This window comes from Carassius gibelio, chromosome A10 (genome assembly GCF_023724105.1).
Source record: "Carassius gibelio isolate Cgi1373 ecotype wild population from Czech Republic chromosome A10, carGib1.2-hapl.c, whole genome shotgun sequence".
In the NCBI taxonomy this organism is placed as follows: domain Eukaryota; kingdom Metazoa; phylum Chordata; class Actinopteri; order Cypriniformes; family Cyprinidae; genus Carassius; species Carassius gibelio.
In genome coordinates this window covers 15,308,726-15,379,157 of record NC_068380.1, presented here as the reverse complement: position 1 = coordinate 15,379,157, position 70,432 = coordinate 15,308,726, and the positions used below count along the sequence as shown (strand labels likewise).

Below are 70,432 nucleotides of genomic sequence, written 5' to 3'. Positions count from 1 at the left end.
GGCCACTCCATAACATTAATTTTGTTGGTTTGGAACCAAGACTTTGCCCGTTTACTAGTGTGTTTTGGGTCATTGTCTTGTTGAAACAACCATTTCAAGGGCATGTCCTCTTCAGCATAGGGCAACATGACCTCTTCAAGTATTTTAACATATGCAAACTGATCCATGATCCCTGGTATGCGATAAATAGGCCCAACACCATAGTAGGAGAAACATGCCCATATCATGATGCTTGCACCTCCATGCTTCACTGTCTTCACTGTGTACTGTGGCTTGAATTCAGAGTTTGGGGGTCGTCTCACAAACTGCCTGTGGCCCTTGGACCCAAAAAGAACAATTTTACTCTCATCAGTCCACAAAATGTTCCTCCATTTCTCTTTAGGCCAATTGATGTGTTCTTTGGCAAATTGTAACCTCTTCTGCACATGCCTTTTTTTTAACAGAGGGACTTTGCGGGGGATTCTTGAAAATAGATTAGCTTCACACAGACGTCTTCTAACTGTCACAGTACTTACAGGTAACTCCAGACTGTCTTTGATCATCCTGGAGGTGATCATTGGCTGAGCCTTTGCCATTCTGGTTGTTCTTCTATCCATTTTGATGGTTGTCTTCCGTTTTCTTCCACGTCTCTCTGGTTTTGCTCTCCATTTTAAGGCATTGGAGATCATTTTAGCTGAACAGCCTATCATTTTTTGCACCTCTTTATAGGTTTTCCCCTCTCTAATCAACTTTTTAATCAAAGTACGCTGTTCTTCTGAACAATGTCTTGAACGACCCATTTTCCTCAGCTTTCAAATGCATGTTCAACAAGTGTTGGCTTCATCCTTAAATAGGGGCCACCTGATTCAAACCTGTTTCTTCACAAAATTGATGACCTCAGTGACTGAATGCCACACTGCTATTTTTTTGAACACATCCCTTTCAACTAATTCAACTAATTGCCCAATTGCACAGCCTTAAGAGCGTGCATATCATGAATGCTGGGTCTCATTTGTTTTCTAAAAATCTACTGAACCTACTGGTAACTTGTTTGCCACGTAGCAATAAAAAAATATACGAAAAACCTTGATTATTCTGGTTAGTCACATTGTACTGCTATTATTTTGAACAATACTGTACACTTTTTCCCATTTTCCAAAATTCATAAAAGGTGTTCCTTTATAGGTTAGCTGATTCTTTCAAGTCATATGTATTCAGAGTGACCCCTACTATCACTGTATTAATATTCAAGGCATTTTACTGTATAGTTTTGGAGAAAACTAAAAGCAAATTCCCGCAAAACATCAATCTCCATTGTTGCACTTAAACTTTTTCCCATTTTCAAAAATTCATATAAAGTGTTCCTTTATAGGTTTGCTCATTCTTTTAATGTATATGTATTCAGAGTGACCCAGACTACCACTGTATTATTTATCAAGGCATTTTACTGTATAGTTTTGGAGAAAACTAAAAGCAAATTCACCCAAAACATCAAAAACCATTGTTGCACTTACACTTTTTCCCATATTCCAAAATTCATAAAAGGTGTTCCTTTATAGGTTAGCTCATTCTTTCAAGTCATATGTATTCAGAGTGACCCCTACGTTCACTGTATTAATATTCAAGGCATTTTACTGTATAGTTTTGGAGAAAACTAAAAGCAAATTCACCCAAAACATCAATCTCCATTGTTGCACTTAAACTTTTTCCCATTTTCAAAAATTCATATACAGTGTTCCTTTATAGGTTAGCTCATTCTTTTAATGTATATGAATTCAGAGTGACCCAGACTACCACTGCATTAATTATCAAGGCATTTTACTGTATAGTTTTGGAGAAAACTAAAAGCAAATTCACCCAAAACATCAAAATCCATTGTTGCACTTACACTTTTTCCCATTTTCCAAAATTCATAAAAGGTGTTCCTATATAGGTTAGCTCATTCTTTCAAGTCATATGTATTCAGAGTGACCCTACTATCACTGTATTAATATTCAAGGCATTTTACTGTATAGTTTTGGAGAAAACTAAAAGCAAATTCCCGCAAAACATCAATCTCCATTGTTGCACTTAAACTTATTCCCATTTTCAAAAATTCATATAAAGTGTTCCTTTATAGGTTAGCTCATTCTTTTAATGTATATGTATTCAGAGTGACCCAGACTACCACTGTATTAATTATCAAGGGATTTTACTGTATAGTTTTGGAGAAAACTAAAAGCAAATTCACCCAAAATATCACAATCCATTGTTGCACTTACACTTTTTCCCATTTTCCAAAATTCATAAAAGGTGTTCCTATATAGGTTAGCTCATTCTTTCAAGTCATATGTATTCAGAGTGACCCAGACTACCACTGTATTAATTATCAAGGCATTTTACTGTATAGTTTTGGAGAAAACTAAAAGCAAATTCACCCAAAACATCAAAATCCATTGTTGCACACACTTTTTCCCATTTTCCAAAATATATAAAAGGTGATCCTTTATAGGTTAGCTCATTCTTTCAAGTCATATGTATTCAGAGTGACCCCTACTATCACTGTATTAATATTCAAGGCATTTTACTGTATCGTTTTGGAGAAAACTAAAAGCAAATTCCCGCAAAACATCAATCTCCATTGTTGCACTTAAACTTATTCCCATTTTCAAAATTTCATATAAAGTGTTCATTTATAGGTTAGCTCATTCTTTTAATGTATATGTATTCAGAGTGACCCAGACTACCACTGTATTAATTATCAAGGGATTTTACTGTATAGTTTTGGAGAAAACTAAAAGCAAATTCACCCAAAACATCAAAATCCATTGTTGCACTTACAGTTTTGTTCAAAATAATAGCAGTACAATGTGACTAACCAGAATAATCAAGGTTTTTAGTATATTTTTTATTGCTACGTGGCAAACAAGTTACCAGTAGGTTCCGTAGATTGTCAGAAAACAAACAAGACCCAGCATTCATGATATGCACGCTCTTAAGGCTGTGCAATTGGGCAATTAGTTGAAAGGGGTGTGTTCAAAAAAATAGCAGTGTCTACCTTTGACTGTACAAACTCAAAACTATTTTGTACAAACATTTTTTTTTTTTTCTGGGATTTAGCAATCCTGTGAATCACTAAACTAATATTTAGTTGTATGACCACAGTTTTTTAAAACTGCTTGACATCTGTGTGGCATGGAGTCAACCAACTTGTGGCACCTCTCAGCTGTTATTCCACTCCATCATTCTTTAACAACATTCCACAATTCATTCACATTTCTTGGTTTTGCTTCAGAAACAGCATTTTTGATATCACCCCACAAGTTCTCAATTGGATTAAGGTCTGGAGATTGGGCTGGCCACTCCATAACATTAATTTTGTTGGTTTGGAACCAAGACTTTGCCCGTTTACTAGTGTGTTTTGGGTCATTGTCTTGTTGAAACAACCATTTCAAGGGCATGTCCTCTTCAGCATAGGGCAACATGACCTCTTCAAGTATTTTAACATATGCAAACTGATCCATGATCCCTGGTATGCGATAAATAGGCCCAACACCATAGTAGGAGAAACATGCCCATATCATGATGCTTGCACCTCCATGCTTCACTGTCTTCACTGTGTACTGTGGCTTGAATTCAGAGTTTGGGGGTCGTCTCACAAACTGCCTGTGGCCCTTGGACCCAAAAAGAACAATTTTACTCTCATCAGTCCACAAAATGTTCCTCCATTTCTCTTTAGGCCAGTTGATGTGTTCTTTGGCAAATTGTAACCTCTTCTGCACATGCCTTTTTTTTAACAGAGGCACTTTGCGGGGGATTCTTGAAAATAGATTAGCTTCACACAGACGTCTTCTAACTGTCACAGTACTTACAGGTAACTCCAGACTGTCTTTGATCATCCTGGAGGTGATCATTGGCTGAGCCTTTGCCATTCTGGTTATTCTTCTATCCATTTTGATGGTTGTCTTCCGTTTTCTTCCACGTCTCTCTGGTTTTGCTCTCCATTTTAAGGCATTGGAGATCATTTTAGCTGAACAGCCTATCATTTTTTGCACCTCTTTATAGGTTTTCCCCTCTCTAATCAACTTTTTAATCAAAGTACGCTGTTCTTCTGAACAATGTCTTGAACGACCCATTTTCCTCAGCTTTCAAATGCATGTTCAACAAGTGTTGGCTTCATCCTTAAATAGGGGCCACCTGATTCACACCTGTTTCTTCACAAAATTGATGACCTCAGTGATTGAATGCCACACTGCTATTTTTTTGAACACACCCCTTTCAACTAATTCAACTAATTGCCCAATTGCACAGCCTTAAGAGCGTGCATATCATGAATGCTGGGTCTCATTTGTTTTCTGAGAATCTACTGAACCTACTGGTAACTTGTTTGCCACGTAGCAATAAAAAAATATACGAAAAACCTTGATTATTCTGGTTAGTCACATTGTACTGCTATTATTTTGAACAATACTGTACACTTTTTCCCATTTTCCAAAATTCATAAAAGGTGTTCCTTTATAGGTTAGCTCATTCTTTTAATGTATATGTATTCAGAGTGACCCAGACTACCACTGTATTAATTATCAAGGCATTTTACTGTATAGTTTTTTTAGAAAACTAAAAGCAAATTCACCCAAAACATCAAAATCCATTGTTGCACACACTTTTTCCCATTTTCCAAAATATATAAAAGGTGATCCTTTATAGGTTAGCTCATTCTTTCAAGTCATATGTATTCAGAGTGACCCCTACTATCACTGTATTAATATTCAAGGCATTTTACTGTATCGTTTTGGAGAAAACTAAAAGCAAATTCCCGCAAAACATCAATCTCCATTGTTGCACTTAAACTTATTCCCATTTTCAAAATTTCATATAAAGTGTTCATTTATAGGTTAGCTCATTCTTTTAATGTATATGTATTCAGAGTGACCCAGACTACCACTGTATTAATTATCAAGGGATTTTACTGTATAGTTTTGGAGAAAACTAAAAGCAAATTCACCCAAAACATCAAAATCCATTGTTGCACTTACACTTTTTCCCATTTTCCAAAATTCATAAAAGGTGTTCCTTTATAGGTTAGCTCATTCTTTTAATGTATATGTATTCACAGTGACCCAGACTACCACTGTATTAATTATCAAGGCATTTTACTGTATAGTTTTTTTAGAAAACTAAAAGCAAATTCACCCAAAACATCAAAATCCATTGTTGCACTTACACTTTTTCCCATTTTCCAAAATTCATAAAAGGTGTTCCTTTATAGGTTAGCTCATTCTTTCAAGTCATATGTATTCAGAGTGACCCCTACTATCACTGTATTAATATTCAAGGCATTTTACTGTATAGTTTTGCAGAAAACTAAAAGCAAATTCCCCCAAAACATCAATCTCCATTTTTGCACAAACTTTTTCCCATTTTCAAAAATTCATATAAAGTGTTCCTTTATAGGTTAGCTCATTCTTTTAATGTATATGTATTCAGAGTGACCCAGACTACCACTGTATTAATTATCAAGGGATTTTACTGTATAGTTTTGGAGAAAACTAAAAGCAAATTCACCCAAAACATCCAAATCCATTGTTGCACTTACACTTTTTCCCATTTTCCAAAATTCATAAAAGGTGTTCCTATATAGGTTAGCTCATTCTTTCAAGTCATATGTATTCAGAGTGACCCGTACTATCACTGTATTCATTTTCAAGGCATTTTACTGTATAGTTTTGGAGAAAACTAAAAGCAAATTCACCCAAAACATCAAACTCCATTGTTGCACTTACACTTTTTCCCATTTTCCAAAATTCATAAAAGGTGTTCCTTTATAGGTTAGCTGATTCTTTCAAGTCATATGTATTCAGAGTGACCCCTACTATCACTGTATTAATATTCAAGGCATTTTACTGTATAGTTTTGGAGAAAACTAAAAGCAAATTCCCGCAAAACATCAATCTCCATTGTAGCACTTAAACTTTTTCCCATTTTCAAAAATTCATATAAAGTGTTCCTTTATAGGTTAGCTCATTCTTTTAAAGTATATGTATTCAGAGTGACCCAGACTACCACTGTATTAATTATCAAGGCATTTTACTGTATAGTTTTGGAGAAAACTAAAAGCAAATTCACCCAAAACATCAAAATCCATTGTTGCACTTAACACTTTTTCCCATATTCCAAAATTCATAAAAGGTGTTCCTTTATAGGTTAGCTCATTCTTTCAAGTCATATGTATTCAGAGTGACCCCTACGTTCACTGTATTAATATTCAAGGCATTTTACTGTATAGTTTTGGAGAAAACTAAAAGCAAATTCACCCAAAACATCAATCTCCATTGTTGCACTTAAACTTTTTCCCATTTTCAAAAATTCATATACAGTGTTCCTTTATAGGTTAGCTCATTCTTTTAATGTATATGAATTCAGAGTGACCCAGACTACCACTGCATTAATTATCAAGGCATTTTACTGTATAGTTTTGGAGAAAACTAAAAGCAAATTCACCCAAAACATCAAAATCCATTGTTGCACTTACACTTTTTCCCATTTTCCAAAATTCATAAAAGGTGTTCCTATATAGGTTAGCTCATTCTTTCAAGTCATATGTATTCAGAGTGACCCCTACTATCACTGTATTAATATTCAAGGCATTTTACTGTATAGTTTTGGAGAAAACTAAAAGCAAATTCACCCAAAACATCCAAATCCATTGTTGCACTTACACTTTTTCCCATTTTCCAAAATTCATAAAAGGTGTTCCTATATAGGTTAGCTCATTCTTTCAAGTCATATGTATTCAGAGTGACCCGTACTATCACTGTATTCATTTTCAAGGCATTTTACTGTATAGTTTTGGAGAAAACTAAAAGCAAATTCACCCAAAACATCAAACTCCATTGTTGCACTTACACTTTTTCCCATTTTCCAAAATTCATAAAAGGTGTTCCTTTATAGGTTAGCTCATTCTTTCAAGTCATATGTATTCAGAGTGACCCCTACTATCACTGTATTAATATTCAAGGCATTTTACTCTATAGTTTTTTTAGAAAACTAAAAGCAAATTCACCCAAAACATCAAAATCCATTGTTGCACTTACACTTTTTCCCATTTTCCAAAATTCATAAAAGGTGTTCCTTTATAGGTTAGCTCATTCTTTCAAGTCATATGTATTCAGAGTGACCCCTACTATCACTGTATTAATATTCAAGGCATTTTACTGTATAGTTTTGCAGAAAACTAAAAGCAAATTCCCCCAAAACATCAATCTCCATTTTTGCACTTAAACTTTTTCCCATTTTCAAAAATTCATATAAAGTGTTCCTTTATAGGTTAGCTCATTCTTTTAATGTATATGTATTCAGAGTGACCCAGACTACCACTGTATTAATTATCAAGGGATTTTACTGTATAGTTTTGGAGAAAACTAAAAGCAAATTCACCCAAAACATCAAAATCCATTGTTCCACTTACACTTTTTCCCATTTTCCAAAATTCATAAAAGGTGTTCCTTTATAGGTTAGCTCATTCTTTCAAGTCATATGTATTCAGAGTGACCCCTACTATCACTGTATTAATATTCAAGGCATTTTACTGTATAGTTTTGGAGAAAACTAAAAGCAAATTCCCGCAAAACATCAATCTCCATTGTTGCACTTAAACTTTTTCCCATTTTCAAAAATTCATATAAAGTACTCCTTTATAGGTTAGTTCATTCTTTTAATGTATATGTATTCAGAGTGACCCAGACTACCACTGTATTAATTATCAAGGCATTTTACTGTATAGTTTTGGAGAAAACTAAAAGCAAATTCACCCAAAACATCAAACTCCATTGTTGCACTTACACTTTTTCCCCTTTTCCAACATTCATAAAAAGGGTTGATTTATAGGTTAGCTCATTCTTTTAGGGTTGCTTTATTCTTTCAAATCATATGTATTCAGAGTGACCCATACTATCACCCATACTATCACCCATACTATATATGGATTCATTTTCAAAGCAGAAGCAGAGTCCTGGAGAAGACCTAGGACACGCTGGAGGGACTATGTCTCCCGGCTGACCTGGAAGTGTGACGGTTGGGTTTAGGATAAACACACGGAGAGGGCAGGATCCAATAGCAAGGTATGGGTTTTATTAACAGAAGGGTAAATTCAAAATAAACAGTCTTGATAGACAAACAAACCAAAAGAGGGAACCGGATGAAACGGGAAACTCGGAGGAACGAGAAGGTAGGTGAAGTCTCGGGAGACGAGAGCATAGACACATAGGATAAGGACTCCATACAGACAACAGAGAAAGACAGCTCTATATAGGGAGACTAATGACAAAGGATTGTCAGCACCTGTGCGATTTAATTGGAGTGCAATTACTGTGACGACACGACCAGACTAGCGGAATTAAAGTGCCTATGGTGAAGTGCCTAAGGAGAAGTGAGCTCACTAGGGGACACCCAGGAAAAAAGAGACTGACAGCGTGACAGGAAGAAGTGGCTTGGGAGAGGGAAGTCTGGGCGTCTCTGCTTAGACTGTTGACCCCGCGACCCGGCCCCGTATAAGTGGAAGATGATGGATGGATGGATGGATTTACATTTAGTCATTTTGTAGACGCTTTTATCCAAAGCGACTCACAATTTCGGGATACATAAAGTGATTCTTCTTAGAGGCAAACAGACACAGGAAGTGCTTGTAATACCAAGTTTTAGACATTGTTCAAATAAGTAAAAGCTAGAAAAAGAAGGAATAAATAGAGTTGTTGTTTTTTTTCGATGAAGCCAAGTAGTTTTGAAAGAGATGAGCTTTCAGCTGTCGCTTGAAAATTGTCAGGGATTCAGCATTCCTGATAGGGGTGGGATGATCATATTTTTTTTATTTTGACTGTATGGTTTTGAATAAGATTAATGGCAAAATCACTTAAAAATAAAAATTCATTCTACCAGTTGCACCATTACCAATTTTCAAACACCCATAAGGTGGAAATAGGAAATACCCTCCTGATACACTCAACCTCTTCTTACATTTTAATTATTAGTGTCACATTTAATTAAGTTCAAATCTTAATTTTAACCATAGAAAATGATTAGGTTAATTACCTCTGAGAAGTCCTTATTTGTGTCCATGGTTTATAATTTTTAGTTAAATTTCTTATGTCTTTGCTTTTATAGCCCTGAGGTTGTTGTATTGTTAATGGTGATTATGCTTGAAAAGCAATTATTTGTTTTGCTTTGTTTGTTTCCCATAATCATAAGTCTGTTGAATAGGTTTGCTTAGCTGCAATTTCTTGTTTCTCCTTACATGTAACTGATCGATTATAATTGTATTAAAACGGATTTTAGAATGATCAATCTCAATTAAAATCCATTGATACAACAAGATACAACAAGATTACACATGGTAAGCTAGGTGACAACACAAATTTTTTAATTTTTAATTTTACTAATCTTTATTTTATCATATTCTTTGTACTTTTATAAACATTATGCATTTTATATAAATACATGATATTTATATATATTATACATTTATTTGTGGGTTTTTTCTTCTTCTTTTTTTGCCTTTCTTGTTTTAGAAAACAACTTTGTGCATCTTAAGGAATAATAGCACTTTGGGCATACTGTTGTATATCCCATCAGACTGCACAACAGTGCCTAGTGTGGCTTCAACACCTGTGAACAATTATTGACTGTCTTCTGCACACTGATGCGTACACCTTAAATCATCTTCTCATATTAGGTTTTTGTTTCACTGCATAAAAAATTACATATTTGCATTTGTATCTGTGAAATGTCATAATATAGGTTAAATAATCCCTATCACATCTTATTTCGGTTTTTCAGTCTTGATGAAACTCTTGTTTAAGTTCCATTAGGTTGAATTGCAGCCGTCCGCACGTGGCTGTCGTGCTGTTTTGTGTTAATTTTATTATTAAAGCTTATTTTGAATGTCCGCTGGTTCCCGCCTCCTTCCCAAGATTCAGAAGCTTTTATAGTGTTACACTGGTGCCGAAACCTGGGAGGAAGGAGGGACGCGCTGCTGAAGATAACTTGTCGCTGTGGTGAGTCTGCGGTGCCATCGAGCAGGGCGAGGCAGTGTGCCGCCGTGGACGCTTGAGGGAGCGGAGGAGATGGCACCGTTCGCCAGGGGCCCGAGCCTGCTGCCATCCCCCGGAAAGGGGAGGAGCAGAGAACGGGGACTCCTCCCGGCTGCCCAAAACCTGGTAGAGCCGTCGCCATCCACTGGGCGGCGGAGGAGTGTCGTGCATTTTGTTGTTTTCGATGATTTTGCTTTTAGTTTTCTCAAGAACTATACAGTAAAATGCCTTATAAATGAATACAGCGATAGTTATGGTCACTCTGAATACATATGACTTGAAAGAATGAGCTAACCTATAAAGGAACCCTTTATAGGTTAGCTCATTTCACAAAAAAACTTGACAATGAATATATTGATAGTCAGGGTCACTCTGAATACATGTCCACTGAAAGAATGAGCTAACCTATAAAGGAAACCTTTTTATGAGTGTTGGAAAATGGGACACAGTGCAATTGCTAGGATGCATTTAGTTTTTTGGGGGGAATTTGATTTTAGTTTTCTCAAAAAATATACAGTAAAATGCCTTGAATATTAATACAGCGATAGTCAGGGTCACTCTGAATACATGTCCACTGAAGAAATGAGCTAACCTATAAAGCATACCTTTTTATGAGTGTTGGAAAATGGGACAAACTACAATTGCTAGGATGCATTTTTTTAGGGTGAATTTGCTTTTAGTTTCTCAAAAACTATACAGTGAAATGCCTTGAAAATGAATCCAGTAATAGTAGGGGTCACTCTGAATACATATGCATTAAAAGAATGAGCTAACCTATAAAGGAACACTTTATATGAATTTTGGAAAATTGGATAAACTGCAATTGCTAGGATGCATTTTGTTGTTTTGGGTGAATTTGCTTTTAGTTTTCTCCAAAATTATACAGTAAAATGGCTTGAAAATTAATACAGTGATACTCGGGGTCACTCTGAATACATGTCCACTGAAAGAATGAGCTAACCTATAAAGGAAACCTTTTTATGAGTGTTGGAAAATGGGACACAGTGCAATTGCTAGGATGCATTTAGTTTTTTGGGGGGAATTTGATTTTAGTTTTCTCAAAAAATATACAGTAAAATGACTTGAATATTAATACAGCGATAGTCAGGGTCACTCTGAATACATGTCCACTGAAGAAATGAGCTAACCTATAAAGCATACCTTTTTATGAGTGTTGGAAAATGGGACAAACTACAATTGCTAGGATGCATTTTTTTAGGGTGAATTTGCTTTTAGTTTCTCAAAAACTATACAGTGAAATGCCTTGAAAATGAATCCAGTAATAGTAGGGGTCACTCTGAATACATATGCATTAAAAGAATGAGCTAACCTATAAAGGAACACTTTATATGAATTTTGGAAAATTGGATAAACTGCAATTGCTAGGATGCATTTTGTTGTTTTGGGTGAATTTGCTTTTAGTTTTCTCCAAAATTATACAGTAAAATGGCTTGAAAATTAATACAGTGATACTCGGGGTCACTCTGAATACATGTCCACTGAAAGAATGAGCTAACCTATAAAGGAAACCTTTTTATGAGTGTTGGAAAATGGGACACAGTGCAATTGCTAGGAAGCATTTAGTTTTTTGGGGGGAATTTGATTTTAGTTTTCTCAAAAAATATACAGTAAAATGCCTTGAATATTAATACAGCGATAGTCAGGGTCACTCTGAATACATGTCCACTGAAGAAATGAGCTAACCTATAAAGCAAACCTTTTTATGAGTGTTGGAAAATGGGACAAACTACAATTGCTAGGATGCATTTTTTTTTAGGGTGAATTTGCTTTTAGTTTCTCAAAAACTATATAGTGAAATGCCTTGAATATTAATACAGTGATAGTAGGGGTCACTCTGAATACATACAGTATTGTTCAAAATAATAGCAGTACAATGTGACTAACCAGAATAATCAAGGTTTTTAGTATATTTTTTATTGCTACGTGGCAAACAAGTTACCAGTAGGTTCAGTAGATTCTCAGAAAACAAATGAGACCCAGCATTCATGAAATGCACGCTCTTAAGGCTGTGCAATTGGGCAATTAGTTGAATTAGTTGAAAGGGGTGTGTAATAAAAAAATATACAAAAAACCTTGATTATTCTGGTTAGTCACATTGTACTGCTATTATTTTGAACAATACTGTATGACTTGAAAGAATGAGCTAACCTATAAAGGAACATCTTTTATGAATTTTGGAAAATGGGAAAAAGTGTAAGTGCAACAATGGATTTTGATGTTTTGGGTGAATTTGCTTTTAGTTTTCTAAAAAAACTATAGAGTAAAATGCCTTGAATATTAATACAGTGATAGTAGGGGTCACTCTGAATACATATGACTTGAAAGAATGAGCTAACCTATATAGGAACACCTTTTATGAATTTTGGAAAATGGGAAAAAGTGTAAGTGCAACAATGGATTTTGATGTTTTGGGTGAATTTGCTTTTAGTTTTCTCCAAAACTATACAGTAAAATGCCTTGATAATTAATACAGTGGTAGTCTGGGTCACTCTGAATTCATATACATTAAAAGAATGAGCTAACCTATAAAGGAACACTGTATATGAATTTTTGAAAATGGGAAAAAGTTTAAGTGCAACAATGGAGATTGATGTTTTGGGTGAATTTGCTTTTAGTTTTCTCCAAAACTATACAGTAAAATGCCTTGAATATTAATACAGTGAAAGTAGGGGTCACTCTGAATACATATGACTTGAAAGAATGAGCTAACCTATAAAGGAACACCTTTTATGAATTTTGGAATATGGGAAAAAGTGTTAAGTGCAACAATGGATTTTGATGTTTTGGGTGAATTTGCTTTTAGTTTTCTCCAAAACTATACAGTAAAATGCCTTGATAATTAATACAGTGGTAGTCTGGGTCACTCTGAATACATATACATTAAAAGAATGAGCTAACCTGTAAAGGAACACTTTATATGAATTTTTGAAAATGGGAAAAAGTTTAAGTGCTACAATGGAGATTGATGTTTTGCGGGAATTTGCTTTTAGTTTTCTCCAAAACTATACAGTAAAATGCCTTGAATATTAATACAGTGATAGTAGGGGTCACTCTGAATACATATGACTTGAAAGAATGAGCTAACCTATAAAGGAACACCTTTTATGAATTTTGGAAAATGGGAAAAAGTGTAAGTGCAACAATGGAGTTTGATGTTTTGGGTGAATTTGCTTTTAGTTTTCTCCAAAACTATACAGTAAAATGCCTTGAAAATGAATACAGTGATAGTACGGGTCACTCTGAATACATATGACTTGAAAGAATGAGCTAACCTATATAGGAACACCTTTTATGAATTTTGGAAAATGGGAAAAAGTGTTAGTGCAACAATGGATTTGGATGTTTTGGGTGAATTTGCTTTTAGTTTTCTCCAAAACTATACAGTAAAATCCCTTGATAATTAATACAGTGGTAGTCTGGGTCACTCTGAATACATATACATTAAAAGAATGAGCTAACCTATAAAGGAACACTTTATATGAATTTTTGAAAATGGGAAAAAGTTTAAGTGCAAAAATGGAGATTGATGTTTTGGGGGAATTTGCTTTTAGTTTTCTGCAAAACTATACAGTAAAATGCCTTGAATATTAATACAGTGATAGTAGGGGTCACTCTGAATACATATGACTTGAAAGAATGAGCTAACCTATAAAGGAACACCTTTTATGAATTTTGGAAAATGGGAAAAAGTGTAAGTGCAACAATGGATTTTGATGTTTTGGGTGAATTTGCTTTTAGTTTTCTAAAAAAACTATACAGTAAAATGCCTTGATAATTAATACAGTGGTAGTCTGGGTCACTCTGAATACATATACATTAAAAGAATGAGCTAACCTATAAAGGAACACCTTTTATGAATTTTGGAAAATGGGAAAAAGTGTAAGTGCAACAATGGATTTTGATGTTTTGGGTGAATTTGCTTTTAGTTTTCTCCAAAACTATACAGTAAAATCCCTTGATAATTAATACAGTGGTAGTCTGGGTCACTCTGAATACATATACATTAAAAGAATGAGCTAACCTATAAATGAACACTTTATATGAAATTTTGAAAATGGGAATAAGTTTAAGTGCAACAATGGAGATTGATGTTTTGCGGGAATTTGCTTTTAGTTTTCTCCAAAACGATACAGTAAAATGCCTTGAATATTAATACAGTGATAGTAGGGGTCACTCTGAATACATATGACTTGAAAGAATGAGCTAACCTATAAAGGATCACCTTTTATATATTTTGGAAAATGGGAAAAAGTGTGTGCAACAATGGATTTTGATGTTTTGGGTGAATTTGCTTTTAGTTTTCTAAAAAAACTATACAGTAAAATGCCTTGATAATTAATACAGTGGTAGTCTGGGTCACTCTGAATACATATACATTAAAAGAATGAGCTAACCTATAAAGGAACACCTTTTATGAATTTTGGAAAATGGGAAAAAGTGTACAGTATTGTTCAAAATAATAGCAGTACAATGTGACTAACCAGAATAATCAAGGTTTTTCGTATATTTTTTTATTGCTACGTGGCAAACAAGTTACCAGTAGGTTCAGTAGATTCTCAGAAAACAAATGAGACCCAGCATTCATGATATGCACGCTCTTAAGGCTGTGCAATTGGGCAATTAGTTGAATTAGTTGAAAGGGGTGTGTTCAAAAAAATAGCAGTGTGGCATTCAATCACTGAGGTCATCAATTTTGTGAAGAAACAGGTGTGAATCAGGTGGCCCCTATTTAAGGATGAAGCCAACACTTGTTGAACATGCATTTGAAAGCTGAGGAAAATGGGTCGTTCAAGACATTGTTCAGAAGAACAGCGTACTTTGATTAAAAAGTTGATTAGAGAGGGGAAAACCTATAAAGAGGTGCAAAAAATGATAGGCTGTTCAGCTAAAATGATCTCCAATGCCTTAAAATGGAGAGCAAAACCAGAGAGACGTGGAAGAAAACGGAAGACAACCATCAAAATGGATAGAAGAATAACCAGAATGGCAAAGGCTCAGCCAATGATCACCTCCAGGATGATCAAAGACAGTCTGGAGTTACCTGTAAGTACTGTGACAGTTAGAAGACGTCTGTGTGAAGCTAATCTATTTTCAAGAATCCCCCGCAAAGTGCCTCTGTTAAAAAAAAGGCATGTGCAGAAGAGGTTACAATTTGCCAAAGAACACATCAACTGGCCTAAAGAGAAATGGAGGAACATTTTGTGGACTGATGAGAGTAAAATTGTTCTTTTTGGGTCCAAGGGCCACAGGCAGTTTGTGAGACGACCCCCAAACTCTGAATTCAAGCCACAGTACACAGTGAAGACAGTGAAGCATGGAGGTGCAAGCATCATGATATGGGCATGTTTCTCCTACTATGGTGTTGGGCCTATTTATCGCATACCAGGGATCATGGATCAGTTTGCATATGTTAAAATACTTGAAGAGGTCATGTTGCCCTATGCTGAAGAGGACATGCCCTTGAAATGGTTGTTTCAACAAGACAATGACCCAAAACACACTAGTAAACGGGCAAAGTCTTGGTTCCAAACCAACAAAATTAATGTTATGGAGTGGCCAGCCCAATCTCCAGACCTTAATCCAATTGAGAACTTGTGGGGTGATATCAAAAATGCTGTTTCTGAAGCAAAACCAAGAAATGTGAATGAATTGTGGAATGTTGTTAAAGAATGATGGAGTGGAATAACAGCTGAGAGGTGCCACAAGTTGGTTGACTCCATGCCACACAGATGTCAAGCAGTTTTAAAAAACTGTGGTCATACAACTAAATATTAGTTTAGTGATTCACAGGATTGCTAAATCCCAGAAAAAAAAAAAAATGTTTGTACAAAATAGTTTTGAGTTTGTACAGTCAAAGGTAGACACTGCTATTTTTTTGAACACACCCCTTTCAACTAATTGCCCAATTGCACAGCCTTAAGAGCGTGCATATCATGAATGCTGGGTCTTGTTTGTTTTCTGACAATCTACGGAACCTACTGGTAACTTGTTTGCCACGTAGCAATAAAAAATATACTAAAAACCTTGATTATTCTGGTTAGTCACATTGTACTGCTATTATTTTGAACAAAACTGTAAGTGCAACAATGGATTTTGATGTTTTGGGTGAATTTGCTTTTAGTTTTCTCCAAAACTATACAGTAAAATCCCTTGATAATTAATACAGTGGTAGTCTGGGTCACTCTGAATACATATACATTAAAAGAATGAGCTAACCTATAAATGAACACTTTATATGAAATTTTGAAAATGGGAATAAGTTTAAGTGCAACAATGGAGATTGATGTTTTGCGGGAATTTGCTTTTAGTTTTCTCCAAAACGATACAGTAAAATGCCTTGAATATTAATACAGTGATAGTAGGGGTCACTCTGAATACATATGACTTGAAAGAATGAGCTAACCTATAAAGGATCACCTTTTATATATTTTGGAAAATGGGAAAAAGTGTGTGCAACAATGGATTTTGATGTTTTGGGTGAATTTGCTTTTAGTTTTCTCCAAAACTATACAGTAAAATGCCTTGATAATTAATACAGTGGTAGTCTGGGTCACTCTGAATACATATGACTTGAAAGAATGAGCTAACCTATATAGGAACACCTTTTATGAATTTTGGAAAATGGGAAAAAGTGTAAGTGCAACAATGGATTTTGATATTTTGGGTGAATTTGCTTTTAGTTTTCTCCAAAACTATACAGTAAAATCCCTTGATAATTAATACAGTGGTAGTCTGGGTCACTCTGAATACATATACATTAAAAGAATGAGCTAACCTATAAAGGAACACTTTATATGAATTTTTGAAAATGGGAATAAGTTTAAGTGCAACAATGGAGATTGATGTTTTGCGGGAATTTGCTTTTAGTTTTCTCCAAAACTATACAGTAAAATGCCTTGAATATTAATACAGTGATAGTAGGGGTCACTCTGAATACATATGACTTGAAAGAATGAGCTAACCTATATAGGAACACCTTTTATGAATTTTGGAAAATGGGAAAAAGTGTAAGTGCAACAATGGATTTTGATGTTTTGGGTGAATTTGCTTTTAGTTTTCTCCAAAACTATACAGTAAAATGCCTTGATAATTAATGCAGTGGTAGTCTGGGTCACTCTGAATTCATATACATTAAAAGAATGAGCTAACCTATAAAGGAACACTGTATATGAATTTTTGAAAATGGGAAAAAGTTTAAGTGCAACAATGGAGATTGATGTTTTGGGTGAATTTGCTTTTAGTTTTCTCCAAAACTATACAGTAAAATGCCTTGAATATTAATACAGTGAACGTAGGGGTCACTCTGAATACATATGACTTGAAAGAATGAGCTAACCTATAAAGGAACACCTTTTATGAATTTTGGAATATGGGAAAAAGTGTAAGTGCAACAATGGAGTTTGATGTTTTGGGTGAATTTGCTTTTAGTTTTCTCCAAAACTATACAGTAAAATGCCTTGAAAATGAATACAGTGATAGTACGGGTCACTCTGAATACATATGACTTGAAAGAATGAGCTAACCTATATAAGAACACCTTTTATGAATTTTGGAAAATGGGAAAAAGTGTAAGTGCAACAATGGATTTTGATGTTTTGGGTGAATTTGCTTTTAGTTTTCTCCAAAACTATACAGTAAAATGCCTTGATAATTAATACAGTGGTAGTCTGGGTCACTCTGAATACATATACATTAAAAGAATGAGCTAACCTATAAAGGAACACTTTATATGAATTTTGGAAAATGGGAAAAAGTGTAAGTGCAACAATGGAGATTGATGTTTTGCGGGAATTTGCTTTTAGTTTTCTCCAAAACTATACAGTAAAATGCCTTGAATATTAATACAGTGATAGTAGGGGACACTCTGAATACATATGACTTGAAAGAATGAGCTAACCTATAAAGGAACACCTTTTATGAATTTTGGAAAATGGGAAAAAGTGTAAGTGCAACAATGGATTTTGATGTTTTGGGTGAATTTGCTTTTAGTTTTCTAAAAAAACTATACAGTAAAATGCCTTGAAAATGAATACAGTGATAGTACGGGTCACTCTGAATACATATGACTTGAAAGAATGAGCTAACCTATAAAGGAACACTTTATATGAATTTTGGAAAATGGGAAAAAGTGTAAGTGCAACAATGGATTTTGATGTTTTGGGTGAATTTGCTTTTAGTTTTCTCCAAAACTATACAGTAAAATGCCTTGATAATTAATACAGTGGTAGTCTGGGTCACTCTGAATACATATACATTAAAAGAATGAGCTAACCTATAAAGGAACACTTTATATGAATTTTGGAAAATGGGAAAAATTTTAAGTGCAACAATGGATTTTGATGTTTTGGGTGAATTTGCTTTTCGTTTTCTCCAAAATTATACAGTAAAATGCCTTGAATATTAATACAGTGGTAGTCAGGATCACTCTGAATACATATGATTTGAAAGAATGAGCTAACCTATAAAGCAACCTTTTTTATGAATGTTGAAAAATGGGACACACTGCAATTTCTCGGATGCATTTTTTATTTGGGGTGATTTTGCTTTTAGCTTTCTCCACAACTATACATTAAAATGCTTTGAAAATGAATACAGTGATAGTCAGGGTCATTCTGAATGCATATGATATGAAAGAATGAGCTAACATATAAAGGAACACTTCTTTGTGTAGGAAACTGGGACAGTGCAATTGGTAGAATGCATTATATATATATATATATATATATATATATATATATATATATATATATATATATATATATATATATAAATAAATATATATATATAAATATATGTGTGTGTGTGTATATATATATATATATATATATATATATATATATATATATATATATATAAATATAAATAAATATATATATATAAATATATGTGTGTGTGTATATATATATATATATATATATATATATATATATATATATATATATATATATATATATACACACACACACATATATATATATATATATATATATATATATATATATATACACACACATATATATATATATATATATATATATATATATATATATATATACACACACTGAAAATCATTAATATTGTAATTTATAATCTCTAATAAACGATTTAAAATGATTTATGTACAACACAAACGTTTATATACAATAATGAGTTAAAATAAGCGAAAGTATAAAGGAAACGTGTGTACGACTGCTTCTTTACATGCATTTTGACTGCTCTCAGCACCCGTACCGTAAGTGCATGATTACACGCGCAAAGGAAAAAAAAGTGCGGCTGGCTTGACCGTGTATTTTCAAAGCGCGGCTGGCTTGACCGCAGTATATATTTGGGGATTAAATGGTTTAAGAACACAACACAATCACCGCAAGAGGAAACAAGCATTTGTGTAATTGGACATTTGACTCAAAACTCGACTGAGAAATTACAATAGTTGTCTAGCCTGCTACTTCTACGAACTGTCAACAAATTAGACACACTGCCACACTACTTAATACAGTTTCTACTAAACAAACTGATACCAATTCAAACGAACTCGAAAGCGATGAACAATCACGCAGCTCTTCAGTTTTGAGGTACAGGTTCTGATACCATAATAATCGCGTCTGCGTTCGCAATTATATCCATTAAATCAGTCAAACAAACATTAAGTTGCGTTTTTCATCTTCATTCCTTCTAAATATCCTTCTCAAAATTAACTGCACTTACCTTAATTCAGAGCAACATGTGTAAACACGAATGAGTTTTTTTGAATGAGAATAACGCGAGTCTGATGAGGAATCTGATGGGATGTAACAGTGCTTGTGCAAATATATCAGCCTACTCACTCTCTCTATCTCTCTCTCCCTCTCTTTCATGGTAAAGGAGCATTTTTTATGATAAGATTATTTATTTATTTAATTATTGCCATACTAAGTTGTTTGCATGATTAATTGTTAAGTCATATTTTAGTCAGTGTTTTCTTAGCTTCTAATAGGCATAGCCAGTGTGTGTCAAAGATATTGTCTCAAGCTTATATACCATGTATACCATGTTTTATCTGTTGTCAGTAGGGGTCAGTTGCAACACATTGTTGCAACATCCCAACATGTTGTCCCTAACCACAACATTGATGTAAAAAAAAACTTCCCATAACATTACATAATTGTAATTTTATGGTTTAATAAAGAACCCCTTTCAATATTTAGGTATCTCTTCTGTTTTATAAATAGTAAATAGGTTAAAATCAGTTCTAGTCTGATGTGGACTAATTTCCTTCACTCATATATGTCACACACTTACTTATAACTTACTTTATCCATTTACTATTCTGTTTGTATGCAGCCAGTTTAACTTATTAAAGACTCTATCTGTGCACACATAAAATAAAGACATTTCAAAATGATATTTAAGAATGAGTTTGAATGATGAATAGAATTTAATGCATGTTTTATAGATATATATATAGTAAATTTCATACTAATTATGACAGCATTTTTATTTTTGGAAAATTTGAGACTCCTACTTAAACATTTCTTCTTTCTTGCGACTTCCAAACAGTTACACAACCTAGTTTCAGTGACAAAGATGGTCAAAGTGAATTTTAATGCATAATGTTCTTAGAAGAGGTTTATTCAAGTCATTGTCTGTATCAATTGCATTTTGATGTATTTTTGAATAACAATATATCTGAATAAAAAAATAAAATAAAATAAAACATCACGTCATTGATCCATGTGCATTTGAAAACTTAAGTGCTTTGTTGTGGGCCTTGGCTTTTCTTGTGTTGGTTTGATATGAAAGTTTCTGAGCACATTTTGTTTCTGCTCGAACAGTCGGTGGAGAACAGTATAATTCATCAGCACTGATCACTGACGTCCCTGAAGGTCAGCTTTGGTAATGAAAGTGAATGTCACAGCCACAGAAAATAAGTGATTTATGGGGCTATATGAAATGGCATTCCCACCTGTGGCTGTGAATGTCGCTTTGTGTTTCTTCAACTGTCCATTACTTTGTCTCGAAGATCCATCATCATGATTGGTTTCATAATTCCTTCCATAATAATCCATGCCCTCAATCTATTACCAGAACAAGGCTGACTCGTCAAAGGTTGCATGCCTCTGTTGTCACTGCATAAGAACATAGATGTCATGACATTTCAGACTTTCTTTATAGATTACGTTAATGGTGTTCATTAAGTATTTGACTGTTTCTGGTTCTCATCCATATTCATTGTATGGAAAAGAGCAGCAGTAACATTCTTTAAAACATCAGTTTTTATGGTCATCAGAAGACCTTGGGTTTTGAATGACAAGAGCGTTTAAATAATTCATTTTCATTTATTATTTTTTTCTCCAAAAACAAAGAAATGAAAAACACATGCACCCTCTTTCGTCTTTTTGTTTATTCTTATTTTTATTTTTTGGGCTGCATACACCATGTCCATCATAGAATGCTTATTCATGCCAGATCTTATGTCCATGCGCTTTTTTGTCCTTAAATCAAAACTGTGAACACTTCTGTCTTGTGTTTTTCATATTCCTCCTTGTCGTGCTTGATGCAGAACTTTAATGCAAGCATGACTGATTGCTTGCACTGACTTTGAATGCCTTGGCTTCCATCTCCTCCCTTGTTGTCAACTTAAATATTTAAGCTATTGAGGCACTTGCCTAAAAGCTGCAGTCTCAAGACGTGCTGCGAATGTTAAGGCTCTTTCATTGTTTAGTTGTAGGCTTACTTTGGAAGCCAGCCAACGTCAGCAGTTGCACAAACCATAAAGAATATAGAGGAAAGAATGAATCCTCCGATTAGAAGCTGACAAACAATGGGCCAGATGAATGGGTTTAGCACCTAAAAAAGTGTCTAGAATAAACAAAAAATACCATTGTCATAGTCCTTATATTGTCACTGTATTAGAATAATAAAATATGAGTTTACAGCATCATCTACACACCCACGGCAAGTTTAGCAGAAAGTTTATGAACGTACAATTAAATTATTTATTGATATTATATAGGGAAAATATGGTTACATAAATGTCACAAGCAATTTCAGATTTTTTATTTTATTTATTTCATAATTTTTCCAGGCTTTTACTTGAACCTATATACCGAAAAAGCAAATTCCGCCCATCTGAAGATGAATTGTCACTCAATTTAGTTACAAAAGCACTGTCATTTAACAAACAAAGTCAGTTAAGAGGTTGTTTATTACTTATTCTCAAAAGCACTTCAAATTCCACATCATTTCACTCTTGATTCTGTGTCTGAGAGGTCACAGGCACGGCACACACGCACGGAAATATAACAATATTTCTTTTTTTTTTTTTTTTTTTTTTTTTTTACAATAATTACATTTAACTTGTTAATTATTATAATTGTATGTTTCATACTCATTTATCTGTATATTGTTTATTCATTAAAGTTATTTTTAAATGTATTATTATTATTATTCAGTTTAATCTAGTACTGAGATACACGAAAAAGCAGGCTGACTGAGTCATTTAAAGTTTGTTTGTATGTTTATTCTTTTTTCTTCATACACAAAAATACATATAGGGCCTATATTATTATTATTTTTATTAATCGGTTTGTGTTAATTTATAGATGTTTTACTGATGCATTATGCATTAACTGATGTATATTAACTTTAAATTATATTCATTTAAAATAAATTCTAAATGATTTTTTTAAATTCATGTCGTCATTCGTTCATTTCACTTTTTGCATGTATTTTTCCCTGACATTTGACTATGTGCATTTGTTAATTGTAATGATTTATTCTACTAATGTACGGTTTAAAATATATTTAATATTATTTCACATTTAATATTCTTTAATGTATTTTGTTTAATTATTTTTACTATTTTAAACGATATCCTGTCATCTGCACACCTAAGGCGAGTTGCTATTGGCTGCCGCGGTTCTTCTTCCCTGCGCGCGCAGGTTGGAATGGGAATAAGGAAGTAAACAATGTCCGCAGAAGGTTGAGCAGTGTTTTCACAGGGAAGCGAGCAAAGTTTTCGTTGTCCTGTGGAAGTAGCAGTTAAAAATCAACCCCGTTGATCTGGTGAGTATATGAACGCTTTTATAAACTGACCAATACCGAGCAGATACAGTCGAAAACAGCAGTTCGATAGTTATGACTCACGTCTGTATAAATAACCTCTTGGGTGTGTTATCTAATTATATAATAGCTGCTATTAAATAATTACCTAGCCTGAGACAGTAGGCCATACCACCAGAATGTTATCAAATTACTGTGTGTGAATTTAAATGTAGACTGGTGTTTAGACAGTAAACATGACAGTCTGAAAATGATCTAACATGAGTTTTCCTCTGCACTATTGTGATGCATGTACTGTATATTATAAGTTAAAACTAACTTTCTGCTTTCCCACAATAAACCACAACAGGAGCGGATACTGTCTCAGATAATCACTGTATAATTTGCTACTCTTCATCATTTTCAAGTGCCAATAATCCTAAACCTCATCATGATGGCAACTCGGAACAACACAGCCAGTGCTGCTCCAAACAATAAGGTGAAGTACTCCAGACTGGCAGATAGTGATGAAGGCTACATTGATCTACAGGTGAGAAAAACGGATTGTTATATAGTATCATTATAATTATATATGTATTCTTTGTAGCATAAATAAACAAACACTGTCTTCTAGTTCAAGAAAACACCACCTAAAGTACCCTACAAGGCTATTGCGCTGGCAACCTTCCTATTTCTGGTTGGCTCTATATTGATTGTTGTTGGATCCCTTCTTTTGGCAGGATACATTAATGTCGTGGTGAGTAAACCAATCTGCAGTATTGTAAATATCTGTCAGTATGTTAGACAGTGATGTATGGTCTTGTTCTAGTACCCAGATCGCACGATTCCTGTTCTCATCATCGGCATACTGATCTTTCTTCCCGGATTCTATCATCTGCGGATTGCTTACTATGCTTCTAAGGGTTATCGTGGTTATTCTTACGAGGACATCCCAGACTTTGATGACTGAACGGATCTGGACATACAGAATGCTGTTACTTCTATGTGTGTTTTTTTTTTTTTTTTTGCAGATGTTGCATGATTTGCCTTTAGACTTTTATTCCCTGTTTTCTCTAGGAGAGAAACTGTAGCACACTGTGCTTTACTTGAGCTGAATATCTTTATTTTACCAAAAGAAAAAAACAAGTGCAATATTAAGCAAAATAGAGTATTTATTTAGCTAAATGCATAAAATGCCAACAAGAAATATGCTGATATTTTCTTAGCTTTTATAAAACTTGAAAAAGTATTGTTTTAAAAGCTAGAAATTGAATGTATTTGTAATGGAGCATGTTATTTACTGTATATACACTGTCAGTCAAATGTTTGGGCTCAAATATGATTTGTATGCCAAAGATGAAAATAATATATATATATATAATAATATATAATAAATTAGAATTTGGGGTGCTACTTATGTACAATGGACATTTCTTAATATTAAGCCTGAAATGTGTTTTAATGTCACTGTTGACGAGGATTGTATGGTCTTTGAATAATATCGGTCTTCAAATGCAAGGTATTTAATGTGTACCTGTACTGTATGATTGCCACAGTTCCCCTTCAGCAGAATCTGTACCTAAAGTATACTTAAAATAGTTCCACTTTAGCACACTCATAATACTTCAGTATCTTTAATTGGACTTCAGCACTACTTCTGCACAATTAAAATGCATGGAGTACAGCATCTGGTGTTCCTGTTAAGCAGACAAAAGTACGATTGCAGGGTATTTTTGAGTACATAATTATTTAAATGCATTTGTAGTATACTTGGCATGAAATATATTAAGTATATTTATTTTTCTCTAAGGTGGGAATTTCTGTATTGTTTAAAAAGTTCCCCAGGATGCACCTCATGAGGTCCTGAGTATGTAGAACCAGAATCTAGGCAAAAGGTGTTGACTTTGAGGGATGCAAGATATTTTATATTTTATTTTTTTGCTTATTGATTGTCCTATATACTTCTGTTTGTGTTCCTATGCTTGCATATTTGTTATTTTGTCCATTATTAACCATTATTTTAAAGTGAGGGAAATAGTAAGATTGAGCAGATGTGTCCAAACATTTGAATGGTAGTTGCCGTATTGTTTTTGTGGAATAAACCATTTTATTCCATCTTCTCCTTGGTTTGAAAATGTTTTAAGGAAGTATTGATGTTAACCTTCTTGTGCTTCTGATTTCTGAGGAAACAAAAACATTATTTTAATATACATTAAAGGTTATGAGAAGTGTTCATTTTAAATTAGATATGTATATTGATATCCTTTATTTTTTAAGTGAAGCAAAAAAAAAGTGAATTTAAGTATTATTTATAATATCAGAAATGGCTGATTAGTCACGTAGAATAACATGCTAAACTTTAGATTGCTGATATGTTTATAACCATACTTCTGTTACTGTTTCATCATAAGATAAATATTGTTTTCTCTACATAGAATCCAAACTTTAATACAATATTAAATATCAAACCTTTATTGAATATCTTTAGATTTATGAAAATGTAAAGTATACAACAGGAGGAACAGAACTGGGTATCCAACGAAACGCTTGACCTTCAGTTTTCAGGGTTATTGAACTGGAGGTAATATGAGGTAAACTTTTTATTTTCAACGTTATATATTGTTTTAATCATGCAACATAATTAGGACTACGTAGCATATTGTTGTTTGAAACGTTTATTCTTCCATAATGCATACTGTTTCACATAGTATTAAAAAGTATATACTGTGAGATAAGCAGCAAGGTAGTGATCCTTTCAAAGACGCCTCCTGTCCTGAAGAGAAAACAGAAGAAAGCACTGCTCTCTAGTGGTCAAGTAGATAAAACTGTTGGACATAAGATGTAGCACGTGATCTGCCACCGCTAGGGGGCCTACAAACTACAGTTGATCCCTTGAATAAGACACTATTAAGACTTGTGGTGTACTGATATATAATAGGCCTATAATAATTATTATTACATTATAATTATTAACCTGGATGATAAATAATACTAGTAGTAATCATTATTGGTCAGAAGAAGACAAAGTTTGTCTCGGATTATGTTCTTATGAATTTTATTGCAGGTGAAGCAAAGTATAAATTGTGGTGTGTGTTTGTGTTTTACATTACACTTCATGGTTTAGTTGACATGACAAATTTTCACTTAAGCTACCATTTTATGAAACCCACATTCTAAGCCAGATATTGTAATGATTCGTCATATTTTACAGAGTTGTGCAGTCTCAGGAGTGATTTCCTTGTGCCCAGATGACACATTGACCAAAGTACAACATTAGACACATCTCTGTATTATGATGTCAGGCTGAGTTAAATACCCTATGCCTTGAGAAAAAAAAAATCGGTAAAACATTTAAACATTTTAAATGTTCCTTTGATATTAAAACACATTCTTTCTTCATTGTGACAGCTGGTTATGTGTAAATACGTGTGTTGGTCCTGTAGTTTCTCCGTGTACTCTGCGCATGCGCGCCTGTGTTTGCACGAGTTTGGTGAAGCAGCAGCGGGGCGCTGAAGCGCGAGCGCAACCCTCCCATAGAGACAAACTTTATGTGCTTGGGTTTCTTCACTACATTCATAGGCACAAGAGGAAAGTGAAATATTATTGGCCAGTGTTGTGAAGTTGTGAAGTCTTGAGGATTTGTTTGTGATATGGAATTAATGCTGAGCGAGTATTAGTTCTTACTTCTGGAATAATTCCACGGGTTTTTTTTTTTCTTTTTTCGTCATCAATGCAAAACAGCGCTGCTTACCACAGCTGATAGATGAAGTGATACAGGTGAGTATAAACAAACTCACTCTGACTTACACGTTACGTTCTTTAAGATATACTAGGTGAAAAAAAAAAATGAATAAACATTTATACATTATAAACTGAAGGTAATAATAATAATAATTGCGCGTTTTGTGTAAGCCTAAAACCGAATGAACGCTAGCACCATTTAATGAAGCGTAAGTCGACGTCACTTGTAGCCTATGTAAGCGCTTGGTATCTTTAATAATTTACGTTCACTAGTCACTTTACACTTCATCTATGGTTTACATGGTTTACATTTACATGTGATCTATCTATCTATCTATCTATCTATCTATCTATCTATCTATCTATCTATCTATCTATCTATCTATCTATCTATCTATCTATCTATCTATCTATCTATCTATCTATCTATCTATCTATTCTTTTTTATGAGACACAGAATAATTTTTATTTGCCATTAACTTAAGTTGTATATTGCCGGCAATATGCTTTTTTTTGGGTCTATTGTCTATTTATTTATTTATTTATTTTTGTTGTTGTTGTTAGTGTGTTTGGTTGAGAAGTGGGGGATTTATTTAACGTTCGACTGTTAGCAAGGACTAACAGTCAAATTAAAGGGTTTTGTTGCCTCTGCAAGGGGTCCAGGTGGATTTGTGGGGGCAGGTCAAGCAGAATTGCCAACATCTACCCAGCATGAGGCTTGTAGGTAGTTGTAGATCAATTTCTAACCCGTTCATCTTTAGTGTAACGTATGGTGAATTCAGGTTGATTGTTTATTGGGACACTCAATCTGTCATTCAACCTGAATTCATTATTATATTTGGACATTTCATCTTATTATATGTATATTTTCTTTCGGGTTAGGTAACTCTTATTGTATTTCTGTTATTGAAGTTCATTAAGCGTTCCTTCATCAAACTTCCCTAATTGAGTGTAAACAATACTTATTGATTGCAAACAATGGCTGTGACAATTGATTTTCCTTTTCATCAAATGTTAGCCCAGTGTGACTCATGTGTAGATCCAGAGTCAGTCACATGCGTAATGTAGTCAAATTCACAGTATGCCTCAGTGTATTCTCCGGCCAGAGACATTGCTCTTATTTACAGTGATATTAATCTGTCACTTTTCCCAGGCTCACTGCAGCCAGATTATCCTGGATTACACCGAGTCTCTGTGTCTGATCCCTGCTGTCATGAATCAGTGAGCATTCATGCACACTGCCATGCAATGTATGGATTATGATGCTTACATATGCAATAGTGTTGTATATTTTTATCATTACAGAAGATCTGTAATCAACACTGTCAAGGATATGGCACTTTCTCTCTCCATCAAATGGTTGATGACATTTTTTGAGGGTTTGACACTTGAATTTGTACGTGCTTATTTCTGTCACTGTTAGTTTTGTTTGTGTTCGCACCACTGCAGGAATTTGCATGTTGGTGAAGACTGAATATTTTTCCCTTATACAAACAGTGATCTCATTCCTTTCGTTTTTTAGATCATTTAAACTAGTTTATAATGGACTAAAGCAATCCACCTATAGCAGCTAAATCTCTATTTTCATTCTAAAATGTGTATAGATGTATTTTTTTAAGTGCAAATTTGGTTGCAAAATTCATAAAATGGCTGTTGTTAATGCTTTATAAAATAAGGAAAGTGGGTTAACATTTCTGACCTCTACAAATCAATGGTTAGTCCATTTGGCTGATTAAATCCATGAGCTCCGGTGTAGCTGCGATCACGTCAGCAGGGAATCTGCTCTGAGCCTCAGAGTTTCAGGTCCAGCTGCTACAAATGATCTGTTTATTTGCTCCAGCGAACAAATGCGCTGGTAAAGTAGGACTCACTTTCACAGGATGACGTGACTGCTGTTTTAAAGGCTTTCAGAGAGTAATTGTTCTGTCGCAGGCTGCTAGTGTGGACGTTTCTTGTTTGTTTCGCTCTTTACAGTGTTTTTTGTGCTTTTTTGAAGTTAAAGTTGGTTTACTGCTCTGCTACATCTTAGAGGAACGCAGCCGTGTGAGGTTTTGTTACATATTTGGCCTCATTTAAATCCAACATGAAGCCCCTGTAGAATCTTATTTTACTTCCATGAAATGAAATAGGTTATTCAATGACACAATGTTACAAAGAAGAAGAAAAGAAGAAAAGAATAATGTCAAGTTTGATTTCTTGTTGACTTTAAGAACAAATTTATTCCATTCATGTTTTAAAAATTGGCCTCGCACTCTTTTATATGTTATTATTTTTTACAGCCCAGCTTGATTAAGCAACATTTATGAATTTTATTGACATCCTTTTCTACTTGAATGCAGTATATGTCAGATATGAATAATTGAAAGACTGCTGATCCTTTTGCATTAAGATTAAGCTTGTAATGAATGGGCTATATTTAGCCTTCATGCTCGATTTGGCCCAGTTATTTCTCATAACATCCAGATTTATAGACTGAGAGAAATTTGTGACATGAGTTCAGCCTGTCCTTTGTAAACCCTAAGAAAGAATGGATGACTGAACTGAACTCTTTCAGTGCCTTAAATTAGCATATCCTGCAATATGGTCCCAGTTTAATGTCATTTGAAGACAGAAAATTATATAATTCAACATTTGCTCACTGGTTAGACAAAATGTTTAATAGTAAAGGACTGTAACCCTTGCCCCCAAAGATAAATAAATTGGATTTTACTGCCGCTTATTGAAACTAAAACAGTAAATCAAAAAGACAGCCTTTGTGTGCTTGGTAATTTATGTAGGACTTCGGTCTAGCTGGGATGGTGCTAATGTTCCCACTCAGTGTTTTGTGAATGTTTAAAATGATCAGATTTTAAATGTGTTAAAAAAAGATTTTCCTAGTTATTCTAACCCTAGAGAAAGCATTAAGGGAATGTTCCATTTTTATAATTTTGCAAACATTATGGTAAGGTTACTTTTTTGAGTGCTCTCTAAATGTTTTGAAACAAGTAGTAAGAAGCAACATTTAAAGAAAGTTCGACAAAGTTGTTTCCATGAATGATGTATAAATAATGTGTTGAGAAAGTCTGGATAACTTTGAACAAATGTTCTATTAACATTAAGAGAACCTTGCTAGAACATTAGCCAAAGGTCTGGGAATGGGCAGACCTTCCAGCTTTTGTCCGAGAAAACAAGTTTATCAGCATCCCATAGAGCTGATGCATTGCATTTTACAACATACAAGCAAGTATTTAATTACCCAAGTTCTCATGATTTTTGTACCACAAGCATTCTAAACTGTTGAATAGACACTAACAAAGTAAACAGACTGGTAGCCGAGTGTGCGGTGAGAAACGTGTGACCTGTGGCATTGTCTTGGGACCCCTTTCAGAAGCTTAAGAATGGTTCTCCCTCATTGCATGGGTATAATGAGCAGGCGTAGGCATTGTGCGCTGGTGCGTAGTGCACAGGCTCACAGTGAGCTAATTGGAGCACTAGCTTTAAACTTTGCATGAGTCACAGGCTTTAGTATCTCCAGCAGCACCCAACCAACCTATTGCTTCTTGATGTGTTAATGATTTACAAGAAGCGTGCAACGTTTTACTAATGACTTATGATGGCATTAGTTCTGGCAGGTCACGTGAGTCAAGCTTGCATCAGCTGACTCATCATGGCATTCCTATAAAAGGTCTATTCAGAATTATTCAGCAGCTTTAGTGTTTGCTCGGTAGCAAATCACCCTCCTCCATCCCCATCTCCTCCTTACACCACAGTCAGGACTTGGCTTCTGATTTCTAGTTGAATCAGACTTTGCTTTATCCTGAATAATGTGTTACACTTAAAATATCATTAAGAACATTAATGATAACTGGGGGGTGGGGGTATTATTGTTCTTCCTGCTCATCATGTCCAGCTGTAAGGATGGGCAGGGAGTTTTTGCCCAGAACAGAACCAATCCGCCAAATCCAAACTGTAAGTCAAAATGTAAGTGTCAATCATTTTGATGATAGTCGTCCTGACAGAAGTAAAATTTTTGGCATCTATAAAGAGCCTTTTACACCAAAAGTGTAATGAATAAACTTCTGTCTGAAGGAAGAGCTTCTTAGTCTGCGCCTAATTCCCAATTTCTGTCAACACGGATAGAAGAGAGGTGTCAGTGAATAAATGGGAAAACAAATGTTTTTATGTAGTAAAATGTGTTTTCTTTGTCTCCTACTCTTACAATATTGGTCAACATCATCAAAAAATAAATACAAATAAAATGTCTCAGTATATTTCACTCTCTTGTTGAACTGGAGTTTGACTCATAGTTTTTGAGTCAAGCTCATTTTACAGCCTTCCTTTAAACTGTGTTAAGGTTTATGGATGAATTAGCTGGTTCAATTCAGAGATGCTGTTGAGCTCACTGTGTACATAAACAATACAATGCATACACAAGATCCCATAATCCTCCTGTGTGCTCTGAGATTACAGGAACAGGCAAAGCAAAGGAGGTGTGGACGTGTTTGTGACATACTCTATGGTTTAACTCATATCTATAGTCAGGTTGGGTTAATGGTTTCTGTGGTCGAGGTTTGTTTGCCTGTCGTTTGATCTTGTGTGTTTGATGTTCTTCAGGTATGTGAATCTGAATGAAAACCCATCATGCTACTGAAGATTCTTCCTCTGTTGGAAGTCATTGTTGCAGTACTGTCCCTATTCAGTGAGTATTATACAGTAACTACTTTACAACTGATATATGCACTAACCTCCTTCTCTTTTTAAGTCGGTAGTGTAAGTATATTTGTAATTTTTTTATGGTTATTTATCAGATTTCCTTGTATTTACTTATTATAGATCACACTAGTGCAGCAGAAGTCCATGTCCGTGCAAAGAAAGGAGACACTGCTGTGTTGACATGCAGTCTTCCAGCCCTGGATGAGGGCAGCTCTGCTCCTCAGCACGTCATCGAGTGGGTGCGTCAGGACTATGATATCCCCATCCTCATCCAGTTTGGAGTGCACGATCCCAGAGTGCATCCCAGCTATGACGGTGAGTGCCTCAACACTGGCAGCTTTTTTAGGGGTTAACAACCTCGGGCACAAGAAGGGTTTACATTTTTGTAAAACTGTTATCATGCATCAAAGACAGACAGAAAGAAAGAAAAATTTAATTAAAATAAATATAAACTATGAATGGATAATAAATAACAGGGTTGGGATTTCAACATTTTATCAAAGATAAAATGTATATAAAAAAAAAACATTTGGAATAAAAATATGAATGGGTAATCAATAAAAGGATTGGAATTTTAAATAAAATGGAAATGTATCAAATTAAAATACAATTTGGAATAAAAACTAAAAATGAATATGAAAATTGAATTATTTAAAAATAACAATATATTAATAAAAATGTAATGGTTATAATAATACAACTGTATTAAAAACTATGAATTTATAATAAATAACAGGGTTGCATATTTAGCCTAAAGTAAGTGATTGCTCAGTCAAGGACATCTAGTTTGGGACCAGATGTTGATTTGCTGTAATTGCTAAACTTATTTTTGCCATAAAGTAAAGAAAAACACATGATTATTCATTTTTCTTACTAATTTTTTATTCCTTATTCTTTAAAAAAAAAATGAATTTTGAGGATATTGAATGAGATCATGTGTTTGTTTGTTTGTTTGTTTGTTGTTAGGGTCCAAATAATGTTATTTCTTGGCTGTCTCATATTTAGCATTTTACATGTTTTATAATATTGTGAAAATCACGCAGTAACAGGGTTGAGTGCAAAATGTGGACACAGCTTTTTGTTTATTAAAATTGGTCAGTAATTGGGAATCATTTTTTTATTACAATGAACTGAAAAACATTTCAACAGATTTCACTGACATTTTGGCATTAGTGTGTCTATATTGTTACCTCTGAGCTGGGACAGGTATGGCATTGTAAACCACATCCTACTATGGACAAAGCAGTATCTCTCCCCTCTTTCATAATTTGTTCTCCTGAGTGCCACTTTGGTTATAGTGGGTCTCAGCTTACAGTAACTCTGCTCTTTTGTGTGCTGTGGGACCTGCTAGTTTCTCCCCCTCTCATTGGCGAACTCCCTATTGTGTTTTGGGGAGCTGGAATACAAAAGGTGTCTAAGGGGAAAAGAGTCTTTCAATAGGTTGGAAATACTTCTCCCTCCCTTGTTTTTAAAATGACAGTGGATCTAATATAGAAAAAATAAAAAAATAAAAACAGGTAACACTGCAAGTTTTCTGTGCTTGTATGAGCCTCACCTTCCAGGCAGTGAGCAGGCATCAGGTTCAGCCCTGCAGCGAGCGCAGTGCGTCCCTTTGCAATTAAACAAATTCTCGCAGACAGCACGTCACCTGTTCATCGCGATGTTGCCCAGGCGATGGAATGCAAACCTACTGAGCATCAGCAATAATTGATTAAGTTAACTTATAACATGGTTTATAGCCAAATTAATATTCTCATGCAACAAGCAATTGTCTACGTGGTAATGTGTAAAGAATAATGAGTTTGTTTACAAGCGACAGTTTCTAAACAAATTATTTACTTGTGCGACAAGCAAGCAACATGCAGCGGTTCATACACAAAATACACAAATTTGTTTAAAAATTGCAGTTTCATAGGTGATTGTGTTTACTTGTACAACATGCAATAGTTCATACACAAATGTGTTTATATGTGCAACAAACAACATTTTAAAGTAAATGTAGATCACTTTTAAGCTAATTGATTTACTTGTGAAGAAAGGAACAGTTCATAAGTGAATCAGTTTATTTGTGCAACAACACTTCATACACAAACTTGTTTACATCTGCAATAAAGCAACATTTTTAAGAGAATTTGCAGTGCTTTGTAAGCTAATTTGTTCACTTGTACAACATGTAACAGTTCATACACAAATTTGTTTAAATGTGCAACAGGCAACATCTTGTGAATTTCTTGTGAAAAGCATCGGTTTATAAGTTAATTTGTTTACTTGTGCAGCATGCAACAGTTAATTTACAATTGTGTATACATGTGCCGCAAGCAATGTTTTTAGATGAATTTGCAACTTTTTTTGTTTTGAATTTTTTTTGTACTTGCACGTTTTCTTGGACAAACAAATGATAATGTATGCAAATTTGACTTATTTAACAAACAGTATATAAAAATGTAATTACTCTTGCACTAAACAATTATTTATTAGGAAATGGGTTATGTGGCAAGCAAAATGTTTATTATTATTTTTTTACTATTCAGCAAGTGATGGTTTTTTGCTACTTGCGTGACGAGCAATGACTTACAAGCAAATTTGTTTACTTGTGTGAGAATCTGTTGATAGTGGCTCCATATCTTTTAGACATTTAGCATGTGTTAGCACTTCCTAGAAGCATTTTCGGAGACTGAATACCACTGAATATTGATTTTATTCACATTCCTTCCTTGTGGAGAGGTCTTTTTAGTGACGCTCTCTATTCCAGATGACCTCCCATCCCCCTCATCTGTCACCATTCATGTCAAGCTCAATGGAGTCAAAACTCTTTCTAACTAGCAGCACGCTACCTTGAAAGGCCATTGGTCCGATCAAACCAAGCAGCTTCCCAGTAGCCCGTCATGGTGATTCAAATTTCAAAAGATAACAGTCTTGAAACACAATGAAAAGAAGACAGATGATGAATAAGGTGTGAAACCAGACCAACGCTTTCCTGAGCTGAAACTGGAGAGTCCCTACCTGGGAAACATGTGCCAAGAGGTGTCTGTGGGATACAAGGCAGTGGATAGGATTCAGACTCCAGGTTTCATAGCCTCAAGTCACAAACTTGTTAAATACAACCTCCAACTAGGAAAACCTTCAAACTTTGAACCTTTTTGAATTTGAATAGGCGGTTGTAGTAACTTGAGTGTTACTTAAATAGACTTAATTACAGGTCATTTGCCCTTGTTCTTAAACTTGGTTTAACAGCTGTTAAAGATAATAGTAATTGCATTCTTCCAGCAAAAATCTGGTCTAACATTGCCTTCAAATGATGAAGTAAGTGGATACAAATGACAGCATATGTTACTTCATACATTAAGGAGTCTAATATTAGTTTCTCCGGAGATTTGAACTGCCGTCGACTAAGCAACAGAGTGAGCGTTTGTTTGTACGGCCGTGATCTGCTGTGGGAAATGGTTAGTCAGTCCCAAGTAAACAAGTGAGTTTGTACTTGCGTGTGAAGACTTTGCTGCGCCAGGAAACAGGTGAACACATATAGATAATGTTTTTTAATATATTCGACTAACTATAGATTGTTGTTAAGAGATACTTCTCAGTCCAGTTGTTAGTAGTCCATGAATGGGCATAAACTCTCACAAGGTTCATTTGCTCATGTTTTACTCTTAAGATTGACTCAGAGGTTTTATAGCTCAAATTTTTCTTCCCACACCTCTGGAATTGAGTTATATATTACGTTTCATTCATATAACATTTTTCTCAGATGTTTGTCCGTAAATTGTTTAGAAGAAATCAAAATCTAAATTAGACAGTTGTTGTCAAAGTAAAAAACTCACACTATAACAAACATAGAGAATATAACAGGAAATAATTTGAAATCTTTCAGAAATAAGTCCAAATTTGCTAAGGGATAATTAAATGATGCACAGAGTTGTTTTTATCATCTCTTATAACCAAACAGTTTTATTGAACCCCATGAATGTGGAAATCCTGTTGTAAATAATATCACTTTTTAAGACTGATGTTCCATTATTACCCAGACTCATATATATTTACAAATCTGAGCACAGTGTGAGACATTGATGAGATCTCTTCATGTGGGTTCAGCAGGATCTTTTTCTTTGGAGGTAAATCTGTGAAGCAGGAGATTCGACAGTCTCAGTTTGCTCTCATTTAATCATTTAATCTCACTTTATTTTGGAGAAACATTAAAGAGATCTCTGTGATTTCCCTCCTACTATAACTGTTCTCCGTCACACTGTGGTCTGACATTTCTAAACTAAACAGATTACTTTCTCCTCAGCTTTTTTCAGGAGTGTCGAGTAACTTGAGAGTTTAAATTCATCCTAAGCCCCGCCCCCGAACTGATTTTAATCCCTGTCACCACGGCAACTAAATTCAAATCCACACCACTGGCAGGAGTGACCATGGCAACATTTTAGTGCTGGCTTGTACCCTTGGTTTCTGGGCTGGACAGGAACATGTTGTATAGTCCAAATCCCCAGGGATGATGGCATCCGTGTCCCTGTTTCAGTGACCTCTGACTTCCATGTGGGTGAAATAAACAGAGGTGGATGGGCCGTGATGCTCTCAGCTGTTATCTCAGCCTGAGCTCTGTTTCCACAGGCACTCCTCTTGGGAGCTTGGTTAATGATTGCTGTCACTGCCTATTTTCATAAACACATCATAGCTATGCTGCATGCATCGGCCGCACACGTGTTTGCAGAGGATGGATTTTCAGTTTGGAGTCCTTTTTATCTTTGATGTGGCTTCCGTGATGGAGATTTTGACCGCTGGTCTCTTTAAATGACGATTGAGTTTAAGAATCAAACAAACCAGTCTTTGAAAAGCTCATTTGGTTGAATGAAAGGGAGATGAAGAGAAGGAGAGAGAGACGAAAGAGGAGGGAGGGGTGAGTCAGCAAACACCGTCACTACAGGGTGCAGTCACCTGGCAACGGAGAGATAGAGTTTCAAGCACTGAAAAGATCTAGACTAAACACCGAGTCTATCTGAGCCTTCTCCAATTAAACTAAACGGCATACGGGACACGTAAATGGACAGTGTGCATTTTAGAATTTTAGTAATTACATTTAAATAAACAAAAATCATTAAAAGGTAAATTCCTCTTCCAACTAAAATGGTTTGTTGGACACTTAAATCTACAATATGTCATTTAAAATGAAAATTAATTTATTTTATTTAAATTGTAAACTATTTTGTTGCATTATTAAAATGTTTGAAAACATTACGCCTGGACCAAATATGCTTTATTTGTACAATTTGATTAGTTTAAAATAAAATGTTATAAAAATATATTCAGATAAAATATGTGGTATATTGGTGTATTTTAGAACTGAATATGTTTTATTAATTTTAATACAAAATACTTAGTAATGTAGTTTTTTGTTGAATGATTGAAAGTCTTAATATAATTGATTATACTCAATATAATTGATTAAAAAAAAATTAATTTGATGCTTAAATACGCTTTAACACTTATAATTTTAGAATTTAAATTTATTGAATTAAATTGATTTTTTATTTATTTAAACTATTTCAAAGGTTAAGTCTAAATAAGGTTAAGACTGAATAATTTAATTAATTGTAATTGATTATTATTTTATTTGTATTTATTTATTTTTGATATTAAAATTGTAAACTTAGATTAAATGGACATTAAATGAACCAAAATAATAATATTAAAACTAATTTAAAGTAAAAGCATTTACATGTGCTCATACTTCTAAAATAGATAAATAAATATTATGTTATGTAATTAATTAAACTGTGTTATTTATATCTGCAACATATATACACTTTGCATTTGTTTTGTGAAAACTCACAAATTCCATGTGTATTTTATTTTAAGTTGATATTAATGTTGTGAAAAGTAAAATTTGCTTATAATAATGTAAAAAAAATATATATATAGAAAAATACTAATAGTACTCACACACACACACATATATATATATACACATATATATATATATACACACAAATATAAAATACATTTACAAATGCACACACTTTATATATTTTTTATATTTAGCTTGTTTTCTTGTAGCTTGTCAGATTATTTAAATAAAGTGTATATTTAATATTTTTAAAAAATATGCTTTTTTGTACAAACTCACAAGTGCTCATGTGGATTTTAAATCAGTGTTTGAAAATTAGTCTGCAACGAATATGCACTTCTCTTCAGTTTTGTACATATTTGTAATTTCTGATCCTTCCCCTCTCCTGGACCAGGTCGAGTGTCACTCGTCAGGGGGACATCACTGCAGGTGAGGGGGCTTCTCTTGGAGGATGAAGGCTGGTATGAGTGCAGAATCCTCCCGCTAGACAAAACCACAGATGAGGCTGGCAGCAGCGGGAGCTGGACTCTACTCTCCGTTACAGGTGAGACTCACCATATACAGCGAGTAGACCTGAATTATTAATAGTAAGAAAAGATATCCAATTTTACCATAGTCTGAATCAGAACCATTAAAGCAATTCTCTTTATGTCAGATCAGAGAAACAATGCCATTATGCTCATCCCACAGTCTCCAAACCAAACACGACTCCATTCAAACATGCAGTGAACAATGAATGAATACACAGCCCAGCCTGTTTTCATGCACCTGTTACCAGACTCTGCTCACGCACCTGTTCGAGAGTCTGCTCTGTCTCGGTCGACCACACCTCCAGGCCATTTTCTGACACTCAAAAACAAGTGTTGGCCAGATTACAGAAGCCATTTGAGGCCTGTGCTGGCATTAGGTTCAGTTTTCAGCTCATTAGTTCTTTGAGCCGCAGGACGCCAAGCAGAAAGAGCATCTAGCAGGCCAGGCTTTCATTAAAGTAAAAAAAAAGTAAAGAGTAAAGCTGAAGGTGCTACTTTAAACCTTTAGCTTTCGAAACTGTGAGTTACTAATGATTTAAAGTAGGCAGTCAATGAATCTAGCAATTTGAATTTGTACTTAGTTACAAGCTACTGATAAAAGGGGAAATATTTATACAAATATATTTAAGATATATAGATACAATACACTACCACTGCGGTCAGTACAATTTTTTTTTTAAAGAAATTATTTACTGTTATTTAGCATTGAGAATTAAATTAATCTGAAGTAAAAGGAAAGACATTTATAATGTTGCATTCTGTGTAGGAATACATTTCAATTTAAAAATATATAAATTCAGATTAAAAAAAAGTTATTTTCAATTCTAATATTATTTAAAAAAAAATACTGTTTTTACTTAATATTTGATTGTAAAAAATGCAGGCTTGTTAAACAGTGGTGTAGACTATTAAGATAATTAGATGTGCAATATTTAATATCTAAATTGTAGATAATATCGACATGTAATTTAATGTAATTTAGATTAAAAACTTTTAATTATAAGAGTATGTGATTTAAAAATGAATCGGAGAAGAAAGCCTGTGATTGAAAAATACATTTAGTAACCCCTTAAAACAAAAAAAGAAATAATTTATGAATTGCTCTTCATAGCATCACATTTGATTGTTAATGAATATTTATAATTCTTTGAAAGATTCTGACACTTTTGTTGTCTGTGCTCATTTCTATGTCTAGCACCTCCTGTGTTTACGGAGACCCCCCCTCCTGGAGTTGAAGTGTTTGTAGGGAGATCGGTAACCCTGAAGTGTGCAGCTCGGGGAAATCCACGGCCTACAATAGGCTGGTCTAAAGATGGACGACCAATAAAACCTCAGAACAAAGTAAAGGTGGGATATTAGTACTTCAAAACCCATGAAGTGGATAAAAAATGCTATTGTCTTCCCTGTGTTGATATATTTCAATATATATGGTGTTTTGGTCCTATTCAATACGTACTGTGTAAATCGTAGAGCTCACTGTGCCCTGGGAGGATGCAGTGGAGGAAGCCTATGAATGCTAGAGCCTCAAGTATTCTGAGGTTGCAGTTGACACAAAGCAATGTGGCTGGAAAACAAAGGTTTGTCCAGTCGAGGTTGGCTGCAGTGGCTTCATAGGGAGATCTGCCATCAGACTCTTTAAGGAACTAGTAATCCAAGGCCAATCCCAACGGCAAACTGTCAAGGACCTTTCCCGTGCCACTGAACAAGCGAAGTCAATCGGTCCGGATTAAGAGGAGGGAAGCTGTCTGGGTCCTATAACAACAGAGGTGAAAGCAGAGGGGGCACACCTGGGAATATCATCGAAACACTAAGGAATGACCCCAATGAAGCTGAGAGCTCTTTCCCTCTATACCTTCTCCCCTCCAGCCCTGGTACCACCACTCAAAATGCTCTACACTGTTCCCCATTTATGTGAGGCAGGTGCAATACTAATACGGCATAGTAAAACCTAGTCCTAAAATGCAACTACGGAAAGTTGGGTGGGACATATCGAAGTTCTTGTCCTCTTTTAAATAGACAATAAAATTAGGTTCACATCACAGCCTGGAAAAACACTGTGATTTACTACTTGAAAGCGCACATTTCTGAGAGCATTTGATTGGACAAAAATATGTACACACGACTCCAAACAATTTGAGTCATAAGCATTTTAGGCCATTTTACTAGAAAAGAAAGATGTTTGTTTTGTCAGCTTTTAGGGTTGTACTCAGTTTGATCTTTAAGGTTATAGACATGTATTAATAAGTACCTTCTTTTTGATTTCATTGACTTCCTCAGGTTCACAAATGCAGTGGAGGAGCAGATCTAGAATATCCCCCACTCTCTTTTCCAGACTTTCACACACTTCCTACGTCTCGTTTTTATCCTATAGATCACGAATGGAAGTGTATCTTTCCATGCTGTAAGCAGAGAAACATCAGGCCATTATCAGTGTGACGCCTCCAACACTGAAGGAAATATATCTCACGTCACACTGCTCAAAGTCATTGGTAAGTCAGCACTGATATTTTCTCCTCATTTAGGATGATTATCTGTATTGCTCATGTTAGGGGCATTGCTGTGACCTTAGATTTGTTGGGTGGACCATTATAAACCTTATCAGTCTTGCTCATGAATATTAATTAGATTGCATAATGTTTCCCTGTTAATTAGGACTAATTTGGTGGAAATCAAGTAAGTGAGTGTAAGCCATATTAGGATTACTGGATTCTATTTTTGGTCTCAAAATATGATTATTGCCCAATAAGAGGAGAAGGGGGACAATTTTCACACTAGTTGTAAATAGTTTCTAAACCCCTAGCTCATGTATTTGTATTCTACATGACAACTACAAGCTTTACTGATTGAATGGCGCCACCTAGTGGTGCTGTTTCATTACATTACATTAAAGCGCACTTCTTTTTCAAGTGAACTTAGCTCAGTCAATACAGAATGATGCCAGTATTAAAATAATGGGTTAAGTTCCCAGTAAATGAACGGGTAAAACAAACAAAAAACAAACAACAACAACAACAACAAAAAACAATACAAGTTTGCTAAATGCTTATTTGTAATGAATATGCATTTGTCATGTACTTCAAATCTTAAAAGTATATTTAAAAAATGTACTTGGAGTTAATGAAATATTAATAAAAGGTCACAAATATTGAAGTGTACTTACAGAGAGTATGCTTGAATGAATATGTTTCTGAACACACTTAAGTACACTTTTAAAAAGTGCACTTTGTTTGTAATGTCATACTAAAACTACTTTACAGTAGATTTAAATCATTATAAAATAACACTCATTTTGATGTTTTCACAAACATGATAAAACATGTTAATTACTTCATGTATACAGTAATTACAAATGCATTTTAAATACACAAATTACAAGTTTCAATAGAAATCATTAACATTAAAGTATTTTTGCTTGTCTGTACATTCAACAGTTCACTTTAACCATATTTAAGACACAAGAATTAATGAATTTACATATAAAGATGCAAGTCCATTCATATGTGTGTCAAAAGCACTCTAAAGTTCAGCTAATTCCTTTAAATATTAATACAAAGTTGAATACATTTCTATTTAATTGTAAATAGCATGCAGCAGCTAAGTGTTTGAAAATATTTTTTTACATTAGGAAATTTTGAAAAAAAAAATGATATTATTTCCATAAAATGTTTTTCTTTCAACATATTGCTGCATTATGGAACATTGTGTATTTTGTCTAACAACAGGCCCTCCAGTGATCGTAATTCCTCCAACGGACACCGTTCTCAATATGTCCCAGGATGCCAGGTTGAAGTGCCAGGCTGAGGCTGACCCCCCCAACATGACCTATGTGTGGCAAAGACAGGGAGAAGACATTTACCACATTGAGTGAGTTCTCTTCTAAAACTGTGAACTTCCCCCTTATTATTTACAGGTAATGCATAGCTTATGCATAACTCATGTGTTTTTTTTTTAGGTCTCTGAAGTCACGTGTTAAGGTTATAGTGGACGGTACACTTCTCATATCGCGTCTGATTCCAGAGGATTCTGGGAACTACACCTGCATGCCCACTAATGGACTTCCTGACTCCCCTTCTGCCTCGGCCACCCTCACTGTGCAGCGTAAGTGTTTCACAGAATAATGAATTAATTCATTAGGGTTTGTTTGCACTAGTATACGATTGACACTAGTATAACCCTAGTGTAACTAGAAAGTATTAGTTTCAACTACATTCATGTTCAAATGAGACACATCCGGATGATATTGTTGAATTTGAATTAGAATTTTGTAGCCATCATTTTACATTATGTGCAACATTTGGTGCAAAATGAAAATTAAAACTAGCATAAACATTTCATTTAATTACATATGTTTATATAAGTGTATGATATAAAAAAAAAATCCACATCCCTAAGATTTTAAACCAAATTGATTTTGAATGGAACTTCCAAAGATGTATATTTTTATCTGAAGCACTTATTATATGTTAATTACTCATTTGACTAATTTCAAATTAAGAAATTAACACCGTTATAGAGCAAGGACACAATGATTTGATCAATAGTGACAGTAAAGTGATTTACTGTTAAAAAATCAATTAAACATAAATTAAAAAGAAATAAATTAAATTATTTAAATACATTTACATAAATCTTATTTTGAACTGTGTATAAAGAAAGAATCCTTAAAAAAAAGGTTTAAAAAATATTTGGAAGTAAATCAGTATATTAATGGAATAATACATTTAATACATTACAATACATTTTAACATGTATTTTATATAGAAAGTAGTTATTTTAAATGATAAAATGTTTTACAATGTTACAGTTTACTGTATTTTGGTTAACATTAAATATTTTACCCCAAACATACAAATAATGTATTAAATCATATTTAAAATGATATATATGTATTGAACAGACCCAGCACAGGTGATGAAGATGGCCTCATTGACCTTCCTCCCCACTGGCATGAGGGGCGTCATTGCGTGCCCCGTCAGAGCTGAACCACCATTATCACATGTCGACTGGATCAAAGATGACAAACCACTTGATTTAGGCATTGTGAGTAACCATTGCTTTTTTCAGTATCATGCAAAAAACCTTTTAACCTTTTAAATGTACATTTTATATGTGTACACTGCTAGTCCTAAGTGTTTTTTTCTCCTAGCTACTAATGCTTGACATATTGATTCGGTGCTACCATGCAGTGCTTACCCTCTCTTGGTGACGTAACCTCACATCTCTGAAAGATCATTATTTCAAGAATCACTCAATATAACTGTGAAATTCTTTCAACAGTATCCTGGGTGGACACTGACTTCAGAAGGCTCTATCATTATAGCAACAGCTAATGATGATGCTGCAGGTGTATACATGTGCACTGCCTACAATAGCTTTGGGACAATGGGCCAGTCTGAGCCCACTACTGTTATACTACAGGTGGGGCTTTACACAGTGCTGCCATTTTAAATTATTACTATTTTTTGTTTACTATAAACTTAAATATCTACAAGTACACTTTTTTAAACAACAAATATCTGTAATAGATTTTTTAAAAAGTGGCGGAATGGTATGGAAATACAGTGAGATATGGTCAGTATAGCTACATTTTCAAGCCATAATTTAAATACCCTTAAACTTTGTGTTTTGCCTTTCTTTTAGGATCCTCCATCATTTAAAGTATCACCTCGTAAAGAGTACAGACAGGATATCGGTAGGATGCTTGTTATTCCATGTCAGATGGACGGTAATCCGGCTCCAAAAGTCAGCTGGAAAAAGGTGAATGTCATTACACTGTGCTCTTTCTTCGTTCACTTGTCAGCGTGATTATATTCTTCCATATTTCTTTAGCACATACAGTATTTACATTAAACAAATTCCCCCCTTTTTCATGTATTATTTTATATAATTCATATAAATAAATAATGAATATAATAATAAGCACATTTGCAATACAGCAATACATTACAGCTGTTTATATGAAACCGTGCTGATTAACATTAGAAAAAATAGCACCGGTCTTGTGCACAATAATTGAGTTTTAATTTTCTCCAAATGTTATAATGCACCCTCTATAGCTGGAATTCAATAACATTTTTAATTAAAACTGGTGTTTAATCTCATTATATGCTTCATTTTGGCACTGCTCCTCATAGATTGGCATAGCCTCTCGCTCACTGTTCACTCTGGCAGTGAATGGCTCCCTCATTCTGCATCCTCTCAGTAAAGACCACCAGGGGGAATGGGAGTGCAGTTCCACCAACCGAGTGGCCACTGTATCCGTCAGAACAACAGTCCATGTGCTCGGTAAGACCTTAGGCATCTAGATCAGGACCAATGTGATGTTTACTGTGACAGTAAGCACAGACATCATCTGTGTTCATTTTGGGCTTGGATTTCAGAAAAAAAAAACACCTAAGGGGGCTAAAGTTGAGTTGAGCTGAGTTGAGTAGTCCTCATCTAGACTGAACCTGTAACTTCGGAAGTTTTCACACCTCATGTATCACACTTCATGTGTCACACGTATCTTGTTGCCTTCTGATTCACAGGTACAAGTCCACATGCCGTGTCATCAGTATCTGTGATCCCAGGAATTAACCAAGCCAATGTCTCCTGGGTGGCTGGCTTTGATGGAGGATATGCCCAGAAATTTACTGTCTGGTTGGTGTCTTGTCTTGTTAAAGTTTATCTCTGTTTATCTTGGGAAAATATTTTGAAATAGTAGTCTGTGCAAATGCAAGGCAGAATCACAAAGCTACGTTCACAATACAAATCTTAAATAGGTGCACAAATCTCACAAAATTGATGTAGCATTTTGTCATGCTACATTGCTATTGGTTGGCAAAAATGTCGCATTTTTAGCTAATTTAACTCTACTGAAAAAAATGAGTAGTGTTGCTTTTTTCACTGGATGGTTTATGTCTGTCCTCATAAATGTACTGGATTTTTTTGAAAACTTGTGCAAACATTCTTTTTTCAGGTATAAGCAGGTGTCAGGAGAAAGGAAAGAGGAAAAGCAAGAGTGGCTGCCTTTCTCAGACCTCTCCACTGAAAAAAGTCTGTTGGTCACCAATCTTCTTCCTTCCACTGAGTACCAGTTCAGTGTCGTAGCCCAAAATAAAATTGGCACTGGGCCCTTCAGTGAGATCACCACCATCACAACTCTGGGTAAACATTAGCTGTCCATAAGAAACTTTCAAGACCTTTTTAAAGTTGCTTCAAGAGCCAAGGGCCCTATTTTAACGATTTAAGCTCATGGTCTAAAGTGCAGGTGCACTCAGGGCATGTGTCTGAATCCACTTTTGCTAATTTAACAACGGGAAAATGGTTGGCGCGCCCGGCCACATGGTCTAAACATGTTGCCCTTATTCTCTTAATGAGTAATGGGTGTTTTTTTGTGTGTAACATGCAACAAACCAATCAGTGTCTCATCTCCCATCTCCATTAAGAGCTGGTTGCACATGCGCCATGGCGGGTTCGCTATTTACATGGCGGAATGTAATTTTTATTTAATTTGTGTGCTGCTGCACGTCCCAGTGTGTGTAATAAGCAAAGTGTACAGGCGTTGTTCACCCGCCTATAGGTGCATATTACTAGCGCTCTTTAAATAACAACTAAATATTTAAATAACAATAAAAAATATTGCGCAAGACTTTAGACCAGGTTTGAGTTGCTCTATGGCGCAGTCTGTTTTCATTTCCTCAAAATATCAACATGCCCACAATGCATCTGAACACACCTCTTTTTCAGACCAGCACTCCTGACGGGTTCACAATTGACGGGTGCACAATTGGGCACAAATGCATTTGCTATTCAAACAACATCGTGCAAAACTAGAACTGTGTTGGGCAGAAACTAGCAAAAACATTGGGGCCAGTGTATGAGCCCCAGGTTTTCCTGGCCATGAACCACGATTTGTTACATTCTGTTGCTTTTAAGTGGCATGTGATTAGGGTGATTGCATTTTATTTAACAAAATATTGTACATAGAAAGAAGATAATGCCTGTACATTTAAATTTCAATATCTTATAATTTTTATTATTTTTAAGTAATTGTGTCATTTTCTGCGAATATACTAGCATATAGGTGGCCTCAAAGCTAATAGAAATGGTCTAAAAAACAAAAATTTTGATTTCATTGTGTCTTTAAAGCATGTGTGTTGGCTACCTCATGCAGACCCAAATCAATTTAAAACCATCTGTGTTTATGCTGCACACTGTGTATAATTGAATAGAATCAAGCTGTTCATTTTAGTCTCTCTCTTATTTAATTTAATATTTCATTTCACAGATGCACTTCCTGATGTGGCCAAGCTGGTACCACCTACAAATCTCTCAATCAATAAGAGTTCAGAGGGAATTCTTCTGTGGTGGTCAGTACCCAAGGCCCAGTCTCCACCCATTGACAGTTTTGTCGTACAGTCACGTCTTGAAGGAGGGGAATGGATTAATCTGAAAGAGAACATTAGTCCAGTTCAAAGTCAAATCTTTCTTCCAGGGTTATGTAAGGTAAATATTCTTGAAGACATGATCTGAGACTTTCATGAATCAGTCAGCTTGTCATTTTTGATAAATGCAACCCTTTCTTCCTTTTCTTTCATCCTTATTATCCTTAACTTTCTCACAATGCATCACTCTCTGAAGGACTGCAAGTATGAACTGAGGCTTCTCTCTCAACGTGGAGATCAGATGAGCATGCCCAGTCCATCAATCAATGTCTCCACCATTGGTTAGTGCTTCACATATTCCTTGTTCTAATCACCTGCCTGTAATATTTTCTTCAGAAATTGTTAGAATTAATTTCTCTACGCTATACTAAGAAAATCTATAAGTCTTTTAACTTACCCAACCATTAAACCTTTCTTTGGGTTCTGCAGGAATTAATAAGCACCCAGCCAGTTCCCGCCTACTAGACTATCCTGACCAGCTAATGGCTGGCGTTATGGGTGGAGTAGGACTCCTTTGTCTTGCTCTTATCCTGACCCTGGCAATTGTCTGTTTCATTTTTCACAAAAGGAACCGAAGGCGCAGGCAGAATATCAAGGGTAAAGAAACAACACTTTGAACTGTTTTAACAGTCTCAATATATCCTCCTTAGAGAATCCTTTCACTCCTTTATTTCATATTTTTAGTCTTCATGCATGATCATTTATCCTGTCACTCATTCCACTGTAAAATTGGTTCCCTCCATTCAGATCTCCCTCCTGCAATAAATAAGAATCCTTCTGAAAAGTAAGTTCACCACCCTCTCCTCATGAAACCTTTGTTCATTGTCCAAAATTTTTGTGTTCTAAATTCTTATCCTTGACCTTAGCAGCCCTGACAACACCCTAAACCAAAGGTTCCTACCAGCTCGCCCACTCTCCTACACTTCCTCTTCTTCCAATCACTCCTCCAGTGAAAAGTCTAGTCACAGGGATTTTCTTGACCAGCAGCAACATCTCCTGCCTCAAGCTAACCTTACATCCCACCAACCCCTCCCTGAGAGCCATCTCCAATGGGCATCACTTGCCCCTGTGTCTTCTGTCGAGTTCATTCACAGAGGGTTTGATGGACGCTTTATTGTTGATCCTTGTGAAGACACCAATATTTTCAGTTCTCAGAACAAAAGGAACTCATGTCAAAACTCCCATCAGTCATCAGATGGTAACAGGGACTTCAGAAACCAGAAATCCCAGTCTTTGAGATCCTACAGGGGTGAAAGAAAAAAAACACCCTTTGTCCTTTCAGTGGATCTTCCACCTTTTGGATCAGATATCCCTTCTTCCAGCAGAACACGAGCTATGGCTAAGCACCTCTCATTGAATGGCTGTTACATACCCATTCGGGAGCAAGATTTCTTGGATGGACTAGACCGAACAAGTCTCTCGTCAGTTAGCATTGGCTCTTTTCTCTATCCCCATTCAGAAAGTACTATGGGTCGACAATCCCTGAAACAAGATACCAAACACTCTACAGCCAGTACCCTGGTTTTGCAGATGGAGCATGAGAGGGAACAAGGAAACCTAAGTCGCTGTTTAACTTTAGCTCGTGAGAGAAAGGAGCTTGAAAGGGAACTGCGCAAGTACACTATTGATGAAACTCCATATAGTCATGAACAGACAGATGATGAGTCTGGACAAATCTGTAAATTTCAAGAAACCTCAACACCTCAGGGTAACTACCAAGCAACTAGACACAGCCTTTTATCTGAAAATGGCAGCATGTTGAAGGTAAGAGCTGCCTCTTGCATTCCGTGGGAGGAAAGACACAGGATTTCTTTAGCAAGCTTGGTTCCCCTACATACCTCTCATGGAAAGGATACCAAGAATAGGCAGAATCAACAAGGTTACTATTCCATCCAGAGATCCAACTACCAAAGGTCTCGTAGTCTAGACAGAGGGGAACACCAAAAATCACAAACATGGGACCGAAGACGAAGCAGAACTCCCGTTGAGTCAAGTCTTGGTCATGTAATGGATGAACCTTTAATCTACAAATTGGAAAAGACCCAAACTGATATACGGCATAGAGGCCAGAGAACCTCAAGTAGAAGTCAAAATTATTTGGACCCATGTATTTATTCATCCTCAGATGATCAGCAGAGGCTGACCATAGAAAGAAGCACTAGACAGATAAATCCAACTAGTGTTTATTCAGAGATGAGTGTAGATGGAACTGGTCTTGAGAGCCAGTCTTCTTATTCAAGGTCTATGCTGGGCACTAATCACAGCTATGAGACTCTAGATTATGACAGACCCAGATTATCAGATCTTGAAAATGACAGATCAGTAGAGTCAGGACATATGAGTTTAAGAAAGCACAATTGGTCGAGCAAATCTGTATCTCAAATGAATGTCTCTGGAACAATGCCTCGGAAAACAAAGAGTCTGGGGTCAAACAATTGGAATCGGCACAAGAGCACCCAAAGTTTAGATTCAAAATTGTACAAGGACCACTTTTTGACCCCTGATGCTTGGGTAGACTCGCTGACACTTGGACAAGATTCTAAAATGTCCCCCATAGCATGCAGACCCAACTCTGTGGCAGATAAGCCTAAAAGTAGTCCCAGTTTGCGAACAGATTCATCTGTGCCTTTAGAAAGACAAATACAAGACACCAGTCAACAGGGCTCTAAAACCTATGATGGTTCAAAATCCTGCAAAAACCTTCGGTCGGGAAATAGAACTCATGCTGCCTTATCAATAGGGGGTTCTAGCTGGCCACAGCCTTATTGCCCCTCTCTGCCAGCCTTGCCATCTGGAAGACGGAGCCAAAGCCAAGAGAGGGAGAGAGAGGAGGAAGACGAAGATGGGCAGGAGGTGGATGTAGAAATTAACAGATACCGGAAGAGTTCAGAGACAGAGGGAAGTTACCGAAGTTATGCAAGCCAAAGCAGTGGTAGAGGCAGCATGGATGCCCCTAACTATATGCAGTTCTCTCTCAGCCCCCCTCTCACAAGTTCTCCAGAGACAACAGAGGACAGTGACAGAGACGAGGCAGTTCTACAGGATCCTGAACAACATGAAAGGTACAACTGGCTTTTCTTTGTCCTGCTCCATTTATTTATCTTAAAGGGGTCATAAACTGAGAAATCAAATGAACCTTGATCTTTTGACATATACATTAACAGGTCAGTTTAATATAAACAATCCTATAAATGTAAAAACTCAAAACTTTCTTGTAAGTTTAAAAACAGCTTTTATAGGAACCATGCTCAGAAAACGATTTGCTTTGGAATGTGCCACTTTATGATGTAATAGTGTGTCTAAGCACCACCTCCACATGATAAGATCAACGGCTACTTCTACAAAAATGCATTTCATGACCCCTCTAAGCTGTTTTCAATTACTAAAATAGATTAATTCTCTTACAAAAAGTACCATGAGTACTATTTGTATTTGCACTGATAATACCTTGCTTTTTTAACACAAGACCATGGAAATGCCATGTGTTTTTTGACGTTTACATTTTAATACCACAATCTGTGGATATAGTACCATGGTAATAATATGTTTGGCAGTTGCAAGGTGTGTTGGAGCAGAGTCGGATATCCCTGATTTAAGGATATCCACAACGACACCTCACATTGCTTTATCTTCTGACTTTAGATCTAAAAGAGGCTCTGTGGATGAGAGTTATGAGTGGGACTCTGCTTACATCCCAATGCATCCTGTGGACCCCAAAGTGTCAATGAGCAAGGCAGGTCTTCAGAGTCAACTGAAGAAGATCAGCACTACAAAAGATTATGGCAGGCCAGATTTAGACCTGAAACAAAAAGGTAAGAGAAATGCCTGCTCTGTTTATTGTAACCCAGCGAAAACAGTCTTACTGTTGTGAAAATACCAGGAAAGCTGTTCCTTCACTGTAGTATGCTGGTTTATTGGTATCGTGTCATCTGTTTCAATTTTACCTGAGCCTAAATGCCAAAAAGTGAACTGTGGTCGGTTGATCTGTCTTGTGTTATCGTTTGATCCATTTTGACAGAGTATACCAATTACTAAATCGTACCATCCAGCATTAATTGAAAGTACAATAGGTTGTATAGCCCTCCTGTTGTGTTTGTGACTGTGAGAGTGAAATTATGAAGACTAGTCTTTCGTTTTACACTAGACATTTTTCTCTTTCTGGTTTCATTAATCTCCATTGTCTTTTTGACCCCAGGTCTTTACCCTCCGGCTGGTTGGAAGGAATCTGTGCCACTTTTTGAACTTCCTAGTATTCTTCCTCCTCACTTCGAGCAAGAATCACTTCTTGCCCAGGAGATTCGGAAGAGCTTCACATCACTCCCAGACCCAGAACCCGACACTGTGCTTTTTTGATTAAGAACAGTAAGTACACCATTCATGCTGATTAACCTGCACTGTTTTCATTTTATTTCATATACTCTTAAGAAGTCTGAAATTGTGTTGGAACACGAAGATGATTCGATTTATTAGTCAAAACTGCGCCAAATGTTAGCATGTTCTCAATTCTAGATTGGACACAGCATGGTTCCCATCAACACACATCTGAATGGTCAGGATGAGAAGGGACACTAGGGTTCACAATTAATTGGACATCTGTAGACCACTCAAGCACAAGAACACACAGTCGTCTGCCCAACTAATGGAAATGACATTACCTAATGGATGGGCCAAAGCACAGTGAAGGGAACTGTCATTTAACCCTTTCGAGTCGATTAACGCATATATGCGTTTTGAGTCATTTTCACCTGATAACCCCGAAAAGAACTTAAATTACACTCTCAGTTTTAATCGTACAGATAAGAGCAATACATCAATCGAATCTGTAAAGGGTCTAGTTTTTTTTGGATACAGACATAATAACAAAAAACTTTTGTGCACTTATAAAATAAAGATAACAAACAAGTTGCGCTGTCTACAGTCTTTGTCTCCACTGATCGTCATGTACAAACATTTCATTAAAATGAACTGTAACTCCGTGAATACTCAACGAAGAGACATGAGATAGATATCTATAGAAAGCCTGGAATGTCTACTTTTAAACTAAACAAGTGCTGCCGAAAACAAATATTCTGAGATAAAGTAATCCATATGAAAACAACGCAATGTCTGTTTTTCATATCTCCGCTCATTATATCTAATGTGACCACGCCCCCGCGCTGAACGCGCTATTCAGATTCAAACTGAAGCGCGCGGCTTGCATACGCCCACACAGAAGAAAAAGCAGCGAGACTGTTCTTCAAGTTTTTATTTTATTTTACTGTTTGCTTCGCGATGAGAGGACTAAGACATAATTCACCCCAAAAAGATGTGATGTGGTTGAGGATTTGAGAAATGGATTTCCTCAGAAAAAAGAATGAAGCACTTTATTCAGCAGAGATCATAAACATGAGTAAGTCTCTTTTTATTTATTTGTACTAGTTTTCACATAACGTGTAAACATTTTACTAGTTAGACTTTTTCCAAATACTTTTTCCAAACTATAATTCCTGACTTAATGTATAATCAAGTGAAACATTATGAAGTTTCAATAACAATATACAATACTATACCATTCAAAAGCTTGATGTAAATAATATAAATGTGACAAATAGAGATAGCTCTAACAAATGTAAAAACAATGCAGTTCTTTCGTTTTATTCCCCCTAAAAAAAACCTGAAAAATATTATCAGCTCTTTTCAACATTAATAATAATAATAATAATGATGATGATAATAAATGGGGTTTATTTGGTAGAAAATAAGATTGTTAAAAGGATTTCTGAAGGATTGTGTGACTAGAGAAAGGATGCCAAAAAATTTGAAAGTCAGCTTTGATTGTTCCTAATAAACTGTTTAACTGCTCCCCCAAGTGGATATTAAATTATGTTGTGGGATAATTAAATATATTCTTAATAAACTACAAACATAAAATTATATACTTTTATTTTGTTCTCACATTCTTTCTTGCAAGTCCTCCCTCAGAGTGGCACAGTTGAATGAGAGGCTCATTATGCAGCTCATTATGCGGGCCTTTGTCTTCTCAGGTGTAAATCACAATGATATTCATGATAGTTGACGCCTACTCGCATATGACTTTTACCAACAAAAAGTGTTTTAGAAAATTTAAATCAATATATTGTTTTCTGTGAGTGAGTAAACAAGATGATTTTCACATCATTCAGAAAGAAAAATTCTAGGCTACAAGCTCCAGTTCTCAACTTTTCCCGCAACCAATTTTATGTATGTGTTTTATTGCCTTATTCAAGTGATTTAACATTTTTAGTTTTTCACTAACCATGCATAACATTTTTTTTCTCAAAAATACAATCATGTACATGCATGCATTTCACATATTATTATAGCCCAGTTTGTGCTGATTACAGTGAAACTAGACTTTACCCATTTAGATATTTATAAGAAACTGAAAAAAGCACAAATGTCAGGGCATGACAAAACTTCTCAAGGCCCCAAAAATACCCTTAGACTCCAGAGGGTTAAAGAGCTTACATTATGTGCTGGGGATGCAAATCAAAAAGGGAATTAATAATACAAGACTTTGCTCTATGCACCCTGCTGTTGGAACTGAATTTTAAATAAAAATGTAAAAGCTGTCTCAATGTTGATTTTTGCAAAGGCTTTTGATTGTTCTGTAATCCCTATTTTGACAGTAAGCGCACATTATAATTTTGAAACCTCATCAAAGCTCTTTTATGCCATGGTTAAAGGAATGCTTTTTTTTTTTTAAATGTTTCATTAAATGTTTGAGTCATTTAATGAGAAAAGAAAGTGTGTTAAATTGGATGATTATTTGCATCAGTGTCCTTTTTCAGGAAGAATATAATAAACAGATACTCTTTCAGAGTGCAACTGGAAGGAAATGAATTAAATCACTGCAGGTCATGAGAGTTAATTACGTGTCACGTATTGGCTGAGCTTGACAATACAGAGTTAAGTGAACTAACAGAGCTTAACTGTTTACAATTAAACCAAACATTTCACAGTTCAAATTATTTTCTTTTAATAATAATAATAAAAAAAATGTTTTTAAAAGCAATTCAGATTGAACTATATGGTTGTTTTATTGGTTCCGAAAGCTAAAAATACTATAACTGCACTGTAACAAATTCCACTATTCTTTATTTTCTGCCAGTATGAAATATCCTATATATATTGCCTAATGCAAATCCACTGAATGTATAATCTTTGCAAATATGTGTATATGTAATTGTTATATTTTAGCTGTTTAATCAAAGCCTATTCACACAAGATTGTACAAATAAATTCCCTTTTCCTAGTATGAATTGTTCCATTTTTTTGCGAACCAATTTTTGTTTTGGAAACAGTTTTTGTGCTTAAATTTAGTTTAGATTTAGTTTTATGTAATGTACAGTGAGTATAGAAATGAATCACTGCAGTGCAAGTGAAAGGTATAACACAAACATATCAGAAAACTAAATTCAATTCAAGTTTATTTGTATAATGCTTTTCAAAGCAACATAATTAAGTTTCTACGATATATTTGGTTGTAGCTTATCAATGTTGTTATAACTATAATGTCAGTTAATGTTCATATGGCAGAAAGGTACAGAAAAATCAATTAAAAGGTAATCAACAAGATGATGAACACAAATAACGGCAATTATTATATTGCAATCAAACTTATACTGGAGTTTGTTAGTTCTGCGTGTTGTTTCAGGGTTAGCATCATCTGAGGTCCTCTGATGGTCAGCATCATCTCTTCTCATGTGTTCTGGATCCAGACTGGAGCTTGTGTAAATCCTAGTTACCTCGGGATGTCAATCCCATGACAAAAAAAAGAAACAAATACAGACATAATTAGCATTGCTGCTGTTCCAACAAAGTAAAATTAATTAGTTTAACCCAAGCTAAAGAATAATAATGTGTATTTGATCAGATATAACTGCAGTCCAAAATTATGAGATGCATTATTTGAATGCTTGGCCAAAGAGACGTGTTTATAATCTAGATTTAAACAGAGAGAGTGTCTCTGAACCCAGAACGTTATCAGGAAGGCTATTCCAGAGTTTGGGAGCCAAATGGGAAAAAGCTCTACCTCCTTTAGTGGACTTTGCTATCCTAGGAACTACCAAAAGTCCAGAGTTTTTAATGACCTTAGGGAGCGTGATGGATCGTAGCGTGGTAGAAGACTAGTTAGGTACGCAGAAGCAAACTCATTAAGGGTCTTTGTGATGAGTGGGGAAGGGCCGAGAGCCGTGGGAACGGAGCGAGGTGGGCGGAGTGATTGGGAAATGGGTGACACCTGGTCCACTCACCAGTCTCGAGTCCCACGGAGGAGATCAGAAGGATACAAAAGAGGAGCGACGACAGTGAAGGACAAGAGAGGACCAGGTCTGGGTTTTATTTTGTGTTTGTTTTTGTTTGTGCGTGGCAGTGGTCCGTGAGGGGCTGTCACGCTGTTTTGTGTTTATTTTATTATTAAAGTCTTGATTTGAATGTCTGCCAGTTCCCGCCTCCTTCTTCCCGTGATTATGAAGTTTTTAATGTGTTACAGCCTTATAGGTAAGTAATAATATTTTGCAACTGAAACTTAATAGTTAGCCAGTGCAGAGACTGTAATTGGGGTAATATGATCATATTTTCTTGACCTGGTAAGGACTCTAGCTGCTGCATTTGGACTACCTGTAGCTTGTTTATTGAAGAAGCAGGACAACCACCTAGAAGTGCATTACAATAGTCCAGTCTAGAGGTCATGAATACATGAACTAGCTTTTCTGCATCAGAAACAGATAACATGTTTCGTAGCTTGGCAATGTTTCTAAGAAAGAAGAAAGCTGTTTTAGTAGCATGGAAAATGTGATTTTCAAAAGACAATTGACTGGCTAATGCAACACCCAGATTTTTGACTGTAGAGAAAGTAACAGTTCATCCGTCTAGTTGCATTAGAAAGATGTACTGTTGCAGGAATTCATGACAAAGAGTGGCCATTGTGCACATGTGACAACAATATCACAAATTCTGGCTCGTATGGGAGGGATGCAAGAAAAAAGCCACTCTTCAAGAAAGGCAACATGCAGTCATGACTATATCAAAGCACACCTTGAAGATTCTGAGGCAGATGATACAAAAATTCTATTAATTGGCCTCAACACCAAACGATATGTCTGGCAGAAATAAAATCCAATTCAACTCGCCATCCAAATAACAGCATTCCTACGATAAAGTGATAATTTCCTGTTATGAAGTGTTTCTCTGCAGCAGGACTGGAGCACTTGTCAGGACAGAAGGAAAAATGGATAGGGCAAAATACGTCAAACTCTTGAGGAAAATCTGCTGCCCTCTGCCAGAATGTTGTCAATGGGAAGAAGGTTTAACTTCGAACATGACAATGACCCAAAGCACACAGAAAAACTGAACACACAGTGCTTGAAAGAGAAAAAGGTCCTTGGATGGCCAAGTCAGAACCTAGACTTAAACCCCACTGAAAATCCATGGAATTACTGTAAGACTGCAGTCCAAAAATGATCACCATCAAATTGAACTGAATTTGAGCGTTTATGCAATGAGTGGGCAAATATTGCAAACTCTACATGTGCAAAGCTATGAGACAGATACATAATTGAAATCGACTTAAGGCTGCAATTAACACAAAAGTAGGTTCAACAAAATACAAACACAAGGGGGTGATCCTTTTCCAACTCAGTGAATGTTTTTTTTTTTTTTTTTTTTTCTTGACATGTTGGTGTTAGATCTTTCACTTGGATGTTATAAGTTGCATTGAGTAAATACAGCTGAATGAAAGCTGCAAAGCAACAACATGTGAGTTTTAAAGAGGTTGATTCTTTTCTAATTCCGCTCTATGTGGATTTATACATTGATAAATGACAACAAAACATTTGTTAGCATGTAAACACTACAAAGCCAACAGAGAGTCGAGTTCCTCTGTATCCACTAGGATGTGCTGCACTTTCACAAATAGTCTTTATTCTTTACTAAATTATCTTGAAAGCAGTGCCAGCTTTCTCTGAACCTTTAAGTTTTATTATATAAATATTTCCTAAAATATAAGACATATAAGCCCCTGAAGGGAATTCTGACATTTTCCAAAGGGATCAATACGGATTATTGTCACTTTCTGAATTTCATCTGGATGCTTTGAGCCATGGAAGCAAAGTCCATTACTTTCTCTTTTTTCCCCCTCCTGTTGAGCTATAGATATGCACCTTTTTCCATTTGTGAACTCTCTTTTAGTGATTGAGTGGCCTGTGAGATCTTGACAGGTTACAGGCAGACACATTAGCATGTGTTCTGAACAGAAGGAGCACAGCCTCCATCATTGTTTAAAGCTTCCAGCAATGCCACATGCTGCATTAATCACAGCTGAAGTGAAGGTAGAGATGTGTCAAATACTGCATTTCCCTCAAACATTTTGCAAGTTTCCACATCTTCTAGTCCTCTTTTTCTAAATTCAGTGTAAAGTGTCTTAATATTCACGGGTAAGTATTATATAACATTATTAATTATCTGTACACAAAATGACTAAAGACCCCTCCTTAAAGCGTGCACCAGAGAAACTGTCTAGAGTCCTGTTCAGAATGAAACAATATGGCACGAAAAAAATATAAATATTATAATTTGAAGAATATTTAATGTGAAAATTTTTTAAAAACTGTGGTCTCAGGTGTTCACATTACGCACAGTTTAGCATCATGTGATTCGTGTAAAAAAAAAAAAAAAAAAAAAAAAAGAAGAAAACAATGCCTTCATCTCAAAAAGCATTTTTTGCATTATCTTCCATAACATCATGAAATTAGACAAAATCAATGACGATTTTTATTAAATGGTTTTCCACGAATTGGAATGTGTGCAAAGGATTGTGGGCGTTAGGATACACTTGATGCAGAAGACTTGAAATATTGCATACTTGGCCGTCATTTTAATTATTTTTATGGCACTTTTGGTTCCTTTTTGAAAGATGAAAGCTTCATTTGTCATTCATTGTTATACTATGGAATGGAGAATATGAAAATCATATTTAATAATTCTCGTTTTGTTGTCCTGCAGAAAGAAGAAAGCCAATATTTTTGGAACAATATAATGTGAGTTAATAATAACAGAGTTTTAATTATTGGGCTGAACTATTTCTTTAAAATGATAATGCTGCATTTTGTGCGTGTTTCAGAGATCACCTCTTCAAATGAGTTCAGTGAGACTGATTTTGTATCATTTCATGAACTTTTATTTGAGTTTAATCTGCTTTGACCCTAGCCTTATGCAGTCATATTCACCTTAATGTAATATGTCAGTAAAGTGCCCATTTGCCATTTCGTCTCCTTATGTGCCCTTAAACTGATTACCTGTTATCCAGTCGCATTGTGACACATCATTCACAGGCTGACCAGTAGTGGCTCTCAAGACCTCTGTGAAACATTCTGATAGAAAAAATGACAGTGTCATTTTCTTTGCATTTGCTTGGGTCCTTTCTAAATCACCTTGCGTCCAATATGCATATGGTATAGTACAGAACTGTCTCCACAAATAACTCTTCATGGTGAGTATATAACTGAAGTATGGAGAAATGCATGGGCGAAAACTCTATGAATATCTAGAGGCATGATTATCTTGCATACTTATTTCAAGAATGCAAAGAACTTTGCAGTGTGTCTCTATTGCAGCTCTCTGGTCAAGAGCCAGACTTGGAAGTCTGTGAAAGTGCCTCTATAAATCTTAATGTAGTTATATATAGCATGTCAATATTCTCCTTCCCAGGTTTTGTTGAGCTAAAGCTGGAAAAGATTGGCTCCCAGTATGGGGCTTCCGGGTCTTGGTGTCCTGTGGTTTGGCTGATTAAATAGGACTGGAGAATGACAGTCCGTCTGTTTCTGTTGATAGCTAACCTCATTCCGTGACTATTCAATTCACAGACATACAGAAACTGCATCATGTATACATCTACCCGATCCAGAGCCTCCTCTGATAACTTATTGAGACTGCCCACAAAGGGTTCGAAGAATGAATTAGAACTGAATGTAAATAAATAAAGACATTTTTAAGAGAACCCAGTCTGTGAGTATATTGCTGGTGCAAGGTCAGTTGCTCTGTTGCAATGAATGTGCTGCAGTAAGCAATGAATTAAAAACATTCTTTCTTTTCGGTATATTAAATTGCAGCAAGAAAAAGAGGTCATATTATTTAAAGGTTATTCAATGTGTCTCATGTTGACTCATGTTGATTTTTGGTAATAATCATAATCTTCAGAACAGGTGCATACTGAGATAAGCCTAGAAAATATGAAAATTTGTAACACATCAAGGGCAGCGTGACAAAATTATACAGATTTGGAACTGAGAAATTATAAATTTATGAAGTCAGTTTGTGTTATTTGGGTATTATAAGGAAAACTGCACGTCTTAGTCGATAATAACAACACTAATTATAAATATTATAAATGTTATTATTATTATTATGTATTATTTTGATTATTTTGATGCTTTTATGTAAGTAACAAACAATTAGTAAGTAAACAAACATACAAAATTCAGGCTACAAAATGATAAATTATCTTTTATAATTATCTTTGTTATTATTGACAGACATAAATAGCTTAATAGTGTTATATCAACTTGTTTGTATGTTTCTCCCCCACCTTGTTTATAAATGTTATGTTCTCAGTCAAAAATGACAGGCTTACTAACATAGCTTATACATTTCTCATTATGCTATGTTATTACCAAATATTGGATTCCATCTTTTCATCAACTTAATAGGACATTCATAAAAACAGTTTTACTGTATTCATAATTTCATCTGATAAAAAGTCAGTTGACATCTTATGCTTCAACTTCCTTCATGGAGAGATGTGCTGTAAAAATAAACATTCAGCCCTTCTCTTTATGTCTAGGTCCCCATAGTAACATGAGCAATAAAAATACAGACGATTTGAATACATTACTAGAAATAAGTCGCCTTCACTCCTACACAAGTCTCAGCCTGTCTCTGAACAATGAGATCTCATTATCGCTGTTGTTTTCTCAGTCTGTTGACATGCCAGTGTTGTCCGTGATTCCTCCACTGCACGTCAGATCTACTGGCGCACTCCGTTCTGTCACCTCTATTCTTCTCCTGTCATTCCCCACGGAGCCACAGGGGACTGGCACACATGCCAGGCGAAAAAGTAAGTGATAGTACCATCCTGTGGGTGTACAGTCCTCTCCCATCTTGCTCTATTTTGGTCCCACAGCCGGATAACTTCGGAGAGTGGGACCCCTGTTGTGTTTTGAGTGAGATCTCAATGCAAAGGCTCCTTTTAGCCATAATCAGTGTAGTGCATACACTGTGACTGATTTCATCAGGAGTGACCTCATCCCTGTAGTAATAGCACACATTCATTACAGACGTGCCCAGGCATGCTCACTTGTGCACTGTGTTCAACTACTTTATGCATACAGCATACAGAAATGGATTACTACAGTGATGATGTTGTTACCTTGACAAAATGATCTTGTGGCTACGACATAATATGACGTTCCCATGAAATTAATATCTCGTGGCCACGTTATCATAAAATAAAATGAACCAACCATGTCATCTCCTAGGCACCATAGATTACAAATGAGAGAACGTGTTTTATACATCATATCATCTTTATTTTCATTTTTTAAGTTATTTATTTATCTATTAGGTTAAATGCAAACGTGTATATACAGGTGCTGGTCATATAAATAGAATTTCATCAAAAAGTTGATTTATTTTACTAATTCCATTCAAAAAGTGAAACTTGTATATTATATTCATTCATTACACATAGACTGATATATTTCAAATGTTTAATTCTTTATAACTGACAACTAAGGAAAATCCCAAATTCAGTATCTCAAAAAATTAGAATATTACTTGAGACCAATACAAAGAAAGGATTTTTTTAAATCTTGGGCAACTGAAAAGTATGAACATGAAAAGTATGAGCATATGCAGCAGCAAAATACTTAGTTGGGGCTCCTTTTGCCTGAATTACTGTTATGAGCCCAGGTTGCTCTGATAGTGGACTTCAGCTCTTCTGCATTCTTGGGTCTGGCATATCGTATCTTCCTCTTCACACTACCCCATGGATTTAAGGTCATGCTAGTTTGCGGGCCAATTAAGAACAGAGATATCATGGTCCTTAAACCAGGTACTGGTAGCTTTGGCACTGTGTGCAGGTGGCAAGTCCTGTTGGAAAATTAAATCTGCGTCTCCATAAAGTTGGTCAGCAGCAGAAAGCATGAAATGCTCTAAAACTTCCTGGTATATGGTTGACCTTGGACCTCAAAAAACACATTGGACCAACACCAGCAGATGACGTGGCAACGCAAACCATCACTAACTGTGGAAACTTTACACTGGACCTCAAGCAACATGGATTGTGTGCCTCTCCTCTCTACCTCCAGACTCTGGGACCCTGATTTCCAAAGCAAATGCAAAATTTACTTTCATCAGAGAACATAACTTTGTAGCACTCAGCAACAGTCCAGTACTTTTTGAAGCGAGACGCTTCTGCCGCTGTCTGTTTTTCAAGAGTGGCTTGACACAAGGAATGCGACAGCTGAAACCCATGTCTTGCACACGTCTGTGTGTAGTGGTTCTTGAAGCACTGACTCCAGCTGCAGTCCACTCTTTGTGAATCTCCCCCACATTTCTGAATGGGTTTTGTTTCACAATCCTCACCAGGTTGCTATTATCCCTTTTGCTTGTACACTTTTTTCTACCACATCTTTTCCTTCCCTTCGCCTCTCTATTAATGTGCTTAGACACAGAACTCTGTGAACATCCAGCCTATTTTTCAATGACCTATTGTGTCTTGCCCTCCTTGTCCAAGGTGTCAATGGAAATCTTTTGGACAACTGTCAAGTCAGCAGTCTTCCCCATGATTGTGTAACCTACAGAACTAGACCGAGAGACCATTTAAAGGCCTTTGCAGTTTTTTTTTTTTTTTTTTTAGTTAATTAGCTGGTGTCTTCAATATTGAACCTTTTCACAATATTCTAATTTTCTGAGATACTGAATTTGGGATTTTCCTTAGTTGTCAATTATAATCATCAAAATGAAAAGAAAAAAAAATTGAAATATATCAGTCTGTGTGTAATGAATGAATATAATATGCAAGTTTAACTATATATATATATATATATATATATATATATATATATATATATATATATATATATATATATATATATATATATATATATATATATATATATATATATATGTATATATCTACTTCATAATATTTATGTAAATATTATGAACTATTTGTAACATCTTAATGAACATGCAGCGGATTTGAATGCATTTTATTGAGTCTGAAGTGCAGTATTTAGAGCACAAAACTCCTGTGGAAGACTGGACGTAACGCCTTCAGATGTTATGCTGTTTCTGTGAGGACACCAAACTCAACTCGCATCGCAACACAAACAAGATGCCGTGCGCGTGTGTGCAAGTGATTTATATGTATTATATGAATATATGTATTCTTGTAAAGTGAAAGTGGACTATTTGAAAATGGCACCTCGGTTACTTACAAAGTGCGGTTATTACTAACATTAAAAACCTTGGTGTAAACATAGTACTCTGGACTGATATTAGTATTTCCCTGCTGTACGATCATTGAACAAACTATTAAATGCAATTGATGTGTTTCCAGGAAAAAAATCTAAAGTAAAACAACTGTAACATGTAAATATCACTGTCTTGAAAACATACGCCAGACCTTCAGTTAAAATTTGCCTTCAATATTGTATATAAGTGACTTGTGTTCTTGTCTGTGAAGCTGTGTTTTTGGTGACATTTACAATGTTTAACAGCTTCAGCTCCCTGCAAAGATCATCTCTGTCCACATTTAGAAACCTGTATATTTACAAGCAAACTTTAGTATATTTTATATATTATAGAACTGTGTGGACTATCTAAGATATGCCTGACTACATTCATTCTTTTTACAGACTCCAAGAATCATAATATTCTCACAAGCACATTTTTTTTCACTTTTTTTGAATGCCATTGGCTGACCTCTTCTATGTTTTCTTCCACAATCTCATTTTGCGTTATTATAAATTGTGTGAAATATCATAAACCTAGTCTCATGCAGTGAACGTTGCATTAAATAACAGGAAGGCCCACGCAGAGTTAAATGTTCCCCTTGTGTTTTGGCTCCAATTGCATTGAGCTTGATACCACAAAGCGATGCTACTTTAATTGTCTCCTTACTGAATAGCTGTCATATTTAGAAGCATTTACATAATCAGAGTCATTTGCATATGAGATAGTGGAGTTTGCAGTAGGAGAACTACTACCACAGATGTATATGGCGCAGATATTTATGGCGCTGTTGTCTGCGGAGCTGTTCATTTAACTCTATATGTGTCAGTGTTGAATGATGGGATAACCTCCAAATGCATACCTGTAATTTGGAGTGCAATTACAGATGGCAGCATCTTGGGAAAATAATTGCTTAAGCCAAAGTGCAGTACATTCTTTAAAGATAGCTGGAAGGAAGCTCTGTAATGTAGGCCTATTCATTAAGAAAACTCCTCTGCTAAGGCCTAATTTTATCACTGGCCTTTTTTTATTTCGCTTACACTTATATTCTTATTAGATAAATTGACGACTTCATCATATAATAAATAAAATCACTAGTTATGCTAATGGACGGGAAATCCCAGCACTGCACTTTTACTGCTTCCATGGAACGCTTTCTGAAACTAGGAAGATAACTCTTCTAGGTTCTTTATAATGATAAAGACAAGGCCCACTCTGCAAGGATTATTATTTAAACTAGTGTTTGGAATAATATTCAACATTCATAATATTCAGGAATCAGCATATTAGAAAGATTTCTAAAGGATCATGTGACACTGAAGATGGAAAATAAAGAAGAATGGAAAGTATATTCAAATAGAAAACATTTATTCCAACATAAAACACAAGTATTTCAAATGGTGATATTTTACTGTATGTCTGATTACTGTATATTTGATCACATTTCTAGTATTTTGATGGAAATTATTAAATTAGGGAAACTAGGACAGATACAAATACCTGTTAAGCTAAATTTTAGAAATATTTACCAACAATAGCAATGCCATTGATTCGAATTGCTTTACCTTGTCTCCTGTACATGCAACAGCATTCAAAGTACAAACTCATTTAGTTTCAAGGCAGTGTATGCTGACAGTGCAATCATTTAACTCCGGTTAGAGCTCTGCAGAGCTGTGCGTGTGCAGTACTTATGAGTCTCACTGCATGACAGTAAAAGTGTGAATCAAATAAAGTGCAAAACAGAATATAGGGCAGCCAGTTGTACTTGTTCCAGACATTGCTTGCCCACATGGCTTGCTGTGCAACCAATCAATAAAACATGTGAACAAACAGAAGCAGCTAACAAAGGAAAAGGTGTCAGAAGTCAGTGCCAAGATGCCTGCAGTCATCAGCTCTAATCTGCTAGTTAACATATCCCCTAAACATAGATGGCAAGGTTTGGCAAAGCAGAATGTGTAAGTGTAATTTCAGAGAGTCAGAGAGATGCTTTACAGCTACCTTTTCATGATTCATGTTATGTCTTGGGTGACAAAATAATCAGCAAAAATGACTTGACATGCAACTGCGAAACTGAACATTATTTTCTTCTTCAGAGATTAAAGTTCCTCCAAAAAGAAATAGTCTGTCATGTAGTCACCCTTGTGTTGTGAACTATTCCTTTGATGTGCAAATGGGTACAACTCAATTTAAAGGAATATCCTGGGTTCAATTAAAGTCAAGATCAATCAGCAGCATTTGTGACCATGTAAAATAAAGTTAAAAAAAAAGTTGCTATAAAAAAATTAATCTGGGTAAAAATAAAGCGGGACACTTACAGTGGAAGAGACTGGGGCCGATATGTGAACATTACAGTATGCTTTGTTTAATATTATAGCTATATTATAGGGCGGGAGATGGGGGGGGGGGGGTGTACTTTTAAAATCCAGTTTTCCAGAAATATCCAGTTGCTGCCATAACAACAAAACGCCATAACTTTTCAAATGAAAATAAAAGTTTTACAGAACACTTTATGTAAGTGCTTTTATGTAATTATATATTTGACATTTCTGCTTCTAAATTCTCCAAAAATGGGCCCCATTTACTTATTACTGGAAGTGCCTCCTTGTGAACTTGATTTTAGCCTCACTATAGTTTTCTTTTAAAAGTAACAAGGACTAGATGACATTATTTTATTTTTGGTACATGTAGTTATTGAAATACTGCTACAAATGCTGTTGGTTGAGTGGGACTTTTAAACATTTTAACCATTTGAAGGAATAGTTCACCCAAAATTGACAATTTGATGAACATTTACTCATCCTTAAGACCATCTGAGATATAGATGTAAAAGCGTTCTTCATGAGAACAGATTTGAAGAGCTTTAGCTTTACATCACTTGTTCACCAGTGGATCCTCTGCACTGAATGGGTGCCGTCAGAATTAGAGTCCAAACAGCTGATAAAAACATCACAATAATCCATCACTGGAGGAATGGTATAATGTATTATGGACTCATATTTTGGCCGGAAACAACAGTTTAAAGTTAAAAATGCCTTAATGATGAATTTGTTTCTTACAAACACCCAGCTTTTCCCTTCACAAGGTGTTTATTGGTGGACTGGATTGGTGTGGATTACTTGTGGATTATTGTGATGTTTTATCAGCTGTTTGGACTCTCATTCTGATGGCACCCATTCCTTGCAGAGGATTAATTGGTGAATAGAGATGTAATCAGAACTGACTATATGTAATCTGGAGTACATAATCAGATTCCAGATATAAAGTACTTGTAATTAGATTAAATTACATTTTATAATACTCATAATTAGACTACAGTTACTTTTTATTTATTACATTAGATATTATTCACACAGTGGCAATACATTATTCACAATTTATTGAATCTAATTCCTCTTTTGAACGTTCCTTTCTAAAATAGCCTACAACTTATATACGTTCAGAAAGTCTTCCAGTTTTGTAGACATTTACACAAAGACCAGTCACTAGTGAGGTGGCCACTAGGGATGTAACGATTACTGCCGGCTGTAAATCGGTTTAAAATATGTGATGATTGAAATTGGTTGAAATGCTAAATGAATCGCAATTCATTAAGGTGTATGAGTTTATATGAATGTATGTCTGAGGGGAACTTACTGTCTTTAGAAGAGTTTAGATGGTATTTTTTTCTTTTTATCTTTCCTCTGTATATTGCATATTAAAGTTCAAAGTGCGCTGCTTTGTTTACATCAGAAACCAAGGAAACACTGTAAGTGCCACCTACTGGCAGAGAGTGAATCTGCGTCTCATTCAGCTCGTCTGCTGATTCTGTTTCATGCAGATATTTTAATGTATAGTTTCACAAAACTGAAGTCATCTTTGGTTGGATCGTGATTAAAATGTAGTGGTTGCCTCTTTATTTTATTTGTGTTACTTATTTATTCGGGGCTTGTTTTAAAATTTCATTTTTTTTTTTTTTTGCGTTATGTATTTTTTTTTTTCATTTAATGCAGACATTCCATTTTTTTTTCATCTGATCCTCTTTCACCTAATATAATTTGATGTTGATAAATGGTCACATGACATGCATGTAAACAACTAAAATATTTCATTTTGTTTTTGTGTTTTATTTTCATTGATGTTTTTTTTTTTTTTTTTTTTTTCTAAAGTAAGGAGTCGACTCTGAATCGCTGAAACGAGTCGTTATAGATTTCAAATCTTTTGCCCATCTCGGGATTTTCAAAGAGTTTGGCCATAAAAGAGGGTTCATTACCAACTTTATTTAGAACAACGAGCATCTCCGAATCACAACGCGAAGTATGATTATGAAGTTATGTGTTTGTTTTCTCCCGAGCGTCTTATCCGTATGTGAGCTGTCTGCAGCCTGTCTGCGCTGATCGTCAGTACAAACACGTCATTAAAATGAAGTGTAACTCCGTGAATACTCAACGAAGAGACATGAGAGAGATATCTATAGAAAGCTTGACATGTCTACTTTAAAACTAAACAAGTGCTGCCTAAAACAGATATTCTGTGATAAAGTAATCCATATGAAAACAACGTGATGTCCAATCTTTCACGTCTCCCTTCACTATATCTAATGTGACCACGCCCCCGCGTTGAACGCGCTATTCTTAGGTGCCCTTGAGCAAGGCATCGAACCCCCAACTGCTCCCCGGGCGCCGCAGCATAAAATGGCTGCCCACTGCTCCGGGTGTGTGCTCACAGTGTGTGTGTGTGTTCACTGCTCTGTGTGTGTGCATTTCGGATGGGTTAAATGCAGAGCACAAATTCTGAGTATGGGTCACCATACTTGGCTGAATGTCACTTCACTTCACTTCACTTCACTATTCAGATTCAAACTGAAGCGCGCGGCTTGAATACACCCACACAGAAGAAAAAGCAGCGAGACTGTTCAAGTTTTTTATTTTACTGTTTGCTTCCCGATGAGAGGAATAAGACATAATTCACCCCAAGAAGATGCTAATGCATTGTTTACCGTGAAGTTGTGTGCGGAACAACCAATCAAAACTGACAAAAATGTTAGTTGACCAATCAGAATACAGTATGCTACCGAAAGGTGGGGTTTTAAGGAAACTGAATCTTTTGAACAGCTTCGCGCGAACCTTTTGGGGATCTCTGAGAATTGAGGTAATTTTAAAATGATATTTTGACAAAATGACAATGTTTTTTTAACCTTGGATGGATTTAAACCTGATGGATAGGACTTATAAACAGTGATAGGAAGCTTAGAATTTTCATCTTACTGGCTCTTTAAATTTTACATTTAATTTATTAATTTAATTCATTTAATTAATTATTAGCTTTTCATTAAGCCCACAGACTCCCTGCAGTTCCTTTACAAACTCCAGTTTGTGAAACCTTGACGTAATGTAATGTTAAATGCACTTCATGTTGTTAAATATAACACATTTTATATATATTTCTTACAACTTGTATGTGTATGTCAATACTGTGGTACAAAATTTAGCTATAATTATCTAATTAAATAAACAAGTTAGGTCAAAAGTTATGTAAAAGTCATCAAAAAATAGTCTGAACATGTTACCTATAATGTTATGGATTATGAGATAGGCATCCATAGTTTGGAATCAGTAACGGACTACAATTAGTAATCTTCTATATTCATATGCAAATACATTGTAACAACATAATGAGCATTTTCAAATGGAAAATGGAATTATGGGTGCCTATCCAAGCTTGCATATGGATTTGTCTGGAGTTGTCAGTCAAACATGTTTGAACGATCAATTACATTTTTGACTTCTCTCAACTAATTAGCCATTTCTTCTCTCTAATACGAGTTATCAGTCTAAACTGAAATGAAATAGACTGAGAGCAACTACTATATATATATATATATATATATATATATATATATATATATATATATATATATATATATATATATATATATATATATATATATATATATATATATATATATATATATATATTGTCTCATACAATCTTTGGCTATGTGTACAGTGTTAAGGAGTTTCTAAGTGAAAGTTCAAATACTATAAATAAAATGTTTCAGCAGAGTGACAGTATTTATTTATTTATTTTTTTATTGTAATATTTTTAAAACAGTGCATCAAGTATACTGTTGCTATAGTAACGAACACAACTTTAAAGTGCATCTGAACAATAGATAAACCATTTGCTACTGTATGTAGTTAAGCAAATTTTGCTTCACTTAGTAATAACATCTACAGTAAATAAAAAAATATATATATAGGATAATCAATCACTGTTGATTTACTTTATTCACTTTGATTCAGTTCACTTTATTTTCCTCATTTATTTAAAATAAAATTAAACATACATTTGTTTATATTGTCATATGCTGTGATATGTGCATTACAAGCTTGGGATGCTGTTTGAGAAGCGTGTTTATGTGTGTGTGAGTGTGGTTTCCTACAATGAAATGTAGAAAATACAAAAGATTACAACTCTGTATAACATTTATTAAATTATACACATTTTTACATATATAAATCACATTTCTCATCAGTATACATTATTTATATAATTATTAACCATCAAATAATATCATCAAAATAAGGAGATGCACATTACAATTAAGTATTTAAAGTTCATCCTAGATAAACACAGCATAATCCCCGCTTATTAACTAACAATCGTGTACTTCAAATAAAGATATGTTTTAATAAGTTTAATAAGGTTTTAATAAGCAATGTGTTTAGTATCACACCAAATGCTATTGCGATCATCGAGCAGTAATGTAACGATAACAGTTGCACTTTAAAGCAAAATAATTGTTAGACTCTGTTCTAACAATTTCCGGGGGAAGTTGTGGCCTAGTGGTTAGAGAGTTTGACTTCTAACCCTAGAGTTGTGGGTTGTGAATCACAGACATATATATATATATATATATATATATATATATATATATATATATATATATATATATATATATATATATAAAGTTAATAAAAATTTTCCTAAGACAAGAATGGATATAGTGTTGTTTTTTTGGACAACTCTGATGAGGTTGTGATCCACTTCAAATGTTGCAAATGTTGACTGCTGTATGTGTGTGTGTGTGTGTGTGTGTGTGTGTGTGTGTGCAGTATACACATAATGACAATGATCTCTTGACACTCTTCTTCAGTAATCTTCAAAGTTGCCAAAACACTAATAAAAATATTCCTGTAGGTGGATGTTAGCTCACTTAATGATGTCATGCTGTTACAGAATGAGAAGATGTGATGATTAGTTTCACACTTTTTAAAACCCTGTAAAATTCTTTATTCTCAGTTTCCCATGGGGTGTAGGCTGGAAGAAGAACACCTCAGGGAGTGGGTCATCACTAGTATGTAATTGGTAAAACTGTCAGGGAAAGAACTGTCCTTTTTCACTGCCAATTAGGTCACAACCAGGGTAAACTTGGTTTTTGTGAAAAAATAATTGACCTATTCATTAAGTGCATGACTTAACCTGGTAATGATTTGAAGTGTGATTTCCCACACCAGGTGATTTTTTAAATTATTTTTCACTAACCTAAGTGACTTAAGTTTTACATCTGCATTTGTATTATGAAATCTTTGCAAAACATTTCCTGGCATTTTAACTCACTTACTGTCAAATTAGCCCTCAGACTTATGCTCAAATGGTTTAAATTTTGTACATGTCATGCGCCTGCAGTTATCTTTTTCTGATTCTTGACAGTATCTGTCAACATCCTCCACATGGAGAATTCCCTCACCTCTAAAGAAGCCACACCATCCCGCTCACTAACATGCATCTATGCAATGTAAATCCATACTTTCATATTCGAGCCTAGATAAATTACAAATAATTATGTCTGAGATTGTGAAAAAGAGCAATCCTTTAAAACACAGTTCAAACATGGCAGCCAAAGTATTCAAGAGAAAACATATATTTATTGCATGTTATTCAAGTCGTTGTCTGCATGAATAGCATTTTAAGTGCGGCTTTGAATAAGTGTCACGTCATTGAACCACGTATAGATTGTAATAGACTCTGAACTGCACTCTTTGAAAAACAAAGACACATTGGAGTGATGGAACTAAAACCACTTCATGATGAATGTTTCCCTACCATCTGTCTTTCACTAGCAGAACAAAAGTGTTGACTTTATGAGAAAACGTTTGCTATACTTAGCCAAAGTGGGTATTGGAAAAGATGTGTTTGAGTTGGTGATTTGAATGAAGGATTTTTATTTTCCATTGTGTTCGAAACATCCTCTTTTGGCTTGTCCCACTGATGTCTGAGCACTCAAGCAGACCTCTTGTGCAAGTGCCCAGGAATCACACAAAGGATGTTTAATGTTAGATGAGGATGGGATGATAAATAGGCTGCGGTTCTCAACGGGACATTCCGTACTCTAAATTTAGCAAAATGCTTCGTACAAAAAAAGTCAGTCAGAAGAACTATTATACTTAATAGATTAATAAGAGGTATTTGTAAAACTGTAGAAACAAACTGTGCTAATCATTGTGTCAATTTCTCAAACTATGGTATCGGCCCCGGTATTGAGGAGCCCATTAATTTAAGTATGTAATATTGAGCTGCTGTGAAGAATAGACTTACAAT

The 70,432-nt window shown here is 35.1% G+C and overlaps 2 protein-coding genes and 1 long non-coding RNA gene across 4 annotated transcripts; 2 read left to right on the top strand and 1 right to left on the bottom strand.

Annotated features, from left to right (window-relative positions):
- Positions 1-16,517: 16,517 nt before the first annotated feature.
- Positions 16,518-18,292, bottom strand: LOC128021697 (uncharacterized). The gene is made up of 3 exons (XR_008185640.1): positions 18,164-18,292; positions 17,602-17,975; positions 16,518-16,666 (listed from the first exon to the last, which is right to left on the bottom strand). It is a non-coding gene; the product is annotated as an uncharacterized LOC128021697 (long non-coding RNA).
- Positions 18,293-22,948: 4,656 nt separating this feature from the next.
- On the top strand, positions 22,949-25,203 carry LOC128021326 (transmembrane protein 230). 2 transcript variants are annotated; one of them, XM_052608435.1, is made up of 4 exons: positions 22,949-23,108; positions 23,513-23,634; positions 23,719-23,841; positions 23,914-25,203. In XM_052608435.1, the coding sequence occupies exons 2-4, from the start codon at positions 23,536-23,538 to the stop codon at positions 24,052-24,054; spliced, it is 363 nt and encodes a 120-aa protein (XP_052464395.1). In that variant the 5' UTR covers positions 22,949-23,108; positions 23,513-23,535; the 3' UTR covers positions 24,055-25,203. The 2 variants fall into 2 exon arrangements, with proteins under 2 accessions (XP_052464395.1, XP_052464396.1); XM_052608436.1 differs by having other exon boundaries at positions 22,960-23,108; positions 23,455-23,634.
- Positions 25,204-26,575: 1,372 nt separating this feature from the next.
- On the top strand, positions 26,576-53,045 carry LOC128021324 (protein turtle homolog A-like). Its single transcript, XM_052608434.1, has 22 exons — positions 26,576-26,861; positions 31,419-31,503; positions 31,638-31,832; positions 37,757-37,906; positions 39,088-39,239; positions 40,264-40,381; positions 41,615-41,756; positions 41,845-41,990; positions 42,790-42,932; positions 43,170-43,310; positions 43,533-43,649; positions 44,027-44,177; positions 44,420-44,531; positions 44,851-45,038; positions 46,162-46,379; positions 46,515-46,599; positions 46,748-46,915; positions 47,066-47,102; positions 47,188-49,380; positions 49,961-50,130; positions 50,514-50,680; positions 50,828-53,045. The coding sequence occupies exons 2-21, from the start codon at positions 31,446-31,448 to the stop codon at positions 50,669-50,671; spliced, it is 4,842 nt and encodes a 1,613-aa protein (XP_052464394.1). The 5' UTR covers positions 26,576-26,861; positions 31,419-31,445; the 3' UTR covers positions 50,672-50,680; positions 50,828-53,045.
- The last annotated feature ends 17,387 nt before the right edge of the window (positions 53,046-70,432 follow it).

What these genes read in the sequence shown, in the direction of transcription:
- LOC128021326 (XM_052608435.1), top strand. Translation starts at nt 23,536, where the DNA reads ATGATGGCAACTCGGAACAACACAGCCAGTGCTGCTCCAAACAATAAG. An exon ending in AAGGCTACATTGATCTACAG is followed by an intron (nt 23,635 to 23,718) that starts GTGAGAAAAACG and finishes ACTGTCTTCTAG; the next exon opens with TTCAAGAAAACACCACCTAA. An exon ending in CAGGATACATTAATGTCGTG is followed by an intron (nt 23,842 to 23,913) that starts GTGAGTAAACCA and finishes GTCTTGTTCTAG; the next exon opens with TACCCAGATCGCACGATTCC.
- LOC128021324 (XM_052608434.1), top strand. Translation starts at nt 31,446, where the DNA reads ATGCTACTGAAGATTCTTCCTCTGTTGGAAGTCATTGTTGCAGTACTG. An exon ending in GCGCAGGCAGAATATCAAGG is followed by an intron (nt 46,916 to 47,065) that starts GTAAAGAAACAA and finishes CCCTCCATTCAG; the next exon opens with ATCTCCCTCCTGCAATAAAT. An exon ending in AATAAGAATCCTTCTGAAAA is followed by an intron (nt 47,103 to 47,187) that starts GTAAGTTCACCA and finishes TGACCTTAGCAG; the next exon opens with CCCTGACAACACCCTAAACC.